The sequence below is a fragment of the Lampris incognitus genome, chromosome 3 (assembly GCF_029633865.1).
Source record: "Lampris incognitus isolate fLamInc1 chromosome 3, fLamInc1.hap2, whole genome shotgun sequence".
Lineage (NCBI taxonomy): Eukaryota > Metazoa > Chordata > Actinopteri > Lampriformes > Lampridae > Lampris > Lampris incognitus.
Window position 1 is genome coordinate 47,153,344 of NC_079213.1, and position 72,089 is coordinate 47,225,432.

Sequence of the window (72,089 nt, forward strand, 5' to 3'; positions counted from 1 at the left end):
TGAGAAATGTCTTAACTCTAGGAGTGTGTACAGTAGTGGTCAGAATGGGAAATGTCTTATCTCTAGGAGTGTGTACAGTAGTGTTCAGCATGAGAATATCTTATCTCTAGGAGGATGTACTGTAATGGTCAGAATGGGAAATGTCTTATCTCTAGGAGTGTGTACAGTAATGGTCAGAATGGGAAATGTCTTATCTCTAGCAGCGTGTACAGTAGTGGTCAGAATGGGAAATGTCTTATTTCTAGGAGTGTGTACAGTAGTGGTCAGAATGGGAAATGTCTTATCTCTAGGAGTGTGTACAGTAGTGGTCAGAATGGGAAATGTCTTATCTCTAGCAGCGTGTAGAGTAGTGGTTAGAATGGGAAATGTATTATTTCTAGGAGTGTGTACAGTAGTGGTCAGAATGGGAAATGTCTTATCTCTAGGAGTATGTACACTCGTGGTCAGAATGAGAAATGTCTTATCTCTAGGAGTATATGCCGTAGTGATCAGAATGGGAAATGTCCTATCTCTAGCAGTATGTGCAGTAGTGGTCAGAATGGGAAATGTCCTATCTCTAGCAGTATGTGCAATAGTGGTCAGAATGGGAAATTTGTTATCTCCATAAGTGTGTACATTACTGGTCAGAATGGGAAATGTTTTATCTCCATAAGTGTGTACAGTAGTATTCAGAATGAGAAATGTCTTATCTCCATGAGTGTGTACATTACTGATCAGAATGGGAAATGTGTTATCTCTAGCAGTGTGTACAGTAGTGTTCAGAATGGGAAATGTCTTATTTCTAGGAGTGTGTACAGTAGTGGTCAGAATGGGAAATGTCTTATCTCTAGGAGTGTGTACAGTAGTGGTCAGAATGGGAAATGTCTTATCTCTAGCAGCGTGTACAGTAGTGGTCAGAATGGGAAATGTCTTATCTCTAGGAGTATGTACACTCGTGGTCAGAATGGGAAATGTCTTATCTCTAGGAGTATATGCCGTAGTGGTCAGAATGGGAAATGTCCTATCTCTAGCAGTATGTGCAGTAGTGGTCAGAATGGGAAATGTCCTATCTCTAGCAGTATATGCAATAGTGGTCAGAATGGGAAATTTGTTATCTCCATGAGTGTGTACAGTAGTGCTCAGAATGGGAAATGTCTTATCTCTAGGAGTTTGTACAGTAGTGTTAAGAATGGGAAATGTCTTATCTCTAGGAGTGTGTACAGTAGGGTTCAGAATGGGAAATGTCTTATATCTAGGAGTGTGTACAGTAGTGTTCAGGATGGGAATGTCTTATCTCTAGGAGTGTGTACAGTAGTTTTCAGAATGGGAAATTTCTTATTTCTAGGCGTATGTACAGCAGTGGTCAGAATGAGAAATGTCTTAACTCTAGGAGTGTGTACAGTAGTGGTCAGAATGGGAAATGTCTTATCTCTAGGAGTGTGTACAGTAGTGTTCAGAATGAGAATGTCTTATCTCTAGGAGTATGTGCAGTAGTGTTCAGAATCAGAATGTTTTATCTCTAGGAGTTTGTACAGTAGTGGTCAGAATGAGAAATGTCTTATCTCCATGAGTGTGTACATTACTGGTCAGAATGGGAAATGTCTTATCTCCATAAGTGTGTACAGTAGTATTCAGAATGAGAAATGTCTTATCTCCATGAGTGTGTACATTACTGATCAGAATGGGAAATGTCTTATCTCTAGGAGTGTGTAAAGTAGTGTTCAGAATGGGAAATGTCTTATTTCTAGGAGTGTGTACAGTAGTGGTCAGAATGGGAAATGTCTTATCTCTAGGAGTGTGTACAGTAGTGGTCAGAATGGGAAATGTCTTATCTCTAGCAGCGTGTACAGTAGTGGTTAGAATGGGAAATGTCTTATTTCTAGGAGTGTGTACAGTAGCGGTCAGAATGGGAAATGTCTTATCTCTAGGAGTATGTACAATCGTGGTCAGAATGGGAAATGTCTTATCTCTAGGAGTATATGCCGTAGTGGTCAGAATGGGAAATGTCCTATCTCTAGCAGTATGTGCAGTAGTGGTCAGAATGGGAAATGTCTTATCTTTAGGAGTGTGTAAAGTAGTGGTCAGAATGGGAAATGTCTTATCTCTAGCAGCGTGTACAGTAGTGGTCAGAATGGGAAATGTCTTATTTCTAGCAGCGTGTACAGTAGTGGGTAGAATGGGAAATGTCTTATCTCTAAGAGTATATACAATCGTGGTCAGAATGGGAAATGTCTTATCTCTAGGAGTATATGCCGTAGTGGTCAGAATGGGAAATGTCCTATCTCTAGCAGTATGTCCAGTAGTGGTCAGAATGGGAAATGTCCTATCTCTAGCAGTATGTGCAGTAGTGGTCAGAATGGGAAATGTCTTATCTCCATGAGTTTGTACAGCAGTGGTCAGAATGATAAACTTCTTATCTCTAGGATTGTGTACAGTAGTGGTCAGAATGGGAAACGTCTTATCTCCATGAGTGTGTACAGTAGTGGTCAGAATGGGAAATGTCTTATCTCTAGGAGTTTGTACAGTAGTGTTAAGAATGGGAAATGTCTTATCTCTAGGAGTGTGTACAGTAGGGTTCAGAATGGGAAATGTCTTATATCTAGGAGTGTGTACAGTAGTGTTCAGGATGGGAATGTCTTATCTCTAGGAGTGTGTACAGTAGTTTTCAGAATGGGAAATTTCTTATTTCTAGGCGTATGTACAGCAGTGGTCAGAATGAGAAATGTCTTAACTCTAGGAGTGTGTACAGTAGTGGTCAGAATGGGAAATGTCTTATCTCTAGGAGTGTGTACAGTAGTGTTCAGAATGAGAATGTCTTATCTCTTGGAGTATGTGCAGTAGTGGTCAGAATGGGAAATTTGTTATCTCCATGAGTGTGTACAGTAGTGTTCAGAATCAGAATGTTTTATCTCTAGGAGTGTGTACAGTAGTGGTCAGAATGAGAAATGTCTTATCTCCATAAGTGTGTACAGTAGTATTTAGAATGAGAAATGTCTTATCTCCATGAGTGTGTACATTACTGATCAGAATGGGAAATGTCTTATCGCTAACAGTGTGTACAGTAGTGTTCAGAATGGGAAATGTCTTATTTCTAGGCGTATGTACAGCAGTGGTCAGAATGAGAAATGTCTTAACTCTAGGAGTGTGTACAGTAGTGGTCAGCATGAGAATATCTTATCTCTAGGAGTATGTACTGTAATGGTCAGAATGGGAAATGTCTTATCTCTAGGAGTGTGTACAGTAATGGTCAGAATGGGAAATGTCTTATCTCTAGCAGCGTGTACAGTAGTGGTCAGAATGGGAAATGTCTTATTTCTAGGAGTGTGTACAGTAGTGGTCAGAATGGGAAATGTCTTATCTCTACGAGTGTGTACAGTAGTGGTCAGAATGGGAAATGTCTTATCTCTACGAGTGTGTACAGTAGTGGTCAGAATGGGAAATGTCTTATCTCTACCAGCGTGTACAGTAGTGGTCAGAATGGGAAATGTCTTATCTCTAGCAGCGTGTACAGTAGTGGTCAGAATGGGAAATGTCTTATTTCTAGCAGCGTGTACAGTAGTGGGTAGAATGGGAAATGTCTTATCTCTAAGAGTATGTACAATCGTGGTCAGAATGGGAAATGTCTTATCTCTAGGAGTATATGCCGTAGTGGTCAGAATGGGAAATTTCCTATCTCTAGCAGTATGTCCAGTAGTGGTCAGAATGGGAAATGTCCTATCTCTAGCAGTATGTGCAGTAGTGGTCAGAATGGGAAATGTCTTATCTCCATGAGTTTGTACAGCAGTGGTCAGAATGATAAACTTCTTATCTCTAGGATTGTGTACAGTAGTGGTCAGAATGGGAAACGTCTTATCTCCATGAGTGTGTACAGTAGTGGTCAGAATGGGAAATGTCTTATCTCTAGGAGTTTGTACAGTAGTGTTAAGAATGGGAAATGTCTTATCTCTAGGAGTGTGTACAGTAGGGTTCAGAATGGGAAATGTCTTATATCTAGGAGTGTGTACAGTAGTGTTCAGGATGGGAATGTCTTATCTCTAGGAGTGTGTACAGTAGTTTTCAGAATGGGAAATTTCTTATTTCTAGGCGTATGTACAGCAGTGGTCAGAATGAGAAATGTCTTAACTCTAGGAGTGTGTACAGTAGTGGTCAGAGTGGGAAATGTCTTATCTCTAGGAGTGTGTACAGTAGTGTTCAGAATCAGAATGTTTTATATCTAGGAGTGTGTAAAGTAGTGGTCAGAATGAGAAATGTCTTATCTCCATAAGTGTGTACAGTAGTATTTAGAATGAGAAATGTCTTATCTCCATGAGTGTGTACATTACTGATCAGAATGGGAAATGTCTTATCTCTAGCAGTGTGTACAGTAGTGTTCAGAATGGGAAATGTCTTATTTCTAGGCGTATGTACAGCAGTGGTCAGAATGAGAAATGTCTTAACTCTAGGAGTGTGTACAGTAGTGGTCAGAATGGGAAATGTCTTATCTCTACGAGTGTGTACAGTAGTGTTCAGCATGAGAATATCTTATCTCTAGGAGTATGTACTGTAATGGTCAGAATGGGAAATGTCTTATCTCTAGGAGTGTGTACAGTAATGGTCAGAATGGGAAATGTCTTATCTCTAGCAGCGTGTACAGTAGTGGTCAGAATGGGAAATGTCTTATTTCTAGGAGTGTGTACAGTAGTGGTCAGAATGGGAAATGTCTTATCTCTACGAGTGTGTACAGTAGTGGTCAGAATGGGAAATGTCTTATCTCTACCAGCGTGTACAGAAGTGGTTAGAATGGGAAATGTCTTATTTCTAGGAGTGTGTACAGTAGTGGTCAGAATGGGAAATGTCTTATCTCTAGGAGTATGTACACTCGTGGTCAGAATGGGAAATGTCTTATCTCTAGGAGTATATGCCGTAGTGGTCAGAATGGGAAATGTCCTATCTCTAGCAGTATGTGCAGTAGTGGTCAGAATGGGAAATGTCCTATCTCTAGCAGTATATGCAATAGTGGTCAGAATGGGAAATTTGTTATCTCCATGAGTGTGTACAGTAGTGCTCAGAATGGGAAATGTCTTATCTCTAGGAGTTTGTACAGTAGTGTTAAGAATGGGAAATGTCTTATCTCTAGGAGTGTGTACAGTAGGGTTCAGAATGGGAAATGTCTTATATCTAGGAGTGTGTACAGTAGTGTTCAGGATGGGAATGTCTTATCTCTAGGAGTGTGTACAGTAGTTTTCAGAATGGGAAATTTCTTATTTCTAGGCGTATGTACAGCAGTGGTCAGAATGAGAAATGTCTTAACTCTAGGAGTGTGTACAGTAGTGGTCAGAATGGGAAATGTCTTATCTCTAGGAGTGTGTACAGTAGTGTTCAGAATGAGAATGTCTTATCTCTAGGAGTATGTGCAGTAGTGTTCAGAATCAGAATGTTTTATCTCTAGGAGTTTGTACAGTAGTGGTCAGAATGAGAAATGTCTTATCTCCATGAGTGTGTACATTACTGGTCAGAATGGGAAATGTCTTATCTCCATAAGTGTGTACAGTAGTATTCAGAATGAGAAATGTCTTATCTCCATGAGTGTGTACATTACTGATCAGAATGGGAAATGTCTTATCTCTAGGAGTGTGTAAAGTAGTGTTCAGAATGGGAAATGTCTTATTTCTAGGAGTGTGTACAGTAGTGGTCAGAATGGGAAATGTCTTATCTCTAGGAGTGTGTACAGTAGTGGTCAGAATGGGAAATGTCTTATCTCTAGCAGCGTGTACAGTAGTGGTTAGAATGGGAAATGTCTTATTTCTAGGAGTGTGTACAGTAGCGGTCAGAATGGGAAATGTCTTATCTCTAGGAGTATGTACAATCGTGGTCAGAATGGGAAATGTCTTATCTCTAGGAGTATATGCCGTAGTGGTCAGAATGGGAAATGTCCTATCTCTAGCAGTATGTGCAGTAGTGGTCAGAATGGGAAATGTCTTATCTTTAGGAGTGTGTACAGTAGTGGTCAGAATGGGAAATGTCTTATCTCTAGCAGCGTGTACAGTAGTGGTCAGAATGGGAAATGTCTTATTTCTAGCAGCGTGTACAGTAGTGGGTAGAATGGGAAATGTCTTATCTCTAAGAGTATGTACAATCGTGGTCAGAATGGGAAATGTCTTGTCTCTAGGAGTATATGCCGTAGTGGTCAGAATGGGAAATGTCCTATCTCTAGCAGTATGTCCAGTAGTGGTCAGAATGGGAAATGTCCTATCTCTAGCAGTATGTGCAGTAGTGGTCAGAATGGGAAATGTCTTATCTCCATGAGTTTGTACAGCAGTGGTCAGAATGATAAACTTCTTATCTCTAGGATTGTGTACAGTAGTGGTCAGAATGGGAAACGTCTTATCTCCATGAGTGTGTACAGTAGTGGTCAGAATGGGAAATGTCTTATCTCTAGGAGTTTGTACAGTAGTGTTAAGAATGGGAAATGTCTTATCTCTAGGAGTGTGTACAGTAGGGTTCAGAATGGGAAATGTCTTATATCTAGGAGTGTGTACAGTAGTGTTCAGGATGGGAATGTCTTATCTCTAGGAGTGTGTACAGTAGTTTTCAGAATGGGAAATTTCTTATTTCTAGGCGTATGTACAGCAGTGGTCAGAATGAGAAATGTCTTAACTCTAGGAGTGTGTACAGTAGTGGTCAGAATGGGAAATGTCTTATCTCTAGGAGTGTGTACAGTAGTGTTCAGAATGAGAATGTCTTATCTCTTGGAGTATGTGCAGTAGTGGTCAGAATGGGAAATTTGTTATCTCCATGAGTGTGTACAGTAGTGTTCAGAATCAGAATGTTTTATCTCTAGGAGTGTGTACAGTAGTGGTCAGAATGAGAAATGTCTTATCTCCATAAGTGTGTACAGTAGTATTTAGAATGAGAAATGTCTTATCTCCATGAGTGTGTACATTACTGATCAGAATGGGAAATGTCTTATCGCTAGCAGTGTGTACAGTAGTGTTCAGAATGGGAAATGTCTTATTTCTAGGCGTATGTACAGCAGTGGTCAGAATGAGAAATGTCTTAACTCTAGGAGTGTGTACAGTAGTGGTCAGAATGGGAAATGTCTTATCTCTAGGAGTGTGTACAGTAGTGTTCAGCATGAGAATATCTTATCTCTAGGAGTATGTACTGTAATGGTCAGAATGGGAAATGTCTTATCTCTAGGAGTTTGTACAGTAATGGTCAGAATGGGAAATGTCTTATCTCTAGCAGCGTGTACAGTAGTGGTCAGAATGGGAAATGTCTTATTTCTAGGAGTGTGTACAGTAGTGGTCAGAATGGGAAATGTCTTATCTCTAGGAGTGTGTACTGTAATGGTCAGAATGGGAAATGTCTTATCTCCATGAGTGTGTACAGTAGTGGTCAGAATGGGAAATGTCTTATCTCCATGAGTGTGTACAGCAGTGGTCAGAATGATAAACTTCTTATCTCTAGGATTGTGTACAGTAGTGGTCAGAATGGGAAACGTCTTATCTCCATGAGTGTGTACAGTAGTGGTCAGAATGGGAAATGTCTTATCTCTAGGAGTTTGTACAGTAGTGTTAAGAATGGGAAATGTCTTATCTCTAGGAGTGTGTACAGTAGGGTTCAGAATGGGAAATGTCTTATATCTAGGAGTGTGTACAGTAGTGTTCAGGATGGCAATGTCTTATCTCTAGGAGTGTGTACAGTAGTTTTCAGAATGGGAAATTTCTTATTTCTAGGCGTATGTACAGCAGTGGTCAGAATGAGAAATGTCTTAACTCTAGGAGTGTGTACAGTAGTGGTCAGAATGGGAAATGTCTTATCTCTAGGAGTGTGTACAGTAGTGTTCAGAATGAGAATGTCTTATCTCTAGGAGTATGTGCAGTAGTGGTCAGAATGGGAAATTTGTTATCTCCATGAGTGTGTACAGTAGTGTTCAGAATCAGAATGTTTTATCTCTAGGAGTGTGCACAGTAGTGGTCAGAATGAGAAATGTCTTATCTCCATAAGTGTGTACAGTAGTATTTAGAATGAGAAATGTCTTATCTCCATGAGTGTGTACATTACTGATCAGAATGGGAAATGTCTTATCTCTAGCAGTGTGTACAGTAGTGTTCAGAATGGGAAATGTCTTATTTCTAGGCGTATGTACAGCAGTGGTCAGAATGAGAAATGTCTTAACTCTAGGAGTGTGTACAGTAGTGGTCAGAATGGGAAATGTCTTATCTCTAGGAGTGTGTACAGTAGTGTTCAGCATGAGAATATCTTATCTCTAGGAGGATGTACTGTAATGGTCAGAATGGGAAATGTCTTATCTCTAGGAGTGTGTACAGTAATGGTCAGAATGGGAAATGTCTTATCTCTAGCAGCGTGTACAGTAGTGGTCAGAATGGGAAATGTCTTATTTCTAGGAGTGTGTACAGTAGTGGTCAGAATGGGAAATGTCTTATCTCTAGGAGTGTGTACAGTAGTGGTCAGAATGGGAAATGTCTTATCTCTAGCAGCGTGTAGAGTAGTGGTTAGAATGGGAAATGTCTTATTTCTAGGAGTGTGTACAGTAGTGGTCAGAATGGGAAATGTCTTATCTCTAGGAGTATGTACACTCGTGGTCAGAATGAGAAATGTCTTATCTCTAGGAGTATATGCCGTAGTGATCAGAATGGGAAATGTCCTATCTCTAGCAGTATGTGCAGTAGTGGTCAGAATGGGAAATGTCCTATCTCTAGCAGTATGTGCAATAGTGGTCAGAATGGGAAATTTGTTATCTCCATAAGTGTGTACATTACTGGTCAGAATGGGAAATGTTTTATCTCCATAAGTGTGTACAGTAGTATTCAGAATGAGAAATGTCTTATCTCCATGAGTGTGTACATTACTGATCAGAATGGGAAATGTGTTATCTCTAGCAGTGTGTACAGTAGTGTTCAGAATGGGAAATGTCTTATTTCTAGGAGTGTGTACAGTAGTGGTCAGAATGGGAAATGTCTTATCTCTAGGAGTGTGTACAGTAGTGGTCAGAATGGGAAATGTCTTATCTCTAGCAGCGTGTACAGTAGTGGTCAGAATGGGAAATGTCTTATCTCTAGGAGTATGTACACTCGTGGTCAGAATGGGAAATGTCTTATCTCTAGGAGTATATGCCGTAGTGGTCAGAATGGGAAATGTCCTATCTCTAGCAGTATGTGCAGTAGTGGTCAGAATGGGAAATGTCCTATCTCTAGCAGTATATGCAATAGTGGTCAGAATGGGAAATTTGTTATCTCCATGAGTGTGTACAGTAGTGGTCAGAATGGGAAATGTCTTATCTCTAGGAGTTTGTACAGTAGTGTTAAGAATGGGAAATGTCTTATCTCTAGGAGTGTGTACAGTAGGGTTCAGAATGGGAAATGTCTTATATCTAGGAGTGTGTACAGTAGTGTTCAGGATGGGAATGTCTTATCTCTAGGAGTGTGTACAGTAGTTTTCAGAATGGGAAATTTCTTATTTCTAGGCGTATGTACAGCAGTGGTCAGAATGAGAAATGTCTTAACTCTAGGAGTGTGTACAGTAGTGGTCAGAATGGGAAATGTCTTATCTCTAGGAGTGTGTACAGTAGTGTTCAGAATGAGAATGTCTTATCTCTAGGAGTATGTGCAGTAGTGGTCAGAATGGGAAATTTGTTATCTCCATGAGTGTGTACAGTAGTGTTCAGAATCAGAATGTTTTATCTCTAGGAGTGTGCACAGTAGTGGTCAGAATGAGAAATGTCTTATCTCCATAAGTGTGTACAGTAGTATTTAGAATGAGAAATGTCTTATCTCCATGAGTGTGTACATTACTGATCAGAATGGGAAATGTCTTATCTCTAGCAGTGTGTACAGTAGTGTTCAGAATGGGAAATGTCTTATTTCTAGGCGTATGTACAGCAGTGGTCAGAATGAGAAATGTCTTAACTCTAGGAGTGTGTACAGTAGTGGTCAGAATGGGAAATGTCTTATCTCTAGGAGTGTGTACAGTAGTGTTCAGCATGAGAATATCTTATCTCTAGGAGGATGTACTGTAATGGTCAGAATGGGAAATGTCTTATCTCTAGGAGTGTGTACAGTAATGGTCAGAATGGGAAATGTCTTATCTCTAGCAGCGTGTACAGTAGTGGTCAGAATGGGAAATGTCTTATTTCTAGGAGTGTGTACAGTAGTGGTCAGAATGGGAAATGTCTTATCTCTAGGAGTGTGTACAGTAGTGGTCAGAATGGGAAATGTCTTATCTCTAGCAGCGTGTAGAGTAGTGGTTAGAATGGGAAATGTCTTATTTCTAGGAGTGTGTACAGTAGTGGTCAGAATGGGAAATGTCTTATCTCTAGGAGTATGTACACTCGTGGTCAGAATGAGAAATGTCTTATCTCTAGGAGTATATGCCGTAGTGATCAGAATGGGAAATGTCCTATCTCTAGCAGTATGTGCAGTAGTGGTCAGAATGGGAAATGTCCTATCTCTAGCAGTATGTGCAATAGTGGTCAGAATGGGAAATTTGTTATCTCCATAAGTGTGTACATTACTGGTCAGAATGGGAAATGTTTTATCTCCATAAGTGTGTACAGTAGTATTCAGAATGAGAAATGTCTTATCTCCATGAGTGTGTACATTACTGATCAGAATGGGAAATGTGTTATCTCTAGCAGTGTGTACAGTAGTGTTCAGAATGGGAAATGTCTTATTTCTAGGAGTGTGTACAGTAGTGGTCAGAATGGGAAATGTCTTATCTCTAGGAGTGTGTACAGTAGTGGTCAGAATGGGAAATGTCTTATCTCTAGCAGCGTGTACAGTAGTGGTCAGAATGGGAAATGTCTTATCTCTAGGAGTATGTACACTCGTGGTCAGAATGGGAAATGTCTTATCTCTAGGAGTATATGCCGTAGTGGTCAGAATGGGAAATGTCCTATCTCTAGCAGTATGTGCAGTAGTGGTCAGAATGGGAAATGTCCTATCTCTAGCAGTATATGCAATAGTGGTCAGAATGGGAAATTTGTTATCTCCATGAGTGTGTACAGTGGTGCTCAGAATGGGAAATGTCTTATCTCTAGGAGTTTGTACAGTAGTGTTAAGAATGGGAAATGTCTTATCTCTAGGAGTGTGTACAGTAGGGATCAGAATGGGAAATGTCTTATATCTAGGAGTGTGTACAGTAGTGTTCAGGATGGGAATGTCTTATCTCTAGGAGTGTGTACAGTAGTTTTCAGAATGGGAAATTTCTTATTTCTAGGCGTATGTACAGCAGTGGTCAGAATGAGAAATGTCTTAACTCTAGGAGTGTGTACAGTAGTGGTCAGAATGGGAAATGTCTTATCTCTAGGAGTGTGTACAGTAGTGTTCAGAATGAGAATGTCTTATCTCTAGGAGTATGTGCAGTAGTGTTCAGAATCAGAATGTTTTATCTCTAGGAGTTTGTACAGTAGTGGTCAGAATGAGAAATGTCTTATCTCCATGAGTGTGTACATTACTGGTCAGAATGGGAAATGTCTTATCTCCATAAGTGTGTACAGTAGTATTCAGAATGAGAAATGTCTTATCTCCATGAGTGTGTACATTACTGATCAGAATGGGAAATGTCTTATCTCTAGGAGTGTGTAAAGTAGTGTTCAGAATGGGAAATGTCTTATTTCTAGGAGTGTGTACAGTAGTGGTCAGAATGGGAAATGTCTTATCTCTAGGAGTGTGTACAGTAGTGGTCAGAATGGGAAATGTCTTATCTCTAGCAGCGTGTACAGTAGTGGTTAGAATGGGAAATGTCTTATTTCTAGGAGTGTGTACAGTAGCGGTCAGAATGGGAAATGTCTTATCTCTAGGAGTATGTACAATCGTGGTCAGAATGGGAAATGTCTTATCTCTAGGAGTATATGCCGTAGTGGTCAGAATGGGAAATGTCCTATCTCTAGCAGTATGTGCAGTAGTGGTCAGAATGGGAAATGTCTTATCTTTAGGAGTGTGTAAAGTAGTGGTCAGAATGGGAAATGTCTTATCTCTAGCAGCGTGTACAGTAGTGGTCAGAATGGGAAATGTCTTATTTCTAGCAGCGTGTACAGTAGTGGGTAGAATGGGAAATGTCTTATCTCTAAGAGTATATACAATCGTGGTCAGAATGGGAAATGTCTTATCTCTAGGAGTATATGCCGTAGTGGTCAGAATGGGAAATGTCCTATCTCTAGCAGTATGTCCAGTAGTGGTCAGAATGGGAAATGTCCTATCTCTAGCAGTATGTGCAGTAGTGGTCAGAATGGGAAATGTCTTATCTCCATGAGTTTGTACAGCAGTGGTCAGAATGATAAACTTCTTATCTCTAGGATTGTGTACAGTAGTGGTCAGAATGGGAAACGTCTTATCTCCATGAGTGTGTACAGTAGTGGTCAGAATGGGAAATGTCTTATCTCTAGGAGTTTGTACAGTAGTGTTAAGAATGGGAAATGTCTTATCTCTAGGAGTGTGTACAGTAGGGTTCAGAATGGGAAATGTCTTATATCTAGGAGTGTGTACAGTAGTGTTCAGGATGGGAATGTCTTATCTCTAGGAGTGTGTACAGTAGTTTTCAGAATGGGAAATTTCTTATTTCTAGGCGTATGTACAGCAGTGGTCAGAATGAGAAATGTCTTAACTCTAGGAGTGTGTACAGTAGTGGTCAGAATGGGAAATGTCTTATCTCTAGGAGTGTGTACAGTAGTGTTCAGAATGAGAATGTCTTATCTCTTGGAGTATGTGCAGTAGTGGTCAGAATGGGAAATTTGTTATCTCCATGAGTGTGTACAGTAGTGTTCAGAATCAGAATGTTTTATCTCTAGGAGTGTGTACAGTAGTGGTCAGAATGAGAAATGTCTTATCTCCATAAGTGTGTACAGTAGTATTTAGAATGAGAAATGTCTTATCTCCATGAGTGTGTACATTACTGATCAGAATGGGAAATGTCTTATCGCTAACAGTGTGTACAGTAGTGTTCAGAATGGGAAATGTCTTATTTCTAGGCGTATGTACAGCAGTGGTCAGAATGAGAAATGTCTTAACTCTAGGAGTGTGTACAGTAGTGGTCAGAATGGGAAATTTGTTATCTCCATGAGTGTGTACAGTAGTGTTCAGAATCAGAATGTTTTATCTCTAGGAGTGTGTACAGTAGTGGTCAGAATGAGAAATGTCTTATCTCCATAAGTGTGTAAGGTAGTATTTAGAATGAGAAATGTCTTATCTCCATGAGTGTGTACATTACTGATCAGAATGGGAAATGTCTTATCTCTAGCAGTGTGTACAGTAGTGTTCAGAATGGGAAATGTCTTATTTCTAGGCGTATGTACAGCAGTGGTCAGAATGAGAAATGTCATAACTCTAGGAGTGTGTACAGTAGTGGTCAGAATGGGAAATGTCTTATCTCTAGGAGTGTGTACAGTAGTGTTCAGCATGAGAATATCTTATCTCTAGGAGTATGTACTGTAATGGTCAGAATGGGAAATGTCTTATCTCTAGGAGTGTGTACAGTAATGGTCAGAATGGGAAATGTCTTATTTCTAGGAGTGTGTACAGTAGTGGTCAGAATGGGAAATGTCTTATCTCTAGGAGTGTGTACAGTAGTGGTCAGAATGGGAAATGTCTTATCTCTAGCAGCGTGTACAGTAGTGGTTAGAATGGGAAATGTCTTATTTCTAGGAGTGTGTACAGTAGTGGTCAGAATGGGAAATGTCTTATCTCTAGGAGTATGTACACTCGTGGTCAGAATGGGAAATGTCTTATCTCTAGGAGTATATGCCGTAGTGGTCAGAATGGGAAATGTCCTATCTCTAGCAGTATGTGCAGTAGTGGTCAGAATGGGAATCGTCCTATCTCTAGCAGTATGTGCAATAGTGGTCAGAATGGGAAATTTGTTATCTCCATGAGTGTGTACAGTAGTGGTCAGAATGGGAAATGTCTTATCTCTAGGAGTTTGTACAGTAGTGTTAAGAATGGGAAATGTCTTATCTCTATGAGTGTGTACAGTAGGGTTCAGAATGGGAAATGTCTTATATCTAGGAGTGTGTACAGTAGTGGTCAGAATGGGAAATGTCTTATTTCTAGGAGTGTGTACAGTAGTGGTCAGAATGGGAAATGTCTTATCTCTAGGAGTGTGTACTGTAATGGTCAGAATGGGAAATGTCTTATCTCCATGAGTGTGTACAGTAGTGGTCAGAATGGGAAATGTCTTATCTCCATGAGTGTGTACAGCAGTGGTCAGAATGATAAACTTCTTATCTCTAGGAGTGTGTACAGTAGTGGTCAGAATGGGAAACGTCTTATCTCCATGAGTGTGTACAGCAGTGGTCAGAATGGGAAATGTCTTATCTCTAGGAGTTTGTACAGTAGTGTTAAGAATGGGAAATGTCTTATCTCTAGGAGTGTGTACAGTAGGGTTCAGAATGGGAAATGTCTTATATCTAGGAGTGTGTACAGTAGTGTTCAGGATGGGAATGTCTTATCTCTAGGAGTGTGTACAGTAGTTTTCAGAATGGGAAATTTCTTATTTCTCGGCGTATGTACAGCAGTGGTCAGAATGAGAAATGTCTTAACTCTAGGAGTGTGTACAGTAGTGGTCAGAATGGGAAATATCTTATCTCTAGGAGTGTGTACAGTAGTGTTCAGAATGAGAATGTCTTATCTCTAGGAGTATGTGCAGTAGTGGTCAGAATGGGAAATTTGTTATCTCCATGAGTGTGTACAGTAGTGTTCAGAATCAGAATGTTTTATCTCTAGGAGTGTGTACAGTAGTGGTCAGAATGAGAAATGTCTTATCTCCATAAGTGTGTAAGGTAGTATTTAGAATGAGAAATGTCTTATCTCCATGAGTGTGTACATTACTGATCAGAATGGGAAATGTCTTATCTCTAGCAGTGTGTACAGTAGTGTTCAGAATGGGAAATGTCTTATTTCTAGGCGTATGTACAGCAGTGGTCAGAATGAGAAATGTCATAACTCTAGGAGTGTGTACAGTAGTGGTCAGAATGGGAAATGTCTTATCTCTAGGAGTGTGTACAGTAGTGTTCAGCATGAGAATATCTTATCTCTAGGAGTATGTACTGTAATGGTCAGAATGGGAAATGTCTTATCTCTAGGAGTGTGTACAGTAATGGTCAGAATGGGAAATGTCTTATTTCTAGGAGTGTGTACAGTAGTGGTCAGAATGGGAAATGTCTTATCTCTAGGAGTGTGTACAGTAGTGGTCAGAATGGGAAATGTCTTATCTCTAGCAGCGTGTACAGTAGTGGTTAGAATGGGAAATGTCTTATTTCTAGGAGTGTGTACAGTAATGGTCAGAATGGGAAATGTCTTATCTCTAGGAGTATGTACACTCGTGGTCAGAATGGGAAATGTCTTATCTCTAGGAGTATATGCCGTAGTGGTCAGAATGGGAAATGTCCTATCTCTAGCAGTATGTGCAGTAGTGGTCAGAATGGGAATTGTCCTATCTCTAGCAGTATGTGCAATAGTGGTCAGAATGGGAAATTTGTTATCTCCATGAGTGTGTACAGTAGTGGTCAGAATGGGAAATGTCTTAACTCTAGGAGTTTGTACAGTAGTGTTAAGAATGGGAAATGTCTTATCTCTATGAGTGTGTACAGTAGGGTTCAGAATGGGAAATGTCTTATATCTAGGAGTGTGTACAGTAGTGTTCAGGATGGGAATGTCTTATCTCTAGGAGTGTGTACAGTAGTTTTCAGAATGGGAAATTTCTTATTTCTAGGCGTATGTACAGCAGTGGTCAGAATGAGAAATGTCTTGACTCTAGGAGTGTGTACAGTAGTGGTCAGAATGGGAAATGTCTTATCTCTAGGAGTGTGTACAGTAGTGTTCAGAATGAGAATGTCTTATCTCTAGGAGTATGTGCAGTAGTGGTCAGAATGCGAAATTTGTTATCTCCATGAGTGTGTACAGTAGTGTTCAGAATCAGAATGTTTTATCTCTAGGAGTGTGTACAGTAGTGGTCAGAATGAGAAATGTCTTATCTCCATGAGTGTGTACATTACTGGTCAGAATGGGAAATGTCTTATCTCCATAAGTGTGTACAGTAGTATTCAGAATGAGAAATGTCTTATCTCCATGAGTGTGTACATTACTGATCAGAATGGGAAATGTCTTATCTCTAGGAGTGTGTACAGTAGGATTCAGAATGGGAAATGTCCTATCTCTAGCAGTATGTGCAGTAGTGGTCAGAATGGGAAATGTCCTATCTCTAGCAGTATGTGCAGTAGTGGTCAGAATGGGAAATGTCCTATCTCTAGCAGTATGTGCAGTAGTGGTCAGAATGGGAAATGTCTTATCTCTAGCAGCGTGTACAGTAGTGGTCAGAATGGGAAATGTCTTATTTCTAGGAGTCTTTACAGTAGTGGTCAGAATGGGAAATTTGTTATCTCCATGAGTGTGTACAATAGTGTTCAGAATGAGAATGTCTTATCTCTAGGAGTGTGTACATTAGTGGTCATGATGGGACATGTCTTATCTCTAGGAGTGTTTACAGTAGTGGTCAAGATGGGAAATGTCTTATCTCCATGAGTGTGTACAGTAGTGGTCAGAATGGGAAATGTCTTATCTCTAGGAGTATATGCCGTAGTGGTCAGAATGGGAAATGACCTATCTCAATGAGTGTGTACAGCAGTGGTCAGAATGATAAACTTCTTTTCTCTAGGAGTGTTTACAGTAGTGGTCAGAATTGGAAATTTGTTATCTCCATGAGTGTGTACAGTAGTGTTCAGAATGAGAATGTCTTACCTCTAGGAGTATGTACAATCGTGTTAAGAATGGGAAATGTCTTATCTCTAGGAGTGTGTACAGTAGGGTTCAGAATGGGAAATGTCTTATATCTAGGAGTGTGTACAGTAGTGTTCAGGTTGGGAATGTCTCATCTCTAGGAGTGTGTACAGCAGTTTTCAGAATGGGAAATGTCTTATCTCTAGGAGTATGTACAATCATGGTCAGAATGGGAAATGTCTTATTGCTAAGATTATGTACATTAGTGGTCATAATGGTACATGTCTTATATCTAGGAGTGTGTACAGGAGTGGTCAGAATGGGAAATGTCTTATCTCTTGGAGTGCGTTTATTTCTGATGCAACGCTCAGCAGAGCTGAGTGGATAACATTTATTTCTGAAGCAACGTTTAGAAGAGCAGAGTGGATAAAGTTTATTTCTAATGCAACGCTCAGAAGAGCTGAGTGGATAAAATTATTTCTGATGCAACGTTCAGAAGAGCTCAGTGGATAGATTTTATTTCTGATGCAACGCTCAGAAAAGCTGAGTGGATAACGTTTATTTCTGATGCATAAAGTTTATTTCTGATGCAACGTTCAGAAGGGCTGAGTGGATAATTTATATTTCTGATGCAACGTTCAGAAGAGCTGAGTGTATAAAGTCTATTTCTGATGCAACATTCTGAAGAGCTGAGTGGATAACGTTTATTTCTGATGCAACGTTCAGAAGAGCTGAGTGGATATCGTTTATTTCCGATGCAACATTCAAAAGAGCTGAGTGGATAACGTTTATTTCTGATGCAATGCTCAGAAGAGCTGAGTGGATAAAGTCTATTTCTGATGCAACATTCAGAAGAGCTGAGTGGATAATAAAGTTTATTTCTGATGCAACGTTCAGAAGAGCTAAGTGGATAAAGTTTATTTCTGATGCAAGGTTCAGAAGAGCTGAGTGGATAAAGTCTATTTCTGATGCAACATTCTGAAGAGCTGAGTGGATAACGTTTATTTCTGATGCAACGTTCAGAAGAGCTGAGTGGATAAAGTTTATTTCTGATGCAATGCTCAGAAGAGCTGACTGGATAAATTAATTTCTGATTCAGCGCTCAGAAGAGCTGAGTGGATAAAGTTTATTTGTGATGCAACATTCAGAAGAGCTGAGTGGATAAAGTTTGATTCTGATGCAACACTCAGAAGAGCTGAGTTGATAAACTATATTTCTGATGCAACGCTCAGAAGAGCTGAGTGGATAATTTATATTTCTGATGCAACGTTCAGAAGAGCTGAGTGGATAAAATTTATTTCTGAAGCAACGCTCACAAAAGCTGAGTGGTTAACGTTTATTTCTGATGCATTGCTCAGAAGAGCTGAGTGGATAACGTTTATTTCTGATGCAACGTTCAGAAGAGCTAAGTGGATAAAGTTTATTTCTGATGCAACGTTCAGAAGAGCTGAGTGGATAAAGTCTATTTCTGATGCAACATTCAGAAGAGCTGTGTGGATAACGTTTATTTCTGATGCATAAAGTTTATTTCTGATGCAATGCTCAGAAGAGCTGTGTGGATAACGTTTATTTCTGATGCAACGCTCAGCAGAGCTGAGTGGATAACGTTTATTTCTGATGCAACGTTCAGAAGAGCTGGGTGGATAAAGTTTATTTCTGATGCAACACTCAGAAGAGCAGAGTGGATAACGTTTATTTCTGATGCAACGCTCAGAAGAGCTGACTGGATACATTAATTTCTGATGCAACGCTCAGGAGAGCAAAGTGGATAAAGTTTATTTCTGATGCAACATTCAAAAGAGCTCAGTGGATAACGTTTAATTCAGATGCAGCGCTCAGAAGAGCTGAGTGGATAAAGTTTATTTGTGATGCAACATTCAGAAGAGCTGAGTGGATAAAGTTTGATTCTGATGCAACACTCAGAAGAGCTGAGTTGATAAACTATATTTCTGATGCAACGCTCAGAAGAGCTGAGTGGATAATTTATATTTCTGATGCAACGTTCAGAAGAGCTGAGTGGATAAATTTTATTTCTGATGCAATAATCAGAAGAGCTGAGTGGATAAAATTATTTCTGATGCAACGTTCAGAAGAGCTCAATGGATAAATTTTATTTCTGAAGCAACGCTCACAAAAGCTGAGTGGTTAACGTTCATTTCTGATGCAGTGCTCAGAAGAGCTGAGTGTATAACGTTTATTTCTGATGCAACGTTCAGAAGAGCTGAGTGGATAAAGTTTATTTCTGATGCAACGTTCAGAAGAGCTGAGTGGATAAAGTTTATTGCTGATGCAATGGTCAGAAGAGCTGAGTGGATAAAGTTTATTTCTGATGCAACGCTCAGAAGAGCTGAATGGATAAATTAATATCTGATGCAACGCTCAGAAGAGCTAAGTGAATAAAGTTTATTTCTGATGCAACATTCAAAAGAGCTAAGTGGATAAACTATATTTCTGATGCAACGCTCAGAAGAGCTGAGTGGATAATTTATATTTCTGATGCAACGTTCAGAAGAGCTGAGTGGATAAAATTGATTTCTGATGCAATGCTCAGAAGAGCTGAGTGGATAAAATTATTTCTGATGCAACGTTCAGAAGAGCTCAGTGGATAGATTTTATTTCCGATGCAACACTCAGAAAAGCTGAGTGGATAACGTTTATTTCTGATGCATAAAGTTGATTTCTGATGCAACGTTCAGAAGAGCTGAGTGGATAATTTATATTTCTGATGCAACGTTCAGAAGAGATGAGTGTATAAAGTCTATTTCTGATGCAACATTCTGAAGAGCTGAGTGGATAACGTTTATTTCAGATGCAACGTTCAGAAGAGCTGAGTGGATAAAGTTTATTTCTGATGCAATGCTCAGAAGAGCTGAGTGGATATCGTTTATTTCCGATGCAACGTTCAGAAGAGCTGAGTGGATAAAGTTTATTTCTGATGCAACATTCAAAAGAGCTGAGTGGATAACGTTTATTTCTGATGCAATGCTCAGAAGAGCTGAGTGGATAAAGTCTATTTCTGATGCAACATTCAGAAGAGCTGAGTGGATAAAGTTTATTTCTGATGCAACGTTCAGAAGAGCTAAGTGGATAAAGTTTATTTCTGATGCAACGTTCAGAAGAGCTGAGTGGATAAAGTCTATTTCTGATGCAACATTCTGAAGAGCTGAGTGGATAACGTTTATTTCTGATGCAACGTTCAGAAGAGCTGAGTGGATAAAGTTTATTTCTGATGCAATGCTCAGAAGAGCTGAGTGGATATCGATTATTTCCGATGCACCGTTCAGAAGAGCTGAGTGGGTAAAGTGTATTTCTGATGCAACGTTCAGAAGAGCTGGGTGGATAAAGTTTATTTCTGATGCAACGTTCATAAGATCTGAGTGGATAAAGTTTATTTCTGATGCAACGCTCAGAAAAGCTCAGTGGATAACGTTTATTTCTGATGCAACGCTCAGAAGAGCTGAGTGGATAAATTAATTTCTGATGCAACGCTCAGGAGAGCAAAGTGGATAAAGTTTATTTTTGATGCAACATTCAAAAGAGCTCAGTGGATAACGTTTATTTCTGATTCAGCGCTCACAAAAGCTGAGTGGTTAACGTTTATTTCTGATGCAACATTCAGAAGAGCTGAGTGGATAAAGTTTGATTCTGATGCAACACTCAGAAGAGCTGAGTTGATAAACTATATTTCTGATGCAACGCTCAGAAGAGCTGAGTGGATAATTTATGTTTCTGATGCAACGTTCAGAAGAGCTGAGTGGATAAAATGTATTTCTGATGCAATAATCAGAAGAGCTGAGTGGGTGAAATTATTTCTGATGCAATGCTCAGAAGAGCTGTGTGGATAACGTTTATTTCTGATGCAACGCTCAGCAGAGCTGAGTGGATAACGTTTATTTCTGATGCAACGTTTAGAAGAGCTGAGTGGATAAAGTTTATTTCTAATGCAACGCTCAGAATAGCTGAGTGGATAACGTTTATTTCTGATGCAACGTTCAGAAGAGCTGAGCGGATAAAGTCTATTTCTGATGCAACATTCTGAAGAGCTGAGTGGATAACGTTTATTTCTGATGCAACGTTCAGAAGAGCTGAGTGGATAAAGTTTATTTCTGATGTAATGCTCAGAAGAGCTGAGTGGATATCGATTATTTCCGATGCAACATTCAGAAGAGCTGAGTGGCTAAAGTGTATTTCTGATGCAACGTTCAGAAGAGCTGGGTGGATAAAGTTTATTTCTGATGCAACGTTCAGAAGATCTGAGTGGATAAAGTTTATTTCTGATGCAACGCTCAGAAGAGCTGAATGGATAAATTAATATCTGATGCAACGCTCAGAAGAGCTAAGTGAATAAAGTTTATTTCTGATGCAACATTCAAAAGAGCTAAGTGGATAAACTACATTTCTGATGCAACGCTCAGAGGAGCTGAGTGGATAATTTATATTTCTGATGCAACGTTCAGAAGAGCTGAGTGGATAAAATGTATTTCTGATGCAATGCTCAGAAGAGCTGAGTGGATAAAATTATTTCTGATGCAACGTTCAGAAGAGCTCAGTGGATAGATTTTATTTCTGATGCAACGCTCAGAAAAGCTGAGTGGATAACGTTTATTTCTGATGCATAAAGTTTATTTCTGATGCAACGTTCAGAAGAGCTGAGTGGATAATTTATATTTCTGATGCAACGTTCAGAAGAGCTGAGTGTATAAAATTTATTTCTGAAGCAACGCTCACAAAAGCTGAGTGGATAACGTTAATTTCTGATACATAAAGTTTATTTCTGATGCAATGCTCAGAAGAGCTGTGTGGATAACGTTTATTTCTGATGCAACGCTCAGCAGATCTGAGTGGATAACGTTTAATTCTGATGCAACGTTTAGAAGAGCTGAGTGGATAAAGTTTATTTCTAATGCAACGCTCAGAATAGCTGAGTGGATAACGTTTATTTCTGATGCAACGTTCAGAAGAGCTGAGTGGATAAAGTTTATTGCTGATGCAATGTTCAGAAGAGCTGAGTGGATAACGTTTATTTCTGATGCAACGCTCAGAAGAGCTGACTGGATAAATTAATTTCTGATGCAACGCTCAGGAGAGCAAAGTGGATAAAGTTTATTTCTGATGCAACATTCAAAAGAGCTCAGTGGATAAAGTTTATTTGTGATGCAACATTCAGAAGAGCTGAGTGGATAAAGTTTGATTCTGATGCAACACTCAGAAGAGCTGAGTTGATAAACTATATTTCTGATGCAACGCTCAGAAGAGCTGAGTGAATAATTTATATTTCTGATGCAACGTTCAGAAGAGCTGAGTGTATAAAATTTATTTCTGATGCAATAATCAGAAGAGCTGAGTGGATAAAATTATTTCTGATGCAACGTTCAGAAGAGCTCAATGGATACATTTTATTTCTGAAGCAACGCTCACAAAAGCTGAGTGGTTAACGTTTATTTCTGATGCAGTGCTCAGAAGAGCTGAGTGGATAACGTTTATTTCTGATGCAACGTTCAGAAGAGCTAAGTGGATAAAGTTTATTTCTGATGCAACGTTCAGAAGAGCTGAGTGGATAAAGTTTATTTCTGATGCAACGTTCAGAAGAGCTAAGTGGATAAAGTTTATTTCTGATGCAACGTTCAGAAGAGCTGAGTGGATAAAGTCTATTTCTGATGCAACATTCAGAAGAGCTGTGTGGATAACGTTTATTTCTGATGCATAAAGTTTATTTCTGATGCAATGCTCAGAAGAGCTGTGTGGATAACGTTTATTTCTGATGCAACGCTCAGCAGAGCTGAGTGGATAACGTTTATTTCTGATGCAACGTTCAGAAGAGCTGGGTGGATAAAGTTTATTTCTGATGCAACACTTAGAAGAGCTGAGTGGATAACGTTTATTTCTGATGCAACGTTCAGAAGAGCTGGGTGGATAAAGTTTATTTCTGATGCAACGTTCAGAAGAGCTGAGTGGATAACGTTTATTTCTGATGCATAAAGTTTATTTCTGATGCAATGCTCAGAAGAGCTGTGTGGATAACGTTTATTTCTGATGCTACGCTCAGCAGAGCTGAGTGGATAACGTTTATTTCTGATGCAACGTTTAGAAGAGCTGAGTGGATAAAGTTTATTTCTAATGCAACGCTCAGAAGAGCTGAGTGGATAAAATTATTTCTGATGCAACGTTCAGAAGAGCTGGGTGGATAACGTTTATTTCTGATGCAACGTTCAGAAGAGCTGAGTGGATAAAGTTTATTGCTGATGCAATGTTCAGAAGAGCTGAGTGGATAAAGTTTATTTCTGATGCAACGCTCAGAAGAGCTGAATGGATACATTAATATCTGATGCAACGCTTAGAAGAGCTAAGTGAATAAAGTTTATTTCTGATGCAACATTCAAAAGAGGTAAGTGGATAAACTATATTTCTGATGCAACGCTCAGAAGAGCTGAGTGGATAATTTATATTTCTGATGCAACGTTCAGAAGAGCTGAGTGGATAAAATTTATTTCTGATGCAATGCTCAGAAGAGCTGAGTGGATAAAATTATTTCTGATGCAACGTTCAGAAGAGCTCAGTGGATAGATTTTATTTCTGATGCAACGCTCAGAAAAGCTGAGTGGATAACGTTTATTTCAGATGCATAAAGTTTATTTCTGATGCAACGTTCAGAAGAGCTGAGTGGATAATTTATATTTCTGATGCAACGTTCAGAAGAGCTAAGTGTATAAAGTCTATTTCTAATGCAACATTCTGAAGAGCTGAGTGGATAACGTTTATTTCTGATGCAACGTTCAGAAGAGCTGAGTGGATAAAGTTTATTTCTGATGCAATGCTCAGAAGAGCTGAGTGGATATCGTTTATTTCCGATGCAACGTTCAGAAGAGCTGAGTGGATAAAGTTTATTTCTGATGCAACATTCAAAAGAGCTGAGTGGATAAAGTTTATTTCTGATGCAATGCTCAGAAGAGCTGAGTGGATAAAGTCTATTTCTGATGCAACATTCAGAAGAGCTGAGTGGATAAAGTTTATTTATGATGCAACGTTCAGAAGAGCTAAGTGGATAAAGTTTATTTCTGATGCAACGTTCAGAAGAGCTGAGTGGATAAAGTCTATTTCTGATGCAACATTCTGAAGAGCTGAGTGGATAACGTTTATTTCTGATGCAACGTTCAGAAGAGCTGAGTGGATAAAGTTTATTTCTGATGCAATGATCAGAAGAGCTGAGTGGATATCGTTTATTTCCGATGCAACGTTCAGAAGAGCTGAGTGGGTAAAGTGTGTTTCTGATGCAACGTTCAGAAGAGATGGGTGGATAAAGTTTATTTCTGATGCAACGTTCATAAGATCTGAGTGGATAAAGTTTATTTCTGATGCAACGCTCAGAAGAGCTCAGTGGATAACGTTTATTTCTGATGCAACGCTCAGAAGAGCTGAGTGGATAAATTAATTTCTGATGCAACGCTCAGGAGAGCAAAGTGGATAAAGTTTATTTGTGATGCAACATTCAGAAAAGCTGAGTGGATAACGTTTATTTCTGATGCATAAAGTTTATTTCTGATGCAACGTTCAGAAGAGCTGAGTGGATAATTTATATTTCTGATGCAACGTTCAGAAGAGCTGAGTGTATAAAATTTATTTCTGAAGCAACGCTCACAAAAGCTGAGTGGATAACGTTAATTTCTGATACATAAAGTTTATTTCTGATGCAATGCTCAGAAGAGCTGTGTGGATAACGTTTATTTCTGATGCAACGCTCAGCAGATCTGAGTGGATAACGTTTAATTCTGATGCAACGTTTAGAAGAGCTGAGTGGATAAAGTTTATTTCTAATGCAACGCTCAGAATAGCTGAGTGGATAACGTTTATTTCTGATGCAACGTTCAGAAGAGCTGAGTGGATAAAGTTTATTGCTGATGCAATGTTCAGAAGAGCTGAGTGGATAACGTTTATTTCTGATGCAACGCTCAGAAGAGCTGACTGGATAAATTAATTTCTGATGCAACGCTCAGGAGAGCAAAGTGGATAAAGTTTATTTCTGATGCAACATTCAAAAGAGCTCAGTGGATAAAGTTTATTTGTGATGCAACATTCAGAAGAGCTGAGTGGATAAAGTTTGATTCTGATGCAACACTCAGAAGAGCTGAGTTGATAAACTATATTTCTGATGCAACGCTCAGAAGAGCTGAGTGAATAATTTATATTTCTGATGCAACGTTCAGAAGAGCTGAGTGTATAAAATTTATTTCTGATGCAATAATCAGAAGAGCTGAGTGGATAAAATTATTTCTGATGCAACGTTCAGAAGAGCTCAATGGATACATTTTATTTCTGAAGCAACGCTCACAAAAGCTGAGTGGTTAACGTTTATTTCTGATGCAGTGCTCAGAAGAGCTGAGTGGATAACGTTTATTTCTGATGCAACGTTCAGAAGAGCTAAGTGGATAAAGTTTATTTCTGATGCAACGTTCAGAAGAGCTGAGTGGATAAAGTTTATTTCTGATGCAACGTTCAGAAGAGCTAAGTGGATAAAGTTTATTTCTGATGCAACGTTCAGAAGAGCTGAGTGGATAAAGTCTATTTCTGATGCAACATTCAGAAGAGCTGTGTGGATAACGTTTATTTCTGATGCATAAAGTTTATTTCTGATGCAATGCTCAGAAGAGCTGTGTGGATAACGTTTATTTCTGATGCAACGCTCAGCAGAGCTGAGTGGATAACGTTTATTTCTGATGCAACGTTCAGAAGAGCTGGGTGGATAAAGTTTATTTCTGATGCAACACTTAGAAGAGCTGAGTGGATAACGTTTATTTCTGATGCAACGTTCAGAAGAGCTGGGTGGATAAAGTTTATTTCTGATGCAACGTTCAGAAGAGCTGAGTGGATAACGTTTATTTCTGATGCATAAAGTTTATTTCTGATGCAATGCTCAGAAGAGCTGTGTGGATAACGTTTATTTCTGATGCTACGCTCAGCAGAGCTGAGTGGATAACGTTTATTTCTGATGCAACGTTTAGAAGAGCTGAGTGGATAAAGTTTATTTCTAATGCAACGCTCAGAAGAGCTGAGTGGATAAAATTATTTCTGATGCAACGTTCAGAAGAGCTGGGTGGATAACGTTTATTTCTGATGCAACGTTCAGAAGAGCTGAGTGGATAAAGTTTATTGCTGATGCAATGTTCAGAAGAGCTGAGTGGATAAAGTTTATTTCTGATGCAACGCTCAGAAGAGCTGAATGGATACATTAATATCTGATGCAACGCTTAGAAGAGCTAAGTGAATAAAGTTTATTTCTGATGCAACATTCAAAAGAGGTAAGTGGATAAACTATATTTCTGATGCAACGCTCAGAAGAGCTGAGTGGATAATTTATATTTCTGATGCAACGTTCAGAAGAGCTGAGTGGATAAAATTTATTTCTGATGCAATGCTCAGAAGAGCTGAGTGGATAAAATTATTTCTGATGCAACGTTCAGAAGAGCTCAGTGGATAGATTTTATTTCTGATGCAACGCTCAGAAAAGCTGAGTGGATAACGTTTATTTCAGATGCATAAAGTTTATTTCTGATGCAACGTTCAGAAGAGCTGAGTGGATAATTTATATTTCTGATGCAACGTTCAGAAGAGCTAAGTGTATAAAGTCTATTTCTAATGCAACATTCTGAAGAGCTGAGTGGATAACGTTTATTTCTGATGCAACGTTCAGAAGAGCTGAGTGGATAAAGTTTATTTCTGATGCAATGCTCAGAAGAGCTGAGTGGATATCGTTTATTTCCGATGCAACGTTCAGAAGAGCTGAGTGGATAAAGTTTATTTCTGATGCAACATTCAAAAGAGCTGAGTGGATAAAGTTTATTTCTGATGCAATGCTCAGAAGAGCTGAGTGGATAAAGTCTATTTCTGATGCAACATTCAGAAGAGCTGAGTGGATAAAGTTTATTTATGATGCAACGTTCAGAAGAGCTAAGTGGATAAAGTTTATTTCTGATGCAACGTTCAGAAGAGCTGAGTGGATAAAGTCTATTTCTGATGCAACATTCTGAAGAGCTGAGTGGATAACGTTTATTTCTGATGCAACGTTCAGAAGAGCTGAGTGGATAAAGTTTATTTCTGATGCAATGATCAGAAGAGCTGAGTGGATATCGTTTATTTCCGATGCAACGTTCAGAAGAGCTGAGTGGGTAAAGTGTGTTTCTGATGCAACGTTCAGAAGAGATGGGTGGATAAAGTTTATTTCTGATGCAACGTTCATAAGATCTGAGTGGATAAAGTTTATTTCTGATGCAACGCTCAGAAGAGCTCAGTGGATAACGTTTATTTCTGATGCAACGCTCAGAAGAGCTGAGTGGATAAATTAATTTCTGATGCAACGCTCAGGAGAGCAAAGTGGATAAAGTTTATTTGTGATGCAACATTCAGAAGAGCTGAGTGGATAAAGTTTGATTCTGATGCAACACTCAGAAGAGCTGAGTTGATAAACTATATTTCTGATGCAACGTTCAGAAGAGCTGAGTGGATAAAATGTATTTCTGATGCAATAATCAGAAGAGCTGAGTGGGTAAAATTATTTCTGATGCAATGCTCAGAAGAGCTCAGTGGATAAATTTTATTTCTGAAGCAACGCTCACAAAAGCTGAGTGGTTAACGTTTATTTCTGATGCATAAAGTTTATTTCTGATGCAATAATCAGAAGAGCTGAGTGGATAAAGTTTATTTCTGATGCAACGTTCAGAAGAGCTCAATGGATAAATTTTATTTCTGAAGCAACGCTCACAAAAGCTGAGTGGTTAACGTTTATTTCTGATGCAGTGCTCAGAAGAGCTGAGTGTATAACGTTTATTTCTGATGCAACGTTCAGAAGAGCTGAGTGGATAAAGTTTATTTCTGATGCAACGTTCAGAAGAGCTGAGTGGATAAAGTTTATTGCTGATGCAATGGTCAGAAGAGCTGAGTGGATAAAGTTTATTTCTGATGCAACGCTCAGAATAGCTGAATGGATAAATTAATATCTGATGCAACGCTCAGAAGAGCTAAGTGAATAAAGTTTATTTCTGATGCAACATTCAAAAGAGCTAAGTGGATAAACTATATTTCTGATGCAACGCTCAGAAGAGCTGAGTGGATAATTTATATTTCTGATGCAACGTTCAGAAGAGCTGAGTGGATAAAATTGATTTCTGATGCAATGCTCAGAAGAGCTGAGTGGATAAAATTATTTCTGATGCAACGTTCAGAAGAGCTCAGTGGATAGATTTTATTTCCGATGCAACACTCAGAAAAGCTGAGTGGATAACGTTTATTTCTGATGCATAAAGTTTATTTCTGATGCAACGTTCAGAAGAGCTGAGTGGATAATTTATATTTCTGATGCAACGTTCAGAAGAGCTGAGTGTATAAAGTCTATTTCTGATGCAACATTCTGAAGAGCTGAGTGGATAACGTTTATTTCAGATGCAACGTTCAGAAGAGCTGAGTGGATAAAGTTTATTTCTGATGCAACATTCAAAAGAGCTGAGTGGATAACGTTTATTTCTGATTCAATGCTCAGAAGAGCTGAGTGGATAAAGTCTATTTCTGATGCAACATTCAGAAGAGCTGAGTGGATAAAGTTTATTTCTGATGCAACGTTCAGAAGAGCTAAGTGGATAAAGTTTATTTCTGATGCAACGTTCAGAAGAGCTGAGTGGATAAAGTCTATTTCTGATGCAACATTCTGAAGAGCTGAGTGGATAACGTTTATTTCTGATGCAACGTTCAGAAGAGCTGAGTGGATAAAGTTTATTTCTGATGCAATGCTCAGAAGAGCTGAGTGGATATCGATTATTTCCGATGCACCGTTCAGAAGAGCTGAGTGGGTAAAGTGTATTTCTGATGCAACGTTCAGAAGAGCTGGGTGGATAAAGTTTATTTCTGATGCAACGTTCATAAGATCTGAGTGGATAAAGTTTATTTCTGATGCAACGCTCAGAAAAGCTCAGTGGATAACGTTTATTTCTGATGCAACGCTCAGAAGAGCTGAGTGGATAAATTAATTTCTGATGCAACGCTCAGGAGAGCAAAGTGGATAAAGTTTATTTCTGATGCAACATTCAAAAGAGCTCAGTGGATAACGTTTATTTCTGATTCAGCGCTCACAAAAGCTGAGTGGTTAACGTTTATTTCTGATGCAACATTCAGAAGAGCTGAGTGGATAAAGTTTGATTCTGATGCAACACTCAGAAGAGCTGAGTTGATAAACTATATTTCTGATGCAACGCTCAGAAGAGCTGAGTGGATAATTTATATTTCTGATGCAACGTTCAGAAGAGCTGAGTGGATAAAATGTATTTCTGATGCAATAATCAGAAGAGCTGAGTGGGTGAAATTATTTCTGATGCAATGGTCAGAAGAGCTGTGTGGATAACGTTTATTTCTGATGCAACGCTCAGCAGAGCTGAGTGGATAACGTTTATTTCTGATGCAACGTTTAGAAGAGCTGAGTGGATAAAGTTTATTTCTAATTCAACGCTCAGAATAGCTGAGTGGATAACGTTTATTTCTGATGCAACGTTCAGAAGAGCTGAGTGGATAAAGTCTATTTCTGATGCAGCATTCTGAAGAGCTGAGTGGATAACGTTTATTTCTGATGCAACGTTCAGAAGAGCTGAGTGGATAAAGTTTATTTCTGATGTAATGCTCAGAAGAGCTGAGTGGATATCGATTATTTCCGATGCAACGTTCAGAAGAGCTGAGTGGGTAAAGTGTATTTCTGATGCAACGTTCAGAAGAGCTGGGTGGATAAAGTTTATTTCTGATGCAACGTTCAGAAGATCTGAGTGGATAAAGTTTATTTCTGATGCAACGCTCAGAAGAGCTGAATGGATAAATTAATATCTGATGCAACGCTCAGAAGAGCTAAGTGAATAAAGTTTATTTCTGATGCAACATTCAAAAGAGCTAAGTGGATAAACTATATTTCTGATGCAACGCTCAGAGGAGCTGAGTGGATAATTTATATTTCTGATGCAACGTTCAGAAGAGCTGAGTGGATAAAATGTATTTCTGATGCAATGCTCAGAAGAGCTGAGTGGATAAAATTATTTCTGATGCAACGTTCAGAAGAGCTCAGTGGATAGATTTTATTTCTGATGCAACGCTCAGAAAAGCTGAGTGGATAACGTTTATTTCTGATGCATAAAGTTTATTTCTGATGCAACGTTCAGAAGAGCTGAGTGGATAATTTATATTTCTGATGCAACGTTCAGAAGAGCTGAGTGTATAAAATTTATTTCTGAAGCAACGCTCACAAAAGCTGAGTGGATAACGTTAATTTCTGATACATAAAGTTTATTTCTGATGCAATGCTCAGAAGAGCTGTGTGGATAACGTTTATTTCTGATGCAACGCTCAGCAGATCTGAGTGGATAAAGTTTATTTCTGATGCAACGTTCAGAAGAGCTGAGTGGATAAAGTTTATTGCTGATGCAATGTTCAGAAGAGCTGAGTGGATAACGTTTATTTCTGATGCAACGCTCAGAAGAGCTGAATGGATAAATTAATATCTGATGCAACGCTCAGAAGAGCTAAGTGAATAAAGTTTATTTCTGATGCAACATTCAAAAGAGCTAAGTGGATAAACTATATTTCTGATGCAACGCTCAGAAGAGCTGAGTGGATAATTTATATTTCTGATGCAACGATCAGAAGAGCTGAGTGGATAAAGTCTATTTCTGATGCAACATTCTGAAGAGCTGAGTGGATAACGTTTATTTCTGATGCAACGTTCAGAAGAGCTGAGTGGATAAAGTTTATTTCTGATGCAACGCTCAGAAAAGCTGAGTGGATAACGTTTATTTCTGATGCAACGTTCAGAAGAGCTGAGTGGATAAAGTTTATTGCTGATGCAATGTTCAGAAGAGCTGAGTGGATAAAGTTTATTTCTGATGCAACGCTCAGAAGAGCTGAATGGATACATTAATATCTGATGCAACGCTTAGAAGAGCTAAGTGAATAAAGTTTATTTCTGATGCAACATTCAAAAGAGGTAAGTGGATAAACTATATTTCTGATGCAACGCTCAGAAGAGCTGAGTGGATAATTTATATTTCTGATGCAACGTTCAGAAGAGCTGAGTGGATAACATTTATTTCTGATGCAATGCTCAGAAGAGCTGAGTGGATAAAATTATTTCTGATGCAACGTTCAGAAGAGCTCAGTGGATAGATTTTATTTCTGATGCAACGCTCAGAAAAGCTGAGTGGATAACGTTTATTTCTGATGCATAAAGTTTATTTCTGATGCAACGTTCAGAAGAGCTGAGTGGATAATTTATATTTCTGATGCAACGTTCAGAAGAGCTAAGTGTATAAAGTCTATTTCTAATGCAACATTCTGAAGAGCTGAGTGGATAACGTTTATTTCTGATGCAACGTTCAGAAGAGCTGAGTGGATAAAGTTTATTTCTGATGCAATGCTCAGAAGAGCTGAGTGGATATCGTTTATTTCCGATGTAACGTTCAGAAGAGCTGAGTGGATAAAGTTTATTTCTGATGCAACATTCAAAAGAGCTGAGTGGATAAAGTTTATTTCTGATGCAATGCTCAGAAGAGCTGAGTGGATAAAGTCTATTTCTGATGCAACATTCAGAAGAGCTGAGTGGATAAAGTTTATTTATGATGCAACGTTCAGAAGAGCTAAGTGGATAAAGTTTATTTCTGATGCAACGTTCAGAAGAGCTGAGTGGATAAAGTCTATTTCTGATGCAACATTCTGAAGAGCTGAGTGGATAACGTTTATTTCTGATGCAACGTTCAGAAGAGCTGAGTGGATAAAGTTTATTTCTGATGTAATGCTCAGAAGAGCTGAGTGGATATCGATTATTTCCGATGCAACGTTCAGAAGAGCTGAGTGGGTAAAGTGTATTTCTGATGCAACGTTCAGAAGAGCTGGGTGGATAAAGTTTATTTCTGATGCAACGTTCAGAAGATCTGAGTGGATAAAGTTTATTTCTGATGCAACGCTCAGAAGAGCTGAATGGATAAATTAATATCTGATGCAACGCTCAGAAGAGCTAAGTGAATAAAGTTTATTTCTGATGCAACATTCAAAAGAGCTAAGTGGATAAACTATATTTCTGATGCAACGCTCAGAGGAGCTGAGTGGATAATTTATATTTCTGATGCAACGTTCAGAAGAGCTGAGTGGATAAAATGTATTTCTGATGCAATGCTCAGAAGAGCTGAGTGGATAAAATTATTTCTGATGCAACGTTCAGAAGAGCTCAGTGGATAGATTTTATTTCTGATGCAACGCTCAGAAAAGCTGAGTGGATAACGTTTATTTCTGATGCATAAAGTTTATTTCTGATGCAACGTTCAGAAGAGCTGAGTGGATAATTTATATTTCTGATGCAACGTTCAGAAGAGCTGAGTGTATAAAATTTATTTCTGAAGCAACGCTCACAAAAGCTGAGTGGATAACGTTAATTTCTGATACATAAAGTTTATTTCTGATGCAATGCTGAGAAGAGCTGTGTGGATAACGTTTATTTCTGATGCAACGCTCAGCAGATCTGAGTGGATAACGTTTAATTCTGATGCAACGTTTAGAAGAGCTGAGTGGATAAAGTTTATTTCTAATGCAACGCTCAGAATAGCTGAGTGGATAACGTTTATTTCTGATGCAACGTTCAGAAGAGCTGAGTGGATAAAGTTTATTGCTGATGCAATGTTCAGAAGAGCTGAGTGGATAACGTTTATTTCTGATGCAACGCTCAGAAGAGCTGAATGGATAAATTAATATCTGATGCAACGCTCAGAAGAGCTAAGTGAATAAAGTTTATTTCTGATGCAACATTCAAAAGAGCTAAGTGGATAAACTATATTTCTGATGCAACGCTCAGAAGAGCTGAGTGGATAATTTATATTTCTGATGCAACGATCAGAAGAGCTGAGTGGATAAAGTCTATTTCTGATGCAACATTCTGAAGAGCTGAGTGGATAACGTTTATTTCTGATGCAACGTTCAGAAGAGCTGAGTGGATAAAGTTTATTTCTGATGCAACGCTCAGAAAAGCTGAGTGGATAACGTTTATTTCTGATGCAACGTTCAGAAGAGCTGAGTGGATAAAGTTTATTGCTGATGCAATGTTCAGAAGAGCTGAGTGGATAAAGTTTATTTCTGATGCAACGCTCAGAAGAGCTGAATGGATACATTAATATCTGATGCAACGCTTAGAAGAGCTAAGTGAATAAAGTTTATTTCTGATGCAACATTCAAAAGAGCTGAGTGGATAATTTATATTTCTGATGCAACGTTCAGAAGAGCTAAGTGTATAAAGTCTATTTCTAATGCAACATTCTGAAGAGCTGAGTGGATAACGTTTATTTCTGATGCAACGTTCAGAAGAGCTGAGTGGATAAAGTTTATTTCTGATGCAATGCTCAGAAGAGCTGAGTGGATATCGTTTATTTCCGATGTAACGTTCAGAAGAGCTGAGTGGATAAAGTTTATTTCTGATGCAACATTCAAAAGAGCTGAGTGGATAAAGTTTATTTCTGATGCAATGCTCAGAAGAGCTGAGTGGATAAAGTCTATTTCTGATGCAACATTCAGAAGAGCTGAGTGGATAAAGTTTATTTATGATGCAACGTTCAGAAGAGCTAAGTGGATAAAGTTTATTTCTGATGCAACGTTCAGAAGAGCTGAGTGGATAAAGTCTATTTCTGATGCAACATTCTGAAGAGCTGAGTGGATAACGTTTATTTCTGATGCAACGTTCAGAAGAGCTGAGTGGATAAAGTTTATTTCTGATGCAATGATCAGAAGAGCTGAGTGGATATCGTTTATTTCCGATGCAACGTTCAGAAGAGCTGAGTGGGTAAAGTGTGTTTCTGATGCAACGTTCAGAAGAGATGGGTGGATAAAGTTTATTTCTGATGCAACGTTCATAAGATCTGAGTGGATAAAGTTTATTTCTGATGCAACGCTCAGAAGAGCTCAGTGGATAACGTTTATTTCTGATGCAACGCTCAGAAGAGCTGAGTGGATAAATTAATTTCTGATGCAACGCTCAGGAGAGCAAAGTGGATAAAGTTTATTTGTGATGCAACATTCAGAAGAGCTGAGTGGATAAAGTTTGATTCTGATGCAACACTCAGAAGAGCTGAGTTGATAAACTATATTTCTGATGCAACGCTCAAAAGAGCTGAGTGGATAATTTATATTTCTGATGCAACGTTCAGAAGAGCTGAGTGGATAAAATTTATTTCTGATTCAATAATCAGAAGAGCTGAGTGGGTAAAATTATTTCTGATGCAATGCTCAGAAGAGCTCAGTGGATAAATTTTATTTCTGAAGCAACGCTCACAAAAGCTGAGTGGTTAACGTTTATTTCTGATGCATAAAGTTTATTTCTGATGCAATAATCAGAAGAGCTGAGTGGATAAAGTTTATTTCTGATGCAACGTTCAGAAGAGCTAAGTGGATAAAGTTTATTTCTGATGCAACGTTCAGAAGAGCTGAGTGGATAAAGTCTATTTCTGATGCAACATTCAGAAGAGCTGTGTGGATAACGTTTATTTCTGATGCATAAAGTTTATTTCTGATGCAATGCTCAGAAGAGCTGTGTGGATAACGTTTATTTCTGATGCAACGCTCAGCAGAGCTGAGTGGATAACGTTTATTTCTGATGCAACGTTCAGAAGAGCTGGGTGGATAAGATTTATTTCTGATGCAACACTCAGAAGAGCTGAGTTGATAAACTATATTTCTGATGCAACGCTCAGAAGAGCTGAGTGAATAATTTATATTTCTGATGCAACGTTCAGAAGAGCTGAGTGTATAAAATTTATTTCTGATAAAATAATCAGAAGAGCTGAGTGGATAAAATTATTTCTGATGCAACGTTCAGAAGAGCTCAATGGATACATTTTATTTCTGAAGCAACGCTCACAAAAGCTGAGTGGTTAACGTTTATTTCTGATGCAGTGCTCAGAAGAGCTGAGTGGATAACGTTTATTTCTTATGCAACGTTCAGAAGAGCTAAGTGGATAAAGTTTATTTCTGATGCAACGTTCAGAAGAGCTGAGTGGATAAAGTTTATTTCTGATGCAACGTTCAGAAGAGCTAAGTGGATAAAGTTTATTTCTGATGCAACGATCAGAAGATCTGAGTGGATAAAGTCTATTTCTGATGCAACATTCAGAAGAGCTGAGTGGATAACGTTTATTTCTGATGCATAAAGTTTATTTCTGATGCAATGCTCAGAAGAGCTGTGTGGATAACGTTTATTTCTGATGCAACGCTCAGCAGAGCTGAGTGGATAACGTTTATTTCTGATGCAACGTTTAGAAGAGCTGAGTGGATAAAGTTTATTTCTAATGCAACGCTCAGAAGAGCTGAGTGGATAAAATTATTTCTGATGCAACGTTCAGAACAGCTCAGTGGATAAAGTTTATTTCTGATGCAACGTTCAGAAGAGCTGAGTGGATAAAGTCTATTTCTGATGCAACATTCAGAAGAGCTGTGTGGATAACGTTTATTTCTGATGCATAAAGTTTATTTCTGATGCAATGCTCAGAAGAGCTGTGTGGATAACGTTTATTTCTGATGCAACGCTCAGCAGAGCTGAGTGGATAACGTTTATTTCTGATGCAACGTTCAGAAGAGCTGGGTGGATAAAGTTTATTTCTGATGCAACACTCAGAAGAGCAGAGTGGATAACGTTTATTTCTGATGCAACGCTCAGAAGAGCTGACTGGATACATTAATTTCTGATGCAACGCTCAGGAGAGCAAAGTGGATAAAGTTTATTTCTGATGCAACATTCAAAAGAGCTCAGTGGATAACGTTTAATTCTGATGCAGCGCTCAGAAGAGCTGAGTGGATAAAGTTTATTTGTGATGCAACATTCAGAAGAGCTGAGTGGATAAAGTTTGATTCTGATGCAACACTCAGAAGAGCTGAGTTGATAAACTATATTTCTGATGCAACGCTCAGAAGAGCTGAGTGGATAATTTATATTTCTGATGCAACGTTCAGAAGAGCTGAGTGGATAAATTTTATTTCTGATGCAATAATCAGAAGAGCTGAGTGGATAAAATTATTTCTGATGCAACGTTCAGAAGAGCTCAATGGATAAATTTTATTTCTGAAGCAACGCTCACAAAAGCTGAGTGGTTAACGTTTATTTCTGATGCAGTGCTCAGAAGAGCTGAGTGTATAACGTTTATTTCTGATGCAACGTTCAGAAGAGCTGAGTGGATAAAGTTTATTTCTGATGCAACGTTCAGAAGAGCTGAGTGGATAAAGTTTATTGCTGATGCAATGGTCAGAAGAGCTGAGTGGATAAAGTTTATTTCTGATGCAACGCTCAGAAGAGCTGAATGGATAAATTAATATCTGATGCAATGCTCAGAAGAGCTAAGTGAATAAAGTTTATTTCTGATGCAACATTCAAAAGAGCTAAGTGGATAAACTATATTTCTGATGCAACGCTCAGAAGAGCTGAGTGGATAATTTATATTTCTGATGCAACGTTCAGAAGAGCTGAGTGGATAAAATTGATTTCTGATGCAATGCTCAGAAGAGATGAGTGGATAAAATTATTTCTGATGCAACGTTCAGAAGAGCTCAGTGGATAGATTTTATTTCCGATGCAACACTCAGAAAAGCTGAGTGGATAACGTTTATTTCTGATGCATAAAGTTTATTTCTGATGCAACGTTCAGAAGAGCTGAGTGGATAATTTATAAATCTGATGCAACGTTCAGAAGAGCTGAGTGTATAAAGTCTATTTCTGATGCAACATTCTGAAGAGCTGAGTGGATAACGTTTATTTCAGATGCAACGTTCAGAAGAGCTGAGTGGATAAAGTTTATTTCTGATGCAACATTCAAAAGAGCTGAGTGGATAACGTTTATTTCTGATGCAATGCTCAGAAGAGCTGAGTGGATAAAGTCTATTTCTGATGCAACATTCAGAAGAGCTGAGTGGATAAAGTTTATTTCTGATGCAACGTTCAGAAGAGCTAAGTGGATAAAGTTTATTTCTGATGCAACGTTCAGAAGAGCTGAGTGGATAAAGTCTATTTCTGATGCAACATTCTGAAGAGCTGAGTGGATAACGTTTATTTCTGATGCAACGTTCAGAAGAGCTGAGTGGATAAAGTTTATTTCTGATGCAATGCTCAGAAGAGCTGAGTGGATATCGATTATTTCCGATGCACCGTTCAGAAGAGCTGAGTGGGTAAAGTGTATTTCTGATGCAACGTTCAGAAGAGCTGGGTGGATAAAGTTTATTTCTGATGCAACGTTCATAAGATCTGAGTGGATAAAGTTTATTTCTGATGCAACGCTCAGAAAAGCTCAGTGGATAACGTTTATTTCTGATGCAACGCTCAGAAGAGCTGAGTGGATAAATTAATTTCTGATGCAACGCTCAGGAGAGCAAAGTGGATAAAGTTTATTTCTGATGCAACATTCAAAAGAGCTCAGTGGATAACGTTTATTTCTGATTCAGCGCTCACAAAAGCTGAGTGGTTAACGTTTATTTCTGATGCAACATTCAGAAGAGCTGAGTGGATAAAGTTTGATTCTGATGCAACACTCAGAAGAGCTGAGTTGATAAACTATATTTCTGATGCAACGCTCAGAACAGCTGAGTGGATAATTTATATTTCTGATGCAACGTTCAGAAGAGCTGAGTGGATAAAATTGATTTCTGATGCAATAATCAGAAGAGCTGAGTGGGTGAAATTATTTCTGATGCAATGGTCAGAAGAGCTGTGTGGATAACGTTTATTTCTGATGCAACGCTCAGCAGAGCTGAGTGGATAACGTTTATTTCTGATGCAACGTTTAGAAGAGCTGAGTGGATAAAGTTTATTTCTAATGCAACGCTCAGAATAGCTGAGTGGATAACGTTTATTTCTGATGCAACGTTCAGAAGAGCTGAGTGGATAAAGTCTATTTCTGATGCAACATTCTGAAGAGCTGAGTGGATAACGTTTATTTCTGATGCAACGTTCAGAAGAGCTGAGTGGATAAAGTTTATTTCTGATGTAATGCTCAGAAGAGCTGAGTGGATATCGATTATTTCCGATGCAACGTTCAGAAGAGCTGAGTGGGTAAAGTGTATTTCTGATGCAACGTTCAGAAGAGCTGGGTGGATAAAGTTTATTTCTGATGCAACGTTCAGAAGATCTGAGTGGATAAAGTTTATTTCTGATGCAACGCTCAGAAGAGCTGAATGGATAAATTAATATCTGATGCAACGCTCAGAAGAGCTAAGTGAATAAAGTTTATTTCTGATGCAACATTCAAAAGAGCTAAGTGGATAAACTATATTTCTGATGCAACGCTCAGAGGAGCTGAGTGGATAATTTATATTTCTGATGCAACGTTCAGAAGAGCTGAGTGGATAAAATGTATTTCTGATGCAATGCTCAGAAGAGCTGAGTGGATAAAATTATTTCTGATGCAACGTTCAGAAGAGCTCAGTGGATAGATTTTATTTCTGATGCAACGCTCAGAAAAGCTGAGTGGATAACGTTTATTTCTGATGCATAAAGTTTATTTCTGATGCAATGTTCAGAAGAGCTGAGTGGATAATTTATATTTCTGATGCAACGTTCAGAAGAGCTGAGTGTATAAAATTTATTTCTGAAGCAACGCTCACAAAAGCTGAGTGGATAACGTTAATTTCTGATACATAAAGTTTATTTTTGATGCAATGCTCAGAAGAGCTGGGTGGATAAAGTTTATTTCTGATGCAACGTTCAGAAGATCTGAGTGGATAAAGTTTATTTCTGATGCAACGCTCAGAAGAGCTGAATGGATAAATTAATATCTGATGCAACGCTCAGAAGAGCTAAGTGAATAAAGTTTATTTCTGATGCAACATTCAAAAGAGCTAAGTGGATAAACTATATTTCTGATGCAACGCTCAGAGGAGCTGAGTGGATAATTTATATTTCTGATGCAACGTTCAGAAGAGCTGAGTGGATAAAATGTATTTCTGATGCAATGCTCAGAAGAGCTGAGTGGATAAAATTATTTCTGATGCAACGTTCAGAAGAGCTCAGTGGATAGATTTTATTTCTGATGCAACGCTCAGAAAAGCTGAGTGGATAACGTTTATTTCTGATGCATAAAGTTTATTTCTGATGCAATGTTCAGAAGAGCTGAGTGGATAATTTATATTTCTGATGCAACGTTCAGAAGAGCTGAGTGTATAAAATTTATTTCTGAAGCAACGCTCACAAAAGCTGAGTGGATAACGTTAATTTCTGATACATAAAGTTTATTTTTGATGCAATGCTCAGAAGAGCTGTGTGGATAACGTTTAATTCTGATGCAACGTTTAGAAGAGCTGAGTGGATAAAGTTTATTTCTAATGCAACGCTCAGAATAGCTGAGTGGATAACGTTTATTTCTGATGCAACGTTCAGAAGAGCTGAGTGGATAAAGTTTATTGCTGATGCAATGTTCAGAAGAGCTGAGTGGATAACGTTTATTTCTGATGCAACGCTCAGAAGAGCTGAATGGATAAATTAATATCTGATGCAACGCTCAGAAGAGCTAAGTGAATAAAGTTTATTTCTGATGCAACATTCAAAAGAGCTAAGTGGATAAACTATATTTCTGATGCAACGCTCAGAAGAGCTGAGTGGATAATTTATATTTCTGATGCAACGATCAGAAGAGCTGAGTGGATAAAGTCTATTTCTGATGCAACATTCTGAAGAGCTGAGTGGATAACGTTTATTTCTGATGCAACGTTCAGAAGAGCTGAGTGGATAAAGTTTATTTCTGATGCAACGCTCAGAAAAGCTGAGTGGATAACGTTTATTTCTGATGCAACGTTCAGAAGAGCTGAGTGGATAAAGTTTATTGCTGATGCAATGTTCAGAAGAGCTGAGTGGATAAAGTTTATTTCTGATGCAACGCTCAGAAGAGCTGAATGGATACATTAATATCTGATGCAACGCTTAGAAGAGCTAAGTGAATAAAGTTTATTTCTGATGCAACATTCAAAAGAGGTAAGTGGATAAACTATATTTCTGATGCAACGCTCAGAAGAGCTGAGTGGATAATTTATATTTCTGATGCAACGTTCAGAAGAGCTGAGTGGATAAAATTTATTTCTGATGCAATGCTCAGAAGAGCTGAGTGGATAAAATTATTTATGATGCAACGTTCAGAAGAGCTCAGTGGATAGATTTTATTTCTGATGCAACGCTCAGAAGAGCTGAGTGGATAACGTTTATTTCTGATGCATAAAGTTTATTTCTGATGCAACGTTCAGAAGAGCTAAGTGTATAAAGTCTATTTCTAATGCAACATTCTGAAGAGCTGAGTGGATAACGTTTATTTCTGATGCAACGTTCAGAAGAGCTGAGTGGATAAAGTTTATTTCTGATGCAATGCTCAGAAGAGCTGAGTGGATATCGTTTATTTCCGATGCAACGTTCAGAAGAGCTGAGTGGATAAAGTTTATTTCTGATGCAACATTCAAAAGAGCTGAGTGGATAAAGTTTATTTCTGATGCAATGCTCAGAAGAGCTGAGTGGATAAAGTCTATTTCTGATGCAACATTCAGAAGAGCTGAGTGGATAAAGTTTATTTATGATGCAACGTTCAGAAGAGCTAAGTGGATAAAGTTTATTTCTGATGCAACGTTCAGAAGAGCTGAGTGGATAAAGTCTATTTCTGATGCAACATTCTGAAGAGCTGAGTGGATAACGTTTATTTCTGATGCAACGTTCAGAAGAGCTGAGTGGATAAAGTTTATTTCTGATGCAATGATCAGAAGAGCTGAGTGGATATCGTTTATTTCCGATGGAACGTTCAGAAGAGCTGAGTGGGTAAAGTGTGTTTCTGATGCAACGTTCAGAAGAGATGGGTGGATAAAGTTTATTTCTGATGCAACGTTCATAAGATCTGAGTGGATAAAGTTTATTTCTGATGCAACGCTCAGAAGAGCTCAGTGGATAACGTTTATTTCTGATGCAACGCTCAGAAGAGCTGAGTGGATAAATTAATTTCTGATGCAACGCTCAGGAGAGCAAAGTGGATAAAGTTTATTTGTGATGCAACATTCAGAAGAGCTGAGTGGATAAAGTTTGATTCTGATGCAACACTCAGAAGAGCTGAGTTGATAAACTATATTTCTGATGCAACGCTCAGAAGAGCTGAGTGGATAATTTATATTTCTGATGCAACGTTCAGAAGAGCTGAGTGGATAAAATTTATTTCTGATGCAATAATCAGAAGAGCTGAGTGGGTAAAATTATTTCTGATGCAATGCTCAGAAGAGCTCAGTGGATACATTTTATTTCTGAAGCAACGCTCACAAAAGCTGAGTGGTTAACGTTTATTTCTGATGCATAAAGTTTATTTCTGATGCAATAATCAGAAGAGCTGAGTGGATAAAGTTTATTTCTGATGCAACGTTCAGAAGAGCTAATTGGATAACGTTTATTTCTGATGCAACGTTCAGAAGAGCTGAGTGGATAAAGTTTATTTCTGATGCAATGCTCAGAAGAGCTGAGTGGATATCGTTTATTTCCGATGCAACGTTCAGAAGAGCTGAGTGGATAAAGTTTATTTCTGATGCAACATTCAAAAGAGCTGAGTGGATAAAGTTTATTTCTGATGCAATGCTCAGAAGAGCTGAGTGGATAAAGTCTATTTCTGATGCAACATTCAGAAGAGCTGAGTGGATAAAGTTTATTTATGATGCAACGTTCAGAAGAGCTAAGTGGATAAAGTTTATTTCTGATGCAACGTTCAGAAGAGCTGAGTGGATAAAGTCTATTTCTGATGCAACATTCTGAAGAGCTGAGTGGATAACGTTTATTTCTGATGCAACGTTCAGAAGAGCTGAGTGGATAAAGTTTATTTCTGATGCAATGATCAGAAGAGCTGAGTGGATATCGTTTATTTCCGATGGAACGTTCAGAAGAGCTGAGTGGGTAAAGTGTGTTTCTGATGCAACGTTCAGAAGAGATGGGTGGATAAAGTTTATTTCTGATGCAACGTTCATAAGATCTGAGTGGATAAAGTTTATTTCTGATGCAACGCTCAGAAGAGCTCAGTGGATAACGTTTATTTCTGATGCAACGCTCAGAAGAGCTGAGTGGATAAATTAATTTCTGATGCAACGCTCAGGAGAGCAAAGTGGATAAAGTTTATTTGTGATGCAACATTCAGAAGAGCTGAGTGGATAAAGTTTGATTCTGATGCAACACTCAGAAGAGCTGAGTTGATAAACTATATTTCTGATGCAACGCTCAGAAGAGCTGAGTGGATAATTTATATTTCTGATGCAACGTTCAGAAGAGCTGAGTGGATAAAATTTATTTCTGATGCAATAATCAGAAGAGCTGAGTGGGTAAAATTATTTCTGATGCAATGCTCAGAAGAGCTCAGTGGATACATTTTATTTCTGAAGCAACGCTCACAAAAGCTGAGTGGTTAACGTTTATTTCTGATGCATAAAGTTTATTTCTGATGCAATAATCAGAAGAGCTGAGTGGATAAAGTTTATTTCTGATGCAACGTTCAGAAGAGCTAATTGGATAACGTTTATTTCTGATGCAACGTTCAGAAGAGCTGAGTGGATAAAGTTTATTTCTGATGCAATGCTCAGAAGAGCTGAGTGGATATCGTTTATTTCCGATGCAACGTTCAGAAGAGCTGAGTGGATAAAGTTTATTTCTGATGCAACATTCAAAAGAGCTGAGTGGATAAAGTTTATTTCTGATGCAATGCTCAGAAGAGCTGAGTGGATAAAGTCTATTTCTGATGCAACATTCAGAAGAACTGAGTGGATAAAGTTTATTTATGATGCAACGTTCAGAAGAGCTAAGTGGATAAAGTTTATTTCTGATGCAACGTTCAGAAGAGGTAAGTGGATAAACTATATTTCTGATGCAACGCTCAGAAGAGCTGAGTGGATAATTTATATTTCTGATGCAACGATCAGAAGAGCTGAGTGGATAAAGTCTATTTCTGATGCAACATTCTGAAGAGCTGAGTGGATAACGTTTATTTCTGATGCAACGTTCAGAAGAGCTGAGTGGATAAAGTTTATTTCTGATGCAACGCTCAGAAAAGCTGAGTGGATAACGTTTATTTCTGATGCAACGTTCAGAAGAGCTGAGTGGATAAAGTTTATTGCTGATGCAATGTTCAGAAGAGCTGAGTGGATAAAGTTTATTTCTGATGCAACGCTCAGAAGAGCTGAATGGATACATTAATATCTGATGCAACGCTTAGAAGAGCTAAGTGAATAAAGTTTATTTCTGATGCAACATTCAAATGAGGTAAGTGGATAAACTATATTTCTGATGCAACGCTCAGAAGAGCTGAGTGGATAATTTATATTTCTGATGCAACGTTCAGAAGAGCTGAGTGGATAAAATTTATTTCTGATGCAATGCTCAGAAGAGCTGAGTGGATAAAATTATTTATGATGCAACGTTCAGAAGAGCTCAGTGGATAGATTTTATTTCTGATGCAACGCTCAGAAGAGCTGAGTGGATAACGTTTATTTCTGATGCATAAAGTTTATTTCTGATGCAACGTTCAGAAGAGCTAAGTGTATAAAGTCTATTTCTAATGCAACATTCTGAAGAGCTGAGTGGATAACGTTTATTTCTGATGCAACGTTCAGAAGAGCTGAGTGGATAAAGTTTATTTCTGATGCAATGCTCAGAAGAGCTGAGTGGATATCGTTTATTTCCGATGCAACGTTCAGAAGAGCTGAGTGGATAAAGTTTATTTCTGATGCAACATTCAAAAGAGCTGAGTGGATAAAGTTTATTTCTGATGCAATGCTCAGAAGAGCTGAGTGGATAAAGTCTATTTCTGATGCAACATTCAGAAGAGTTGAGTGGATAAAATTTATTTATGATGCAACGTTCAGAAGAGCTAAGTGGATAAAGTTTATTTCTGATGCAACGTTCAGAAGAGCTGAGTGGATAAAGTCTATTTCTGATGCAACATTCTGAAGAGCTGAGTGGATAACGTTTATTTCTGATGCAACGTTCAGAAGAGCTGAGTGGATAAAGTTTATTTCTGATGCAATGATCAGAAGAGCTGAGTGGATATCGTTTATTTCCGATGCAACGTTCAGAAGAGCTGAGTGGGTAAAGTGTGTTTCTGATGCAACGTTCAGAAGAGATGGGTGGATAAAGTTTATTTCTGATGCAACGTTCATAAGATCTGAGTGGATAAAGTTTATTTCTGATGCAACGCTCAGAAGAGCTGAGTGGATAAATTAATTTCTGATGCAACGCTCAGGAGAGCAAAGTGGATAAAGTTTATTTGTGATGCAACATTCAGAAGAGCTGAGTGGATAAAGTTTGATTCTGATGCAACACTCAGAAGAGCTGAGTTGATAAACTATATTTCTGATGCAACGCTCAGAAGAGCTGAGTGGATAATTTATATTTCTGATGCAACGTTCAGAAGAGCTGAGTGGATAAAATTTATTTCTGATGCAATAATCAGAAGAGCTGAGTGGGTAAAATTATTTCTGATGCAATGCTCAGAAGAGCTCAGTGGATACATTTTATTTCTGAAGCAACGCTCACAAAAGCTGAGTGGTTAACGTTTATTTCTGATGCATAAAGTTTATTTCTGATGCAATAATCAGAAGAGCTGAGTGGATAAAGTTTATTTCTGATGCAACGTTCAGAAGAGCTAAGTGGATAACGTTTATTTCTGATGCAACGTTCAGAAGAGCTGAGTGGATAAAGTTTATTTCTGATGCAATGCTCAGAAGAGCTGAGTGGATATCGTTTATTTCCGATGCAACGTTCAGAAGAGCTGAGTGGATAAAGTTTATTTCTGATGCAACATTCAAAAGAGCTGAGTGGATAAAGTTTATTTCTGATGCAATGCTCAGAAGAGCTGAGTGGATAAAGTCTATTTCTGATGCAACATTCAGAAGAACTGAGTGGATAAAGTTTATTTATGATGCAACGTTCAGAAGAGCTAAGTGGATAAAGTTTATTTCTGATGCAACGTTCAGAAGAGGTAAGTGGATAAACTATATTTCTGATGCAACGCTCAGAAGAGCTGAGTGGATAATTTATATTTCTGATGCAACGATCAGAAGAGCTGAGTGGATAAAGTCTATTTCTGATGCAACATTCTGAAGAGCTGAGTGGATAACGTTTATTTCTGATGCAACGTTCAGAAGAGCTGAGTGGATAAAGTTTATTTCTGATGCAACGCTCAGAAAAGCTGAGTGGATAACGTTTATTTCTGATGCAACGTTCAGAAGAGCTGAGTGGATAAAGTTTATTGCTGATGCAATGTTCAGAAGAGCTGAGTGGATAAAGTTTATTTCTGATGCAACGCTCAGAAGAGCTGAATGGATACATTAATATCTGATGCAACGCTTAGAAGAGCTAAGTGAATAAAGTTTATTTCTGATGCAACATTCAAAAGAGGTAAGTGGATAAACTATATTTCTGATGCAACGCTCAGAAGAGCTGAGTGGATAATTTATATTTCTGATGCAACGTTCAGAAGAGCTGAGTGGATAAAATTTATTTCTGATGCAATGCTCAGAAGAGCTGAGTGGATAAAATTATTTATGATGCAACGTTCAGAAGAGCTCAGTGGATAGATTTTATTTCTGATGCAACGCTCAGAAGAGCTGAGTGGATAACGTTTATTTCTGATGCATAAAGTTTATTTCTGATGCAACGTTCAGAAGAGCTAAGTGTATAAAGTCTATTTCTAATGCAACATTCTGAAGAGCTGAGTGGATAACGTTTATTTCTGATGCAACGTTCAGAAGAGCTGAGTGGATAAAGTTTATTTCTGATGCAATGCTCAGAAGAGCTGAGTGGATATCGTTTATTTCCGATGCAACGTTCAGAAGAGCTGAGTGGATAAAGTTTATTTCTGATGCAACATTCAAAAGAGCTGAGTGGATAAAGTTTATTTCTGATGCAATGCTCAGAAGAGCTGAGTGGATAAAGTCTATTTCTGATGCAACATTCAGAAGAGCTGAGTGGATAAAGTTTATTTATGATGCAACGTTCAGAAGAGCTAAGTGGATAAAGTTTATTTCTGATGCAACGTTCAGAAGAGCTGAGTGGATAAAGTCTATTTCTGATGCAACATTCTGAAGAGCTGAGTGGATAACGTTTATTTCTGATGCAACGTTCAGAAGAGCTGAGTGGATAAAGTTTATTTCTGATGCAATGATCAGAAGAGCTGAGTGGATATCGTTTATTTCCGATGCAACGTTCAGAAGAGCTGAGTGGGTAAAGTGTGTTTCTGATGCAACGTTCAGAAGAGATGGGTGGATAAAGTTTATTTCTGATGCAACGTTCATAAGATCTGAGTGGATAAAGTTTATTTCTGATGCAACGCTCAGAAGAGCTCAGTGGATAACGTTTATTTCTGATGCAACGCTCAGAAGAGCTGAGTGGATAAATTAATTTCTGATGCAACGCTCAGGAGAGCAAAGTGGATAAAGTTTATTTGTGATGCAACATTCAGAAGAGCTGAGTGGATAAAGTTTGATTCTGATGCAACACTCAGAAGAGCTGAGTTGATAAACTATATTTCTGATGCAACGCTCAGAAGAGCTGAGTGGATAATTTATATTTCTGATGCAACGTTCAGAAGAGCTGAGTGGATAAAATTTATTTCTGATGCAATAATCAGAAGAGCTGAGTGGGTAAAATTATTTCTGATGCAATGCTCAGAAGAGCTCAGTGGATACATTTTATTTCTGAAGCAACGCTCACAAAAGCTGAGTGGTTAACGTTTATTTCTGATGCATAAAGTTTATTTCTGATGCAATAATCAGAAGAGCTGAGTGGATAAAGTTTATTTCTGATGCAACGTTCAGAAGAGCTAAGTGGATAACGTTTATTTCTGATGCAACGTTCAGAAGAGCTGAGTGGATAAAGTTTATTTCTGATGCAATGCTCAGAAGAGCTGAGTGGATATCGTTTATTTCCGATGCAACGTTCAGAAGAGCTGAGTGGATAAAGTTTATTTCTGATGCAACATTCAAAAGAGCTGAGTGGATAAAGTTTATTTCTGATGCAATGCTCAGAAGAGCTGAGTGGATAAAGTCTATTTCTGATGCAACATTCAGAAGAGCTGAGTGGATAAAGTTTATTTATGATGCAACGTTCAGAAGAGCTAAGTGGATAAAGTTTATTTCTGATGCAACGTTCAGAAGAGCTGAGTGGATAAAGTCTATTTCTGATGCAACATTCTGAAGAGCTGAGTGGATAACGTTTATTTCTGATGCAACGTTCAGAAGAGCTGAGTGGATAAAGTTTATTTCTGATGCAATGATCAGAAGAGCTGAGTGGATATCGTTTATTTCCGATGCAACGTTCAGAAGAGCTGAGTGGGTAAAGTGTGTTTCTGATGCAACGTTCAGAAGAGATGGGTGGATAAAGTTTATTTCTGATGCAACGTTCATAAGATCTGAGTGGATAAAGTTTATTTCTGATGCAACGCTCAGAAGAGCTCAGTGGATAACGTTTATTTCTGATGCAACGCTCAGAAGAGCTGAGTGGATAAATTAATTTCTGATGCAACGCTCAGGAGAGCAAAGTGGATAAAGTTTATTTGTGATGCAACATTCAGAAGAGCTGAGTGGATAAAGTTTGATTCTGATGCAACACTCAGAAGAGCTGAGTTGATAAACTATATTTCTGATGCAACGCTCAGAAGAGCTGAGTGGATAATTTATATTTCTGATGCAACGTTCAGAAGAGCTGAGTGGATAAAATTTATTTCTGATGCAATAATCAGAAGAGCTGAGTGGGTAAAATTATTTCTGATGCAATGCTCAGAAGAGCTCAGTGGATACATTTTATTTCTGAAGCAACGCTCACAAAAGCTGAGTGGTTAACGTTTATTTCTGATGCATAAAGTTTATTTCTGATGCAATAATCAGAAGAGCTGAGTGGATAAAGTTTATTTCTGATGCAACGTTCAGAAGAGCTAAGTGGATAAAGTTTATTTCTGATGCAACGTTCAGAAGAGCTGAGTGGATAAAGTCTATTTCTGATGCAACATTCAGAAGAGCTGTGTGGATAACGTTTATTTCTGATGCATAAAGTTTATTTCTGATGCAATGCTCAGAAGAGCTGTGTGGATAACGTTTATTCCTGATGCAACGCTCAGCAGAGCTGAGTGGATAACGTTTATTTCTGATGCAACGTTCAGAAGAGCTGGGTGGATAAGATTTATTTCTGATGCAACACTCAGAAGAGCAGAGTGGATAACGTTTATTTCTGATGCAACGCTCAGAAGAGCTGACTGGATAAATTAATTTCTGATGCAACGCTCAGGAGAGCAAAGTGGATAAAGTTTATTTCTGATGCAACATTCAAAAGAGCTCAGTGGATAACGTTTAATTCTGATGCAGCGCTCAGAAGAGCTGAGTGGATAAAGTTTATTTGTGATGCAACATTCAGAAGAGCTGAGTGGATAAAGTTTGATTCTGATGCAACACTCAGAAGAGCTGAGTTGATAAACTATATTTCTGATGCAACGCTCAGAAGAGCTGAGTGAATAATTTATATTTCTGATGCAACGTTCAGAAGAGCTGAGTGTATAAAATTTATTTCTGATGCAATAATCAGAAGAGCTGAGTGGATAAAATTATTTCTGATGCAACGTTCAGAAGAGCTCAATGGATACATTTTATTTCTGAAGCAACGCTCACAAAAGCTGAGTGGTTAACGTTTATTTCTGATGCAGTGCTCAGAAGAGCTGAGTGGATAACGTTTATTTCTGATGCAACGTTCAGAAGAGCTAAGTGGATAAAGTTTATTTCTGATGCAACGTTCAGAAGAGCTGAGTGGATAAAGTTTATTTCTGATGCAACGTTCAGAAGAGCTAAGTGGATAAAGTTTATTTCTGATGCAACGATCAGAAGATCTGAGTGGATAAAGTCTATTTCTGATGCAACATTCAGAAGAGCTGAGTGGATAACGTTTATTTCTGATGCATAAAGTTTATTTCTGATGCAATGCTCAGAAGAGCTGTGTGGATAACGTTTATTTCTGATGCAACGCTCAGCAGAGCTGAGTGGATAACGTTTATTTCTGATGCAACGCTCAGAAGAGCTGAGTGGATAAAATTATTTCTGATGCAACGTTCAGAACAGCTCAGTGGATAGATTTTATATCTGATGCAACGCTCAGAAAAGCTGAGTGGATAACGTTTCTTTCTGATGCATAAAGTTTATTTCTGATGCAACGTTCAGAAGAGCTGAGTGGATAATTTATATTTCTGATGCAACGTTCAGAAGAGCTGAGTGTATAAAGTATATTTCTGATGCAACATTCTGAAGAGCTGAGTGGATAACGTTTATTTCTGATGCAACGTTCAGAAGAGCTGAGTGGATATCGTTTATTTCCGATGCAACATTCAAAAGAGCTGAGTGGATAACGTTTATTTCTGATGCAATGCTCAGAAGAGCTGAGTGGATAAAGTCTATTTCTGATGCAACATTCAGAAGAGCTGAGTGGATAATAAAGTTTATTTCTGATGCAACGTTCAGAAGAGCTAAGTGGATAAAGTGTATTTCTGATGCAACGTTCAGATGAGCTGAGTGGGTAAAGTGTATTTCTGATGCAACGTTCAGAAGAGCTGGGTGGATAAAGTTTATTTCTGATGCAACGTTCATAAGATCTGAGTGGATAAAGTTTATTTCTGATGCAACGCTCAGAAGAGCTCAGTGGATAACGTTTATTTCTGATGCAACGCTCAGAAGAGCTGAGTGGATAAATTAATTTCTGATGCAACGCTCAGGAGAGCAAAGTGGATAAAGTTTATTTCTGATGCAACATTCAAAAGAGCTCAGTGGATAACGTTTATTTCTGATTCAGCGCTCAGAAGAGCTGAGTGGATAAAGTTTATTTGTGATGCAACATTCAGAAGAGCTTAGTGGATAAAGTTTGATTCTGATGCAACACTCAGAAGAGCTGAGTTGATAAACTATATTTCTGATGCAACGCTCACAAAAGCTGAGTGGTTAACGTTTATTTCTGATGCATTGCTCAGAAGAGCTGAGTGGATAAAGTTTATTTCTGATGCAACGTTCAGAAGAGCTAAGTGGATAAAGTTTATTTCTGATGCAACGTTCAGAAGAGCTGAGTGGATAAAGTCTATTTCTGATGCAACATTCAGAAGAGCTGTGTGGATAACGTTTATTTCTGATGCATAAAGTTTATTTCTGATGCAATGCTCAGAAGAGCTGTGTGGATAACGTTTATTTCTGATGCAACGCTCAGCAGAGCTGAGTGGATAACGTTTCTTTCTGATGCAACGTTCAGAAGAGCTGGGTGGATAAGATTTATTTCTGATGCAACACTCAGAAGAGCAGAGTGGATAACGTTTATTTCTGATGCAACGCTCAGAAGAGCTGACTGGATAAATTAATTTCTGATGCAACGCTCAGGAGAGCAAAGTGGATAAAGTTTATTTCTGATGCAACATTCAAAAGAGCTCAGTGGATAACGTTTAATTCTGATGCAACACTCAGAAGAGCTGAGTTGATAAACTATATTTCTGATGCAACGCTCAGAAGAGCTGAGTGAATAATTTATATTTCTGATGCAACGTTCAGAAGAGCTGAGTGTATAAAATGTATTTCTGATGCAATAATCAGAAGAGCTGAGTGGATAAAATTATTTCTGATGCAACGTTCAGAAGAGCTCAATGGATAAATTTTATTTCTGAAGCAACGCTCACAAAAGCTGAGTGGTTAACGTTTATTTCTGATGCAGTGCTCAGAAGAGCTGAGTGGATAACGTTTATTTCTGATGCAACGTTCAGAAGAGCTAAGTGGATAAAGTTTATTTCTGATGCAACGTTCAGAAGAGCTGAGTGGATAAAGTTTATTTCTGATGCAACGTTCAGAAGAGCTAAGTGGATAAAGTTTATTTCTGATGCAACGATCAGAAGATCTGAGTGGATAAAGTCTATTTCTGATGCAACATTCAGAAGAGCTGAGTGGATAACGTTTATTTCTGATGCATAAAGTTTATTTCTGATGCAGTGCTCAGAAGAGCTGTGTGGATAACGTTTATTTCTGATGCAACGCTCAGCAGAGCTGAGTGGATAACGTTTATTTCTGATGCAACGTTTAGAAGAGCTGAGTGGATAAAGTTTATTTCTAATGCAACGCTCAGAAGAGCTGAGTGGATAAAATTATTTCTGATGCAACGTTCAGAACAGCTCAGTGGATAGATTTTATTTCTGATGCAACGCTCAGAAAAGCTGAGTGGATAACGTTTCTTTCTGATGCATAAAGTTTATTTCTGATGCAACGTTCAGAAGAGCTGAGTGGATAATTTATATTTCTGATGCAACGTTCAGAAGAGCTGAGTGTATAAAGTCTATTTCTGATGCAACATTCTGAAGAGCTGAGTGGATAACGTTTAATTCTGATGCAGCGCTCAGAAGAGCTGAGGGGATAACGTTTATTTCCGATGCAACATTCAAAAGAGCTGAGTGGATAACGTTTATTTCTGATGCAATGCTCAGAAGAGCTGAGTGGATAAAGTCTATTTCTGATGCAACATTCAGAAGAGCTGAGTGGATAATAAAGTTTATTTCTGATGCAACGTTCAGAAGAGCTAAGTGGATAAAGTTTATTTCTGATGCAAGGTTCAGAAGAGCTGAGTGGATAAAGTCTATTTCGGATGCAACATTCTGAAGAGCTGAGGGGATAACGTTTATTTCTGATGCAACGTTCAGAAGAGCTGAGTGGTTAAAGTTTATTTCTGATGCAATGCTCAGAAGAGCTGAGTGGATATCGATTATTTCCGATGTAACGTTCAGATGAGCTGAGTGGGTAAAGTGTATTTCTGATGCAACGTTCAGAAGAGCTGGGTGGATAAAGTTTATTTCTGATGCAACGTTCATAAGATCTGAGTGGATAAAGTTTATTTCTGATGCAACGCTCAGAAGAGCTCAGTGGATAACGTTTATTTCTGATGCAACGCTCAGAAGAGCTGAGTGGATAAATTAATTTCTGATGCAACGCTCAGGAGAGCAAAGTGGATAAAGTTTATTTCTGATGCAACATTCAAAAGAGCTCAGTGGATAACGTTTATTTCTGATTCAGCGCTCAGAAGAGCTGAGTGGATAAAGTTTATTTGTGATGCAACATTCAGAAGAGCTGAGTGGATAAAGTTTGATTCTGATGCAACGCTCAGAAGAGCTGAGTGGATAATTTATATTTCTGATGCAACGTTCAGAAGAGCTGAGTGGATAACATTTATTTCTGATTCAACGCTCACAAAAGCTGAGTGGTTAACGTTTATTTCTGATGCATTGCTCAGAAGAGCTGAGTGGATAAAGTTTATTTCTGATGCAACGTTCAGAAGAGCTAAGTGGATAAAGTTTATTTCTGATGCAACGTTCAGAAGACCTTAGTGGATAAAGTCTATTTCTGATGCAACATTCAGAAGAGCTGTGTGGATAACGTTTATTTCTGATGCATAAAGTTTATTTCTGATGCAATGCTCAGAAGAGCTGTGTGGATAACGTTTATTTCTGATGCAACGCTCAGCAGAGCTGAGTGGATAACGTTTATTTCTGATGCAACGTTCAGAAGAGCTGGGTGGATAAAGTTTATTTCTGATGCAACACTCAGAAGAGCAGAGTGGATAACGTTTATTTCTGATGCAACGCTCAGAAGAGCTGACTGGATAAATTAATTTCTGATGCAACGCTCAGGAGAGCAAAGTGGATAAAGTTTATTTCTGATGCAACATTCAAAAGAGCTCAGTGGATAACGTTTAATTCTGATGCAGCGCTCAGAAGAGCTGAGTGGATAAAGTTTATTTGTGATGCAACATTCAGAAGAGCTGAGTGGATAAAGTTTGATTCTGATGCAACACTCAGAAGAGCTGAGTTGATAAACTATATTTCTGATGCAACGCTCAGAAGAGCTGAGTGGATAATTTATATTTCTGATGCAACGTTCAGAAGAGCTGAGTGTATAACATTTATTTCTGATTCAATAATCAGAAGAGCTGAGTGGATAAAATTATTTCTGATGCAACGTTCAGAAGAGCTCAATGGATAAATTTTATTTCTGAAGCAACGCTCACAAAAGCTGAGTGGTTAACGTTTATTTCTGATGCAGTGCTCAGAAGAGCTGAGTGGATAACGTTTATTTCTGATGCAACGTTCAGAAGAGCTAAGTGGATAAAGTTTATTTCTGATGCAACGTTCAGAAGAGCTAAGTGGATAAAGTTTATTTCTGATGCAACGTTCAGAAGAGCTGAGTGGATAAAGTCTATTTCTGATGCAACATTCAGAAGAGCTGTGTGGATAACGTTTATTTCCGATGCATAACGTTTATTTCTGATGCAATGCTCAGAAGAGCTGTGTGGATAACGTTTATTTCTGATGCAACGCTCAGCAGAGCTGAGTGGATAACGTTTATTTCTGATGCAACGTTCAGAAGAGCTGGGTGGATAAAGTTTATTTCTGATGCAACACTCAGAAGAGCAGAGTGGATAACGTTTATTTCTGATGCAACGCTCAGAAGAGCTGACTGGATAAATTAATTTCTGATGCAACGCTCAGGAGAGCAAAGTGGATAAAGTTTATTTCTGATGCAACATTCAAAAGAGCTCAGTGGGTAACTTTTAATTCTGATGCAGCGCTCAGAAGAGCTGAGTCGATAAAGTTTATTTGTGATGCAACATTCAGAAGAGCTGAGTGGATAAAGTTTGATTCTGATGCAACACTCAGAAGAGCTGAGTTGATAAACTATATTTCTGATGCAACGCTCAGAAGAGCTGAGTGGATAATTTATATTTCTGATGCAACATTCAGAAGAGCTGAGTGTATAAAATTTATTTCTGATGCAATAATCAGAAGAGCTGAGTGGATAAAATTATTTCTGATGCAACGTTCAGAAGAGCTCAATGGATAAATTTTATTTCTGAAGCAACGCTCACAAAAGCTGAGTGGTTAACGTTTATTTCTGATGCAGTGCTCAGAAGAGCTGAGTGGATAACGTTTATTTCTGATGCAACGTTCAGAAGAGCTAAGTGGATAAAGTTTATTTCTGATGCAACGTTCAGAAGAGCTGAGTGGATAAAGTTTATTTCTGATGCAACGTTCAGAAGAGCTAAGTGGATAAAGGGTATTTTTAATGCAACGATCAGAAGAGCTGAGTGGATAAAGTCTATTTCTGATGCAACATTCAGAAGAGCTGAGTGGATAACGTTTATTTCTGATGCATAAAGTTTATTTCTGATGCAATGCTCAGAAGAGCTGTGTGGATAACGTTTATTTCTGATGCAACGCTCAGCAGAGCTGAGTGGATAACGTTTATTTCTGATGCAACGTTTAGAAGAGCTGAGTGGATAAAGTTTATTTCTAATGCAACGCTCAGAAGAGCTGAGTGGATAAAATTATTTCTGATGCAACGTTCAGAAGAGCTCAGTGGATAGATTTTATTTCTGATGCAACGCTCAGAAAAGCTGAGTGGATAACGTTTATTTCTGATGCATAAAGTTTATTTCTGATGCAACGTTCAGAAGAGCTGAGTGGATAATTTATATTTCTGATGCAACGTTCAGAAGAGCTGAGTGTATAAAGTCTATTTCTGATGCAACATTCTGAAGAGCTGAGTGGATAACGTTTATTTCTGATGCAACGTTCAGAAGAGCTAAGTGGATATCGTTTATTTCCGATGCAACATTCAAAAGAGCTGAGTGGATAACGTTTATTTCTGATGCAATGCTCAGAAGAGCTGAGTGGATAACGTCTATTTCAGATGCAACATTCAGAAGAGCTGAGTGGATAATAAAGTTTATTTCTGATGCAACGTTCAGAAGAGCTAAGTGGATAAAGTGTATTTCTGATGCAACGATCAGAAGAGCTAAGTGGATAAAGTGTATTTCTGATGCAACGATCAGAAGAGCTGAGTGGATAAAGTTTATTTCTGATGCAACGCTCAGAAGAGCTGAATGGATACATTAATATCCGATGCAACGCTCAGAAGAGCTGAGTGGATAAAGTTTATTTCTGATGCAACGTTCAGAAGAGCTAAGTGGATAAAGTGTATTTCTGATGCAACGATCAGAAGAGGTAAGTGGATAAAGTGTATTTCTGATGCAACGATCAGAAGAGCTGAGTGGATAAAGTTTATTTCTGATGCAACGCTCAGAAGAGCTGAATGGATAGATTAATATCTGATGCAACGCTCAGAAGAGCTAAGTGAATAAAGTTTATTTCTGATGCAACATTCAAAAGAGGTAAGTGGATAAACTATATTTCTGATGCAACGCTCAGAAGAGCTGAGTGGATAATTTATATTTCTGATGCAATGCTCAGAAGAGCTGAGTGGATAAAATTATTTCTGATGCAACGTTCAGAAGAGCTCAGTGGATAGATTTTATTTCTGATGCAACGCTCAGAAAAGCTGAGTGGATAACGTTTATTTCTGATGCATAAAGTTTATTTCTGATGCAACGTTCAGAAGAGCTGAGTGGATAATTTATATTTCTGATGCAACGTTCAGAAGAGCTAAGTGTATAAAGTCTATTTCTAATGCAACATTCTGAAGAGCTGAGTGGATAACGTTTATTTCTGATGCAACGTTCAGAAGAGCTGAGTGGATAAAGTTTATTTCTGATGCAATGATCAGAAGAGCTGAGTGGATATCGTTTATTTCCGATGCAACGTTCAGAAGAGCTGAGTGGATAAAGTTTATTTCTGATGCAACATTCAAAAGAGCTGAGTGGATAACGTTTATTTCTGATGCAATGCTCAGAAGAGCTGAGTGGATAAAGTCTATTTCTGATGCAACATTCAGAAGAGCTGAGTGGATAAAATTTATTTCTGATGCAACGTTCAGAAGAGCTAAGTGGATAAAGTTTATTTCTGATGCAACGTTCAGAAGAGCTGAGTGGATATCGTTTATTTCCGATGCAACGTTCAGAAGAGCTGAGTGGGTAAAGTGTGTTTCTGATGCAACGTTCAGAAGAGATGGGTGGATAAAGTTTATTTCTGATTTAACGTTCATAAGATCTGAGTGGATAAAGTTTATTTCTGATGCAACGCTCAGAAGAGCTCAGTGGATAACGTTTATTTCTGATGCAACGCTCAGAAGAGCTGAGTGGATAAATTAATTTCTGATGCAACGCTCAGGAGAGCAAAGTGGATAAAGTTTATTTGTGATGCAACATTCAGAAGAGCTGAGTGGATAAAGTTTGATTCTGATGCAACACTCAGAAGAGCTGAGTTGATAAACTATATTTCTGATGCAACGCTCAGAAGAGCTGAGTGGATAATTTATATTTCTGATGCAACGTTCAGAAGAGCTGAGTGGATAAAATTTATTTCTGATGCAATAATCAGAAGAGCTGAGTGGGTAAAATTATTTCTGATGCAACGTTCAGAAGAGCTCAGTGGATAAATTTTATTTCTGAAGCAACGCTCACAAAAGCTGAGTGGTTAACGTTTATTTCTGATGCATTGCTCAGAAGAGCTGAGTGGATAAAGTTTATTTCTGATGCAACGTTCAGAAGAGCTAAGTGGATAAAGTTTATTTCTGATGCAACGTTCAGAAGAGCTGAGTGGATAAAGTCTATTTCTGATGCAACATTCAAAAGAGCTGTGTGGATAACGTTTATTTCTGATGCATAAAGTTTATTTCTGATGCAATGCTCAGAAGAGCTGTGTGGATAACGTTTATTTCTGATGCAACGCTCAGCAGAGCTGAGTGGATATCGTTTATTTCCGATGCAACGTTCAGAAGAGCTGAGTGGATAAAGTTTATTTCTGATGCAACATTCAAAAGAGCTGAGTGGATAAAGTTTATTTCTGATGCAATGCTCAGAAGAGCTGAGTGGATAAAGTCTATTTCTGATGCAACATTCAGAAGAACTGAGTGGATAAAGTTTATTTATGATGCAACGTTCAGAAGAGCTAAGTGGATAAAGTTTATTTCTGATGCAACGTTCAGAAGAGGTAAGTGGATAAACTATATTTCTGATGCAACGCTCAGAAGAGCTGAGTGGATAATTTATATTTCTGATGCAACGATCAGAAGAGCTGAGTGGATAAAGTCTATTTCTGATGCAACATTCTGAAGAGCTGAGTGGATAACGTTTATTTCTGATGCAACGTTCAGAAGAGCTGAGTGGATAAAGTTTATTTCTGATGCAACGCTCAGAAAAGCTGAGTGGATAACGTTTATTTCTGATGCAACGTTCAGAAGAGCTGAGTGGATAAAGTTTATTGCTGATGCAATGTTCAGAAGAGCTGAGTGGATAAAGTTTATTTCTGATGTAACGCTCAGAAGAGCTGAATGGATACATTAATATCTGATGCAACGCTTAGAAGAGCTAAGTGAATAAAGTTTATTTCTGATGCAACATTCAAAAGAGGTAAGTGGATAAACTATATTTCTGATGCAACGCTCAGAAGAGCTGAGTGGATAATTTATATTTCTGATGCAACGTTCAGAAGAGCTGAGTGGATAAAATTTATTTCTGATGCAATGCTCAGAAGAGCTGAGTGGATAAAATTATTTATGATGCAACGTTCAGAAGAGCTCAGTGGATAGATTTTATTTCTGATGCAACGCTCAGAAGAGCTGAGTGGATAACGTTTATTTCTGATGCATAAAGTTTATTTCTGATGCAACGTTCAGAAGAGCTAAGTGTATAAAGTCTATTTCTAATGCAACATTCTGAAGAGCTGAGTGGATAACGTTTATTTCTGATGCAACGTTCAGAAGAGCTGAGTGGATAAAGTTTATTTCTGATGCAATGCTCAGAAGAGCTGAGTGGATATCGTTTATTTCCGATGCAACGTTCAGAAGAGCTGAGTGGATAAAGTTTATTTCTGATGCAACATTCAAAAGAGCTGAGTGGATAAAGTTTATTTCTGATGCAATGCTCAGAAGAGCTGAGTGGATAAAGTCTATTTCTGATGCAACATTCAGAAGAGCTGAGTGGATAAAGTTTATTTATGATGCAACGTTCAGAAGAGCTAAGTGGATAAAGTTTATTTCTGATGCAACGTTCAGAAGAGCTGAGTGGATAAAGTCTATTTCTGATGCAACATTCTGAAGAGCTGAGTGGATAACGTTTATTTCTGATGCAACGTTCAGAAGAGCTGAGTGGATAAAGTTTATTTCTGATGCAATGATCAGAAGAGCTGAGTGGATATCGTTTATTTCCGATGCAACGTTCAGAAGAGCTGAGTGGGTAAAGTGTGTTTCTGATGCAACGTTCAGAAGAGATGGGTGGATAAAGTTTATTTCTGATGCAACGTTCATAAGATCTGAGTGGATAAAGTTTATTTCTGATGCAACGCTCAGAAGAGCTCAGTGGATAACGTTTATTTCTGATGCAACGCTCAGAAGAGCTGAGTGGATAAATTAATTTCTGATGCAACGCTCAGGAGAGCAAAGTGGATAAAGTTTATTTGTGATGCAACATTCAGAAGAGCTGAGTGGATAAAGTTTGATTCTGATGCAACACTCAGAAGAGCTGAGTTGATAAACTATATTTCTGATGCAACGCTCAGAAGAGCTGAGTGGATAATTTATATTTCTGATGCAACGTTCAGAAGAGCTGAGTGGATAAAATTTATTTCTGATGCAATAATCAGAAGAGCTGAGTGGGTAAAATTATTTCTGATGCAATGCTCAGAAGAGCTCAGTGGATACATTTTATTTCTGAAGCAACGCTCACAAAACCTGAGTGGTTAACGTTTATTTCTGATGCATAAAGTTTATTTCTGATGCAATAATCAGAAGAGCTGAGTGGATAAAGTTTATTTCTGATGCAACGTTCAGAAGAGCTAAGTGGATAACGTGTATTTCTGATGCAACGTTCAGAAGAGCTGAGTGGATAAAGTTTATTTCTGATGCAATGCTCAGAAGAGCTGAGTGGATATCGTTTATTTCCGTTGCAACGTTCAGAAGAGCTGAGTGGATAAAGTTTATTTCTGATGCAACATTCAAAAGAGCTGAGTGGATAAAGTTTATTTCTGATGCAATGCTCAGAAGAGCTGAGTGGATAAAGTCTATTTCTGATGCAACATTCAGAAGAACTGAGTGGATAAAGTTTATTTATGATGCAACGTTCAGAAGAGCTAAGTGGATAAAGTTTATTTCTGATGCAACGTTCAGAAGAGGTAAGTGGATAAACTATATTTCTGATGCAACGCTCAGAAGAGCTGAGTGGATAATTTATATTTCTGATGCAACGATCAGAAGAGCTGAGTGGATAAAGTCTATTTCTGATGCAACATTCTGAAGAGCTGAGTGGATAACGTTTATTTCTGATGCAACGTTCAGAAGAGCTGAGTGGATAAAGTTTATTTCTGATGCAACGCTCAGAAAAGCTGAGTGGATAACGTTTATTTCTGATGCAACGTTCAGAAGAGCTGAGTGGATAAAGTTTATTGCTGATGCAATGTTCAGAAGAGCTGAGTGGATAAAGTTTATTTCTGATGCAACGCTCAGAAGAGCTGAATGGATACATTAATATCTGATGCAACGCTTAGAAGAGCTAAGTGAATAAAGTTTATTTCTGATGCAACATTCAAAAGAGGTAAGTGGATAAACTATATTTCTGATGCAACGCTCAGAAGAGCTGAGTGGATAATTTATATTTCTGATGCAACGTTCAGAAGAGCTGAGTGGATAAAATTTATTTCTGATGCAATGCTCAGAAGAGCTGAGTGGATAAAATTATTTATGATGCAACGTTCAGAAGAGCTCAGTGGATAGATTTTATTTCTGATGCAACGCTCAGAAGAGCTGAGTGGATAACGTTTATTTCTGATGCATAACGTTTATTTCTGATGCAACGTTCAGAAGAGCTAAGTGTATAAAGTCTATTTCTAATGCAACATTCTGAAGAGCTGAGTGGATAACGTTTATTTCTGATGCAACGTTCAGAAGAGCTGAGTGGATAAAGTTTATTTCTGATGCAATGCTCAGAAGAGCTGAGTGGATATCGTTTATTTCCGATGCAACGTTCAGAAGAGCTGAGTGGATAAAGTTTATTTCTGATGCAACATTCAAAAGAGCTGAGTGGATAAAGTTTATTTCTGATGCAATGCTCAGAAGAGCTGAGTGGATAAAGTCTATTTCTGATGCAACATTCAGAAGAGCTGAGTGGATAAAGTTTATTTATGATGCAACGTTCAGAAGAGCTAAGTGGATAAAGTTTATTTCTGATGCAACGTTCAGAAGAGCTGAGTGGATAAAGTCTATTTCTGATGCAACATTCTGAAGAGCTGAGTGGATAACGTTTATTTCTGATGCAACGTTCAGAAGAGCTGAGTGGATAAAGTTTATTTCTGATGCAATGATCAGAAGAGCTGAGTGGATATCGTTTATTTCCGATGCAACGTTCAGAAGAGCTGAGTGGGTAAAGTGTGTTTCTGATGCAACGTTCAGAAGAGATGGGTGGATAAAGTTTATTTCTGATGCAACGTTCATAAGATCTGAGTGGATAAAGTTTATTTCTGATGCAACGCTCAGAAGAGCTCAGTGGATAACGTTTATTTCTGATGCAACGCTCAGAAGAGCTGAGTGGATAAATTAATTTCTGATGCAACGCTCAGGAGAGCAAAGTGGATAAAGTTTATTTGTGATGCAACATTCAGAAGAGCTGAGTGGATAAAGTTTGATTCTGATGCAACACTCAGAAGAGCTGAGTTGATAAACTATATTTCTGATGCAACGCTCAGAAGAGCTGAGTGGATAATTTATATTTCTGATGCAACGTTCAGAAGAGCTGAGTGGATAAAATTTATTTCTGATGCAATAATCAGAAGAGCTGAGTGGGTAAAATTATTTCTGATGCAATGCTCAGAAGAGCTCAGTGGATACATTTTATTTCTGAAGCAACGCTCACAAAAGCTGAGTGGTTAACGTTTATTTCTGATGCATAAAGTTTATTTCTGATGCAATAATCAGAAGAGCTGAGTGGATAAAGTTTATTTCTGATGCAACGTTCAGAAGAGCTAAGTGGATAACGTTTATTTCTGATGCAACGTTCAGAAGAGCTGAGTGGATAAAGTTTATTTCTGATGCAATGCTCAGAAGAGCTGAGTGGATATCGTTTATTTCCGATGCAACGTTCAGAAGAGCTGAGTGGATAAAGTTTATTTCTGATGCAACATTCAAAAGAGCTGAGTGGATAAAGTTTATTTCTGATGCAATGCTCAGAAGAGCTGAGTGGATAAAGTCTATTTCTGATGCAACATTCAGAAGAGCTGAGTGGATAAAGTTTATTTATGATGCAACGTTCAGAAGAGCTAAGTGGATAAAGTTTATTTCTGATGCAACGTTCAGAAGAGCTGAGTGGATAAAGTCTATTTCTGATGCAACATTCTGAAGAGCTGAGTGGATAACGTTTATTTCTGATGCAACGTTCAGAAGAGCTGAGTGGATAAAGTTTATTTCTGATGCAATGATCAGAAGAGCTGAGTGGATATCGTTTATTTCCGATGCAACGTTCAGAAGAGCTGAGTGGGTAAAGTGTGTTTCTGATGCAACGTTCAGAAGAGATGGGTGGATAAAGTTTATTTCTGATGCAACGTTCATAAGATCTGAGTGGATAAAGTTTATTTCTGATGCAACGCTCAGAAGAGCTCAGTGGATAACGTTTATTTCTGATGCAACGCTCAGAAGAGCTGAGTGGATAAATTAATTTCTGATGCAACGCTCAGGAGAGCAAAGTGGATAAAGTTTATTTGTGATGCAACATTCAGAAGAGCTGAGTGGATAAAGTTTGATTCTGATGCAACACTCAGAAGAGCTGAGTTGATAAACTATATTTCTGATGCAACGCTCAGAAGAGCTGAGTGGATAATTTATATTTCTGATGCAACGTTCAGAAGAGCTGAGTGGATAAAATTTATTTCTGATGCAATAATCAGAAGAGCTGAGTGGGTAAAATTATTTCTGATGCAATGCTCAGAAGAGCTCAGTGGATACATTTTATTTCTGAAGCAACGCTCACAAAAGCTGAGTGGTTAACGTTTATTTCTGATGCATAAAGTTTATTTCTGATGCAATAATCAGAAGAGCTGAGTGGATAAAGTTTATTTCTGATGCAACGTTCAGAAGAGCTAAGTGGATAAAGTTTATTTCTGATGCAACGTTCAGAAGAGCTGAGTGGATAAAGTCTATTTCTGATGCAACATTCAGAAGAGCTGTGTGGATAACGTTTATTTCTGATGCATAAAGTTTATTTCTGATGCAATGCTCAGAAGAGCTGTGTGGATAACGTTTATTTCTGATGCAACGCTCAGCAGAGCTGAGTGGATAACGTTTATTTCTGATGCAACGTTCAGAAGAGCTGGGTGGATAAGATTTATTTCTGATGCAACACTCAGAAGAGCAGAGTGGATAACGTTTATTTCTGATGCAACGCTCAGAAGAGCTGACTGGATAAATTAATTTCTGATGCAACGCTCAGGAGAGCAAAGTGGATAAAGTTTATTTCTGATGCAACATTCAAAAGAGCTCAGTGGATAACGTTTAATTCTGATGCAGCGCTCAGAAGAGCTGAGTGGATAAAGTTTATTTGTGATGCAACATTCAGAAGAGCTGAGTGGATAAAGTTTGATTCTGATGCAACACTCAGAAGAGCTGAGTTGATAAACTATATTTCTGATGCAACGCTCAGAAGAGCTGAGTGAATAATTTATATTTCTGATGCAACGTTCAGAAGAGCTGAGTGTATAAAATTTATTTCTGATGCAATAATCAGAAGAGCTGAGTGGATAAAATTATTTCTGATGCAACGTTCAGAAGAGCTCAATGGATACATTTTATTTCTGAAGCAACGCTCACAAAAGCTGAGTGGTTAACGTTTATTTCTGATGCAGTGCTCAGAAGAGCTGAGTGGATAACGTTTATTTCTGATGCAACGTTCAGAAGAGCTAAGTGGATAAAGTTTATTTCTGATGCAACGTTCAGAAGAGCTGAGTGGATAAAGTTTATTTCTGATGCAACGTTCAGAAGAGCTAAGTGGATAAAGTTTATTTCTGATGCAACGATCAGAAGATCTGAGTGGATAAAGTCTATTTCTGATGCAACATTCAGAAGAGCTGAGTGGATAACGTTTATTTCTGATGCATAAAGTTTATTTCTGATGCAATGCTCAGAAGAGCTGTGTGGATAACGTTTATTTCTGATGCAACGCTCAGCAGAGCTGAGTGGATAACGTTTATTTCTGATGCAACGCTCAGAAGAGCTGAGTGGATAAAATTATTTCTGATGCAACGTTCAGAACAGCTCAGTGGATAGATTTTATATCTGATGCAACGCTCAGAAAAGCTGAGTGGATAACGTTTCTTTCTGATGCATAAAGTTTATTTCTGATGCAACGTTCAGAAGAGCTGAGTGGATAATTTATATTTCTGATGCAACGTTCAGAAGAGCTGAGTGTATAAAGTCTATTTCTGATGCAACATTCTGAAGAGCTGAGTGGATAACGTTTATTTCTGATGCAACGTTCAGAAGAGCTGAGTGGATATCGTTTATTTCCGATGCAACATTCAAAAGAGCTGAGTGGATAACGTTTATTTCTGATGCAATGCTCAGAAGAGCTGAGTGGATAAAGTCTATTTCTGATGCAACATTCAGAAGAGCTGAGTGGATAATAAAGTTTATTTCTGATGCAACGTTCAGAAGAGCTAAGTGGATAAAGTGTATTTCTGATGCAACGTTCAGATGAGCTGAGTGGGTAAAGTGTATTTCTGATGCAACGTTCAGAAGAGCTGGGTGGATAAAGTTTATTTCTGATGCAACGTTCATAAGATCTGAGTGGATAAAGTTTATTTCTGATGCAACGCTCAGAAGAGCTCAGTGGATAACGTTTATTTCTGATGCAACGCTCAGAAGAGCTGAGTGGATAAATTAATTTCTGATGCAACGCTCAGGAGAGCAAAGTGGATAAAGTTTATTTCTGATGCAACATTCAAAAGAGCTCAGTGGATAACGTTTATTTCTGATTCAGCGCTCAGAAGAGCTGAGTGGATAAAGTTTATTTGTGATGCAACATTCAGAAGAGCTTAGTGGATAAAGTTTGATTCTGATGCAACACTCAGAAGAGCTGAGTTGATAAACTATATTTCTGATGCAACGCTCACAAAAGCTGAGTGGTTAACGTTTATTTCTGATGCATTGCTCAGAAGAGCTGAGTGGATAAAGTTTATTTCTGATGCAACGTTCAGAAGAGCTAAGTGGATAAAGTTTATTTCTGATGCAACGTTCAGAAGAGCTGAGTGGATAAAGTCTATTTCTGATGCAACATTCAGAAGAGCTGTGTGGATAACGTTTATTTCTGATGCATAAAGTTTATTTCTGATGCAATGCTCAGAAGAGCTGTGTGGATAACGTTTATTTCTGATGCAACGCTCAGCAGAGCTGAGTGGATAACGTTTCTTTCTGATGCAACGTTCAGAAGAGCTGGGTGGATAAGATTTATTTCTGATGCAACACTCAGAAGAGCAGAGTGGATAACGTTTATTTCTGATGCAACGCTCAGAAGAGCTGACTGGATAAATTAATTTCTGATGCAACGCTCAGGAGAGCAAAGTGGATAAAGTTTATTTCTGATGCAACATTCAAAAGAGCTCAGTGGATAACGTTTAATTCTGATGCAGCGCTCAGAAGAGCTGAGTGGATAAAGTTTATTTGTGATGCAACATTCAGAAGAGCTGAGTGGATAACGTTTGATTCTGATGCAACACTCAGAAGAGCTGAGTTGATAAACTATATTTCTGATGCAACGCTCAGAAGAGCTGAGTGAATAATTTATATTTCTGATGCAACGTTCAGAAGAGCTGAGTGTATAAAATGTATTTCTGATGCAATAATCAGAAGAGCTGAGTGGATAAAATTATTTCTGATGCAACGTTCAGAAGAGCTCAATGGATAAATTTTATTTCTGAAGCAACGCTCACAAAAGCTGAGTGGTTAACGTTTATTTCTGATGCAGTGCTCAGAAGAGCTGAGTGGATAACGTTTATTTCTGATGCAACGTTCAGAAGAGCTAAGTGGATAAAGTTTATTTCTGATGCAACGTTCAGAAGAGCTGAGTGGATAAAGTTTATTTCTGATGCAACGTTCAGAAGAGCTAAGTGGATAAAGTTTATTTCTGATGCAACGATCAGAAGATCTGAGTGGATAAAGTCTATTTCTGATGCAACATTCAGAAGAGCTGAGTGGATAACGTTTATTTCTGATGCATAAAGTTTATTTCTGATGCAGTGCTCAGAAGAGCTGTGTGGATAACGTTTATTTCTGATGCAACGCTCAGCAGAGCTGAGTGGATAACGTTTATTTCTGATGCAACGTTTAGAAGAGCTGAGTGGATAAAGTTTATTTCTAATGCAACGCTCAGAAGAGCTGAGTGGATAAAATTATTTCTGATGCAACGTTCAGAACAGCTCAGTGGATAGATTTTATTTCTGATGCAACGCTCAGAAAAGCTGAGTGGATAACGTTTCTTTCTGATGCATAAAGTTTATTTCTGATGCAACGTTCAGAAGAGCTGAGTGGATAATTTATATTTCTGATGCAACGTTCAGAAGAGCTGAGTGTATAAAGTCTATTTCTGATGCAACATTCTGAAGAGCTGAGTGGATAACGTTTAATTCTGATGCAGCGCTCAGAAGAGCTGAGGGGATAACGTTTATTTCCGATGCAACATTCAAAAGAGCTGAGTGGATAACGTTTATTTCTGATGCAATGCTCAGAAGAGCTGAGTGGATAAAGTCTATTTCTGATGCAACATTCAGAAGAGCTGAGTGGATAATAAAGTTTATTTCTGATGCAACGTTCAGAAGAGCTAAGTGGATAAAGTTTATTTCTGATGCAAGGTTCAGAAGAGCTGAGTGGATAAAGTCTATTTCGGATGCAACATTCTGAAGAGCTGAGGGGATAACGTTTATTTCTGATGCAACGTTCAGAAGAGCTGAGTGGTTATCGATTATTTCCGATGTAACGTTCAGATGAGCTGAGTGGGTAAAGTGTATTTCTGATGCAACGTTCAGAAGAGCTGGGTGGATAAAGTTTATTTCTGATGCAACGTTCATAAGATCTGAGTGGATAAAGTTTATTTCTGATGCAACGCTCAGAAGAGCTCAGTGGATAACGTTTATTTCTGATGCAACGCTCAGAAGAGCTGAGTGGATAAATTAATTTCTGATGCAACGCTCAGGAGAGCAAAGTGGATAAAGTTTATTTCTGATGCAACATTCAAAAGAGCTCAGTGGATAACGTTTATTTCTGATTCAGCGCTCAGAAGAGCTGAGTGGATAAAGTTTATTTGTGATGCAACATTCAGAAGAGCTGAGTGGATAAAGTTTGATTCTGATGCAACGCTCAGAAGAGCTGAGTGGATAATTTATATTTCTGATGCAACGTTCAGAAGAGCTGAGTGGATAACATTTATTTCTGATTCAACGCTCACAAAAGCTGAGTGGTTAACGTTTATTTCTGATGCATTGCTCAGAAGAGCTGAGTGGATAAAGTTTATTTCTGATGCAACGTTCAGAAGAGCTAAGTGGATAAAGTTTATTTCTGATGCAACGTTCAGAAGAGCTGAGTGGATAAAGTCTATTTCTGATGCAACATTCAGAAGAGCTGTGTGGATAACGTTTATTTCCGATGCATAACGTTTATTTCTGATGCAATGCTCAGAAGAGCTGTGTGGATAACGTTTATTTCTGATGCAACGCTCAGCAGAGCTGAGTGGATAACGTTTATTTCTGATGCAACGTTCAGAAGAGCTGGGTGGATAAAGTTTATTTCTGATGCAACACTCAGAAGAGCAGAGTGGATAACGTTTATTTCTGATGCAACGCTCAGAAGAGCTGACTGGATAAATTAATTTCTGATGCAACGCTCAGGAGAGCAAAGTGGATAAAGTTTATTTCTGATGCAACATTCAAAAGAGCTCAGTGGATAACGTTTAATTCTGATGCAGCGCTCAGAAGAGCTGAGTGGATAAAGTTTATTTGTGATGCAACATTCAGAAGAGCTGAGTGGATAAAGTTTGATTCTGATGCAACACTCAGAAGAGCTGAGTTGATAAACTATATTTCTGATGCAACGCTCAGAAGAGCTGAGCGGATAATTTATATTTCTGATGCAACGTTCAGAAGAGCTGAGTGTATAACATTTATTTCTGATGCAATAATCAGAAGAGCTGAGTGGATAAAATTATTTCTGATGCAACGTTCAGAAGAGCTCAATGGATAAATTTTATTTCTGAAGCAACGCTCACAAAAGCTGAGTGGTTAACGTTTATTTCTGATGCAGTGCTCAGAAGAGCTGAGTGGATAACGTTTATTTCTGATGCAACGTTCAGAAGAGCTAAGTGGATAAAGTTTATTTCTGATGCAACGTTCAGAAGAGCTAAGTGGATAAAGTTTATTTCTGATGCAACGTTCAGAAGAGCTGAGTGGATAAAGTCTATTTCTGATGCAACATTCAGAAGAGCTGTGTGGATAACGTTTATTTCCGATGCATAACGTTTATTTCTGATGCAATGCTCAGAAGAGCTGTGTGGATAACGTTTATTTCTGATGCAACGCTCAGCAGAGCTGAGTGGATAACGTTTATTTCTGATGCAACGTTCAGAAGAGCTGGGTGGATAAAGTTTATTTCTGATGCAACACTCAGAAGAGCAGAGTGGATAACGTTTATTTCTGATGCAACGCTCAGAAGAGCTGACTGGATAAATTAATTTCTGATGCAACGCTCAGGAGAGCAAAGTGGATAAAGTTTATTTCTGATGCAACATTCAAAAGAGCTCAGTGGATAACGTTTAATTCTGATGCAGCGCTCAGAAGAGCTGAGTGGATAAAGTTTATTTGTGATGCAACATTCAGAAGAGCTGAGTGGATAAAGTTTGATTCTGATGCAACACTCAGAAGAGCTGAGTTGATAAACTATATTTCTGATGCAACGCTCAGAAGAGCTGAGCGGATAATTTATATTTCTGATGCAACGTTCAGAAGAGCTGAGTGTATAACATTTATTTCTGATGCAATAATCAGAAGAGCTGAGTGGATAAAATTATTTCTGATGCAACGTTCAGAAGAGCTCAATGGATAAATTTTATTTCTGAAGCAACGCTCACAAAAGCTGAGTGGTTAACGTTTATTTCTGATGCAGTGCTCAGAAGAGCTGAGTGGATAACGTTTATTTCTGATGCAACGTTCAGAAGAGCTAAGTGGATAAAGTTTATTTCTGATGCAACGTTCAGAAGAGCTAAGTGGATAAAGTTTATTTCTGATGCAACGTTCAGAAGAGCTGAGTGGATAAAGTCTATTTCTGATGCAACATTCAGAAGAGCTGTGTGGATAACGTTTATTTCCGATGCATAACGTTTATTTCTGATGCAATGCTCAGAAGAGCTGTGTGGATAACGTTTATTTCTGATGCAACGCTCAGCAGAGCTGAGTGGATAACGTTTATTTCTGATGCAACGTTCAGAAGAGCTGGGTGGATAAAGTTTATTTCTGATGCAACACTCAGAAGAGCAGAGTGGATAACGTTTATTTCTGATGCAACGCTCAGAAGAGCTGACTGGATAAATTAATTTCTGATGCAACGCTCAGGAGAGCAAAGTGGATAAAGTTTATTTCTGATGCAACATTCAAAAGAGCTCAGTGGGTAACGTTTAATTCTGATGCAGCGCTCAGAAGAGCTGAGTCGATAAAGTTTATTTGTGATGCAACATTCAGAAGAGCTGAGTGGATAAAGTTTGATTCTGATGCAACACTCAGAAGAGCTGAGTTGATAAACTATATTTCTGATGCAACGCTCAGAAGAGCTGAGTGGATAATTTATATTTCTGATGCAACATTCAGAAGAGCTGAGTGTATAAAATTTATTTCTGATGCAATAATCAGAAGAGCTGAGTGGATAAAATTATTTCTGATGCAACGTTCAGAAGAGCTCAATGGATAAATTTTATTTCTGAAGCAACGCTCACAAAAGCTGAGTGGTTAACGTTTATTTCTGATGCAGTGCTCAGAAGAGCTGAGTGGATAACGTTTATTTCTGATGCAACGTTCAGAAGAGCTAAGTGGATAAAGTTTATTTCTGATGCAACGTTCAGAAGAGCTGAGTGGATAAAGTTTATTTCTGATGCAACGTTCAGAAGAGCTAAGTGGATAAAGTGTATTTTTAATGCAACGATCAGAAGAGCTGAGTGGATAAAGTCTATTTCTGATGCAACATTCAGAAGAGCTGAGTGGATAACGTTTATTTCTGATGCATAAAGTTTATTTCTGATGCAATGCTCAGAAGAGCTGTGTGGATAACGTTTATTTCTGATGCAACGCTCAGCAGAGCTGAGTGGATAACGTTTATTTCTGATGCAACGTTTAGAAGAGCTGAGTGGATAAAGTTTATTTCTAATGCAACGCTCAGAAGAGCTGAGTGGATAAAATTATTTCTGATGCAACGTTCAGAAGAGCTCAGTGGATAGATTTTATTTCTGATGCAACGCTCAGAAAAGCTGAGTGGATAACGTTTATTTCTGATGCATAAAGTTTATTTCTGATGCAACGTTCAGAAGAGCTGAGTGGATAATTTATATTTCTGATGCAACGTTCAGAAGAGCTGAGTGTATAAAGTCTATTTCTGATGCAACATTCTGAAGAGCTGAGTGGATAACGTTTATTTCTGATGCAACGTTCAGAAGAGCTAAGTGGATATCGTTTATTTCCGATGCAACATTCAAAAGAGCTGAGTGGATAACGTTTATTTCTGATGCAATGCTCAGAAGAGCTGAGTGGATAACGTCTATTTCAGATGCAACATTCAGAAGAGCTGAGTGGATAATAAAGTTTATTTCTGATGCAACGTTCAGAAGAGCTAAGTGGATAAAGTGTATTTCTGATGCAACGATCAGAAGAGCTAAGTGGATAAAGTGTATTTCTGATGCAACGATCAGAAGAGCTGAGTGGATAAAGTTTATTTCTGATGCAACGCTCAGAAGAGCTGAATGGATACATTAATATCCGATGCAACGCTCAGAAGAGCTGAGTGGATAAAGTTTATTTCTGATGCAACGTTCAGAAGAGCTAAGTGGATAAAGTGTATTTCTGATGCAACGATCAGAAGAGGTAAGTGGATAAAGTGTATTTCTGATGCAACGATCAGAAGAGCTGAGTGGATAAAGTTTATTTCTGATGCAACGCTCAGAAGAGCTGAATGGATAGATTAATATCTGATGCAACGCTCAGAAGAGCTAAGTGAATAAAGTTTATTTCTGATGCAACATTCAAAAGAGGTAAGTGGATAAACTATATTTCTGATGCAACGCTCAGAAGAGCTGAGTGGATAATTTATATTTCTGATGCAATGCTCAGAAGAGCTGAGTGGATAAAATTATTTCTGATGCAACGTTCAGAAGAGCTCAGTGGATAGATTTTATTTCTGATGCAACGCTCAGAAAAGCTGAGTGGATAACGTTTATTTCTGATGCATAAAGTTTATTTCTGATGCAACGTTCAGAAGAGCTGAGTGGATAATTTATATTTCTGATGCAACGTTCAGAAGAGCTAAGTGTATAAAGTCTATTTCTAATGCAACATTCTGAAGAGCTGAGTGGATAACGTTTATTTCTGATGCAACGTTCAGAAGAGCTGAGTGGATAAAGTTTATTTCTGATGCAATGATCAGAAGAGCTGAGTGGATATCGTTTATTTCCGATGCAACGTTCAGAAGAGCTGAGTGGATAAAGTTTATTTCTGATGCAACATTCAAAAGAGCTGAGTGGATAACGTTTATTTCTGATGCAATGCTCAGAAGAGCTGAGTGGATAAAGTCTATTTCTGATGCAACATTCAGAAGAGCTGAGTGGATAAAATTTATTTCTGATGCAACGTTCAGAAGAGCTAAGTGGATAAAGTTTATTTCTGATGCAACGTTCAGAAGAGCTGAGTGGATATCGTTTATTTCCGATGCAACGTTCAGAAGAGCTGAGTGGGTAAAGTGTGTTTCTGATGCAACGTTCAGAAGAGATGGGTGGATAAAGTTTATTTCTGATTTAACGTTCATAAGATCTGAGTGGATAAAGTTTATTTCTGATGCAACGCTCAGAAGAGCTCAGTGGATAACGTTTATTTCTGATGCAACGCTCAGAAGAGCTGAGTGGATAAATTAATTTCTGATGCAACGCTCAGGAGAGCAAAGTGGATAAAGTTTATTTGTGATGCAACATTCAGAAGAGCTGAGTGGATAAAGTTTGATTCTGATGCAACACTCAGAAGAGCTGAGTTGATAAACTATATTTCTGATGCAACGCTCAGAAGAGCTGAGTGGATAATTTATATTTCTGATGCAACGTTCAGAAGAGCTGAGTGGATAAAATTTATTTCTGATGCAATAATCAGAAGAGCTGAGTGGGTAAAATTATTTCTGATGCAACGTTCAGAAGAGCTCAGTGGATAAATTTTATTTCTGAAGCAACGCTCACAAAAGCTGAGTGGTTAACGTTTATTTCTGATGCATTGCTCAGAAGAGCTGAGTGGATAAAGTTTATTTCTGATGCAACGTTCAGAAGAGCTAAGTGGATAAAGTTTATTTCTGATGCAACGTTCAGAAGAGCTGAGTGGATAAAGTCTATTTCTGATGCAACATTCAAAAGAGCTGTGTGGATAACGTTTATTTCTGATGCATAAAGTTTATTTCTGATGCAATGCTCAGAAGAGCTGTGTGGATAACGTTTATTTCTGATGCAACGCTCAGCAGAGCTGAGTGGATAACGTTTATTTCTGATGCAACGTTCAGAAGAGCTGGGTGGATAAAGTTTATTTCTGATGCAACACTCAGAAGAGCAGAGTGGATAACGTTTATTTCTGATGCAACGCTCAGAAGAGCTGACTGGATAAATTAATTTCTGATGCAACGCTCAGGAGAGCAAAGTGGATAAAGTTTATTTCTGATGCAACATTCAAAAGAGCTCAGTGGATAACGTTTAATTCTGATGCAGCGCTCAGAAGTGCTGAGTGGATAAAGTTTATTTGTGATGCAACATTCAGAAGAGCTGAGTGGATAAAGTTTGATTCTGATGCAACACTCAGAAGAGCTGAGTTGATAAACTATATTTCTGATGCAACGCTCAGAAGAGCTGAGTGGATAATTTATATTTCTGATGCAACATTCAGAAGAGCTGAGTGTATAAAATTTATTTCTGATGCAATAATCAGAAGAGCTGAGTGGATAAAATTATTTCTGATGCAACGTTCAGAAGAGCTCAATGGATAAATTTTATTTCTGAAGCAACGCTCACAAAAGCTGAGTGGTTAACGTTTATTTCTGATGCAGTGCTCAGAAGAGCTGAGTGGATAACGTTTATTTCTGATGCAACTTTCAGAAGAGCTAAGTGGATAAAGTTTA